Genomic DNA, 72,089 nt, shown 5'->3' with positions numbered 1-72,089 from the left:
CATTTTGAGTTGCGTTTCTTTGGTAAAACCTTTTGTGTTGCAAAAAAAATTTATTAAAATGGATTTTCCGACAAAAAAAAAGAAATTTGTAAATTTCCCCTCTACTTTAATTCCTGTGAAACACCTAAAGGGTTAAGAAACTTTCAGAATGCTGTTTTGAAAACTTTGAGGGGTGCCGTTTAAAAAATTTGGTGACTTATGGGGGTTTCTAATATATAAGGCCCTCAAAGACACTTCAGAACTGAACTGGTGCTTATAAAAACAGGTTTTGGAAATGTTATTGAAAATGTGAGAAACTGCTGCTAATGTTCTAAGCCTTGTAACGTCCTAGAAAAAAAAAAGGATGTTCAAAAAACGATGCCAACATAAAGCAGACATGTGGGAAATGTTAATTAGAAACTATTTTGTGTGGTATTACTGTCTGTTTTACAAGCAGATACATTTAAATTTAGAAAAATGCTAATTTTTGCAAATTTTCTCTAAAGTTTGGTGTTTTCACAAATAAATACTGAATTTATTGATCACATTTTTCCACTAACATAAAGTACAATCTCAGAATCGCTTGGATAGGTAAAAGCATTCCCAAGTTATTACCACATAAATTGACGCATGTAACATTTTTAAAAAATCTGCTGCATCCACAAGGCCAAAGCAGGCTCAGTCCTGAAGGGGTTAAAATTGTATTAAAAAGAAACCTACAGATTGCCCCACAAAAAACAAGACTTTACACCGCTCAATCGATGGAAAAATAAGAACGTTTTAGTTCTCAGAATATGGTGACATTTTTACAAAATGTTTTTTATTTTGTCAAAGTAGTAATAATCTAAATTTGGAATCGTCGTAATCGTATTGACCCACAGAATACAGTTAACATGTTACCACAGAGTTAATGTTTTAAAAACAAAACCCAAAAAACAATGGGGAAATTGTTGATTTTTTTTTTTTCATTCCACCTCACAAAATAATTTTTCAATCTTTCACAGTACATTATATGGTACATTAAATAGTAATCATCCCACAAAAGGAAAGCCCTCATATGGCTATGTCAATGGAAAATTTAAAAAGTTTATGGTTTAGGTTGCGCCAGACGTGGCGAATTCCTCTGGACGTAGCAGAAGACACCGGACATGGCGGATAACACAGATGCCGCAGATTGCGCCAGACGTGGCAAATACCTCAGGACGTGGCAGATGACGCAGGACGTGACACGACTCTGACACTAATCGGCACAGGGACACGAACAGCACGGGATACAGGAACAGGTAAGAGGGCAAGGGTAGCAATTGGAACGGGAAACACTAAGGAACCATTTGCAAGACAGACTCGGAAAACTAACAACGCTCAGGCAAGGATCAGGAGGCCTGGGGTCTTCTTATAGACCAGGATATCATGGCAGTTGATGATGACGATTTCCTCTGTGTGCGCGCGCACCCTACGGGACACAGCAGACCGGAGCGGAAGTGAGCGCTGGCGTCTCCTAGGAAGAAGATGGGGACCAGCGCTCATGGATCCATGGCTGCGGGCGTCGGAAGTTGAGTAAACCCGACGGCCCGTGGCCATGGACGCTACAGCCAAGTATACAAATGCATACATTCAAAAATACTTCTATATAAGGTAATGACTTTCTTCCTTGAATCCTTTCAAACACATCTGGTATTCATTAGTTTGGAATGCCAGATGACGTAATCTTCACCCTGCCCAAATGATAGGGAATATCTTAAACAATATAATGCAGTCATTTTTTATACGAATTACTCTAACACAATGGTTTGAGGTAATCTTGCACTTATGGTATTTTATTTACCACCCTTTAAAACTTCTAATGTACTCCTTTTACCACAATACACTAGATAACCATAATTTATTAGTACAAATTAGTTACAGATTTTTGATTATTTGGTTTTGTTTTACTTATTCCCTGCATTACTTGATTTTACTTCACGCCTATGTTTTTTTCCCACTCCGTTTTGCAGGCTGATGGGATGTATCTGTTATCTGCTACTGTCTTCGTAAAATGAAAAGGGGCTAAATACCCCAGAGAAAAGATTGGAAGTCCTTTACACACTAAATAAAAGAATGTGAAAATAGCTTGGCTATGCCAAAAAGTGTCTGATTGGTTGGGGTGAAAATGTATCTGCATACAATGAGACTCAATATGAAAGGGCATTGCTCATTAGAGTTTACAATCTAAGGCAATTAAGGAAAAACAATATGTAGACATGCTTGTTTGGATAGTTGACCAACCACCGGTAATAACAAAGTTTATAAACAATTTTAAAAGAGCAAGTCAACCATAAGTAATATGTCCTTATTACTAAATCTTTAATAAACATTACAGTTTGGAACTTAATATGTTGTAATAATGTAAACTGGATAAAATATGCAGCAATTTTATCATTTAAACTGAAAATTATAGAACATTATAATATTTATTTTTTTTTTTTCAATTGTTTGTGTAGCATCAGCTATTAATATACTGTAGTCCTGGGCAGTAATAAAAAGAAAAAAAAGGCAAAATTCACAAAAATAGACAATAGAAATAAACACGTATGTTTCAACTTAAATATTAAACAAAAATCATGAAATAAATTCCCCTTTTGTACTTTGCTGCTAGTTGACTAGGGTATAATCTACCCTTCTAAAAATACTTAGTGGAGAGCAGTAAAAAAAAGTTGTGGTGAGTCAAATAAGGTGAAATGAAGCCAGCCTATTTGGCAATTTAATTATATATTGCATACATCAAATATATGAAATACAAGACCATAACGTAAAGTAATTTCAATTATTTTTATGAAGACGCACCTGGAGGGAAACAAGTCCTAAAGTGAAAGCACTGAATCTACTGTAAAGGATTTGCCAGACACAGGTTCTGTGTCGACGCCCGTGGGCAATCAGTCTGCACCTGCTCCTATGTCTGTGAGACTGACTCCATCTTCCACCACTCAGGATGGCAGGCTTAGGAGTGGGAGAGCCTATCACAGCATGGCCAGACGGAGCTAGATCCCGCCCACTGTCTATTTATACCTGCCTTTCCTGTTCCTCCTTTGCCTGTGATTCTTAATCACAGGCCCATATACCTAGTCTACCCTGGTCCCTGACACATCTATGGACCCCCTTGAGACCCAGGCGCAGCAGATGCAGGGCCTCTCCCTACAGGTCCAGGCCCTGGCTCAGAGGGACAATCTGCGTGATGCTTACCTGGTAGTGCCCCCCACCTCACCTCTTGAACCCCACCTCAAGTTGCCTGACCGGTTCTCAGGGGACCGGAAGACTTTTTTCTCCTTTCGGGAGAGTTGTAGACTCTATTTTCGCTTAAAGCCCCACTCCTCAGGTTCTGAGAGCCAGCGGGTGGGTATAATTATGTCCCGGCTCCAGGACGGGCCCCAAGAATGGGCCTTCTCCTTGGCTCCTGACGCCCCTGAACTTTCCTCCGTTGATCTTTTCTTTTCTGCTCTCGGGCTCATTTATGACGAGACTGACAGGACTGCCTTTGCCGAGATTCAGCTGGTGACCTTACGTCAGGGTAAGAGACCTGTAGAGGAGTATTGTTCTGACTTTAGGAAGTGGTGTGTAGCTTCTCGGTGGAATGATCCTGCCTTGAGGTGCCAGTTTAGATTGGGTCTGTCGAATGCCCTGAGAGACCTGCTAGTTAGCTATCCCTCTGTTGACTCCCTAGATCAGGTTATGGCTTTAGCGGTATGACTTGACCGACGTCTCAGGGAACGACGACTCTAACGTTTTTGTGCCTTCTCCTCTGACTCCCCCATGATGGCTCCCGAGGTTCCGTTGCTTCATTCTTCCACGGAAAACTCGGATGAACCTATGCAACTCGGGGCCTCCGTGTCCCCCCAACAACGTAGAGAGATCCGCAGGAAGAATGGTCTCTGCTTCTACTGTGGGGATGACAAGCATCAAATGAACAACTGTCCTGGGCGTAAGAATAAGCAGCCGGAAGAACTTCTGCGCCTAAGTGATCATCGGGGAGGTCACTTGGGCGCACAGGTATTTCCCGTAAAGATGAAACCTAATAAAATCTTGCTTCCCTTTCAGGTCTCTTTTGGTGGTAGGTCTGCTACCGGCAGTGCCTTCGTGGATTCAGGGTCTTCTGCTAATATTATGTCTGTGGAATTTGCTATGTCTCTAGCTATGCCATTGATTGATTTGCCTAAACCTGTCCCGGTAGTGGGTATCGACTCCACTCCTCTTGCTAATGGTTATTTTACACAGCATACCCCTGTTTTTGAACTCCTTGTTGGCTCCATGCATTTGGAGCAGTGCTCTGTACTGGTGATGCAGGGATTTTCGTCCGATTTGGTTTTAGGCCTTCCCTGGTTGCAGTTGCATAGTCCCATGTTTAACTGGAAAACTGGGGATCTTACCAAATGGGGTAATGAATGCATGATGTCATGTTTTTCTGTTAATTCTATTTCTCTCCCTGAGGAGGTGAACACTCTACCTGAGTTTGTTCAGGACTTCGCTGATGTTTTCTCTAAAGAGGCCTCCGAAGTGTTACCTCCTCATAGAGAATACGATTGTGCAATCGATTTGGTACCAGGAGCTAAGCTCCCTAAGGGTAGGATATTCAATCTCTCTTGTCCCGAACGCGAAGCCATGAGAGAGTATATCCAGGAATGTCTGGCCAAGGGTTACATTCGCCCCTCTACTTCTCCGGTAGGTGCTGGCTTCTTCTTCGTAGGGAAGAAGGATGGTGGTCTTAGGCCGTGCATCGACTACCGGAACTTGAATAAGGTCACTGTAAGGAACCAGTACACCCTTCCTTTGATTCCTGATTGCTTCAATCAGGTTCAGGGGGCCCAATGGTTCTCTAACTTTGATCTACGGAGGGCTTATAACCTTATCCGCATCAAAGAGGGGGATGAGTGGAAGACTGTGTTTAACATGCCCGAATGTCATTTCGAATACCTCGTCATGCCCTTTGGGTTGTGTAATGCTCCCGCGGTCTTCCAGAATTTCATAAATGAGATTTTAAGAGACAATCTGGGGGTATTTCTTGTAGTGTACCTTGATGACATACTTGTGTTTTCCAAGGACTGGTCCTCCCACATTGAGCAAGAGCGAAAAATGTGTGTTTGGGGTGCAAGAGATACCATTTTTGGGTCAAATCCTCACTCCTCATGAATTCCGCATGGACCCCGCCAAGGTCCAGGCTGTGGCGGAATGGGTCCAACCTGCCTCCCTGAAGGCGTTACAGTGCTTCCTGGGATTCGCTAAAAATTACAGGAGATTTATTGCTAACTTCTCGGTCATCGCTAAGCCTCTTACGGATCTCACTCGCAAAGGTGCTGATCTCCTCCACTGCCCTCCTGAGGCTGTCCAAGCTTTTGAGGTCCTTAAGAAGTGCTTTATATCGGCCCCAGTGCTGGTTTAGCCCAACCAAATTGAGCCATTCATCGTGGAGGTTGACGCCTCCGAGGTGGGAGTGGGTGCTGTGTTGTCCCAGGGTACCAGGTCCCTCACCCATCTCCGTCCCTGTGCCTACTTCTCCAGGAAGTTTTCGCCCACTGAGAGTAACTATGATATTGGCATCCGCGAACTCTTAGCCATTAAATGGGCATTTGAAGAGTGGCGCCACTTCCTGACGGGGGCTAGGCACCAGGTAACGGTCCTTACCGACCACAAGAATCTGTTTTTCTTAGAATCTGCCCGGAGGCTAAACCCGAGACAAGCTCGATGGGCGTTATTTTTTACCAGATTCAACTTTTTGATCACCTATAGGGCTGGGTCTAAAAATATTAAGTCTGACGCACTGTCGCGTAGCTTCATGGCCAGCCCTCCTTCAGAGGAGGATCCTGCTTGTGTTTTGCCTCCAGGTATAATAATTTCCTCTATTGATTCTGATTTAGTCTCCGAAATTGCGGCTCATCAAGGTTCAGCTCCCAGGAACCTTCCTGAGAACAAGCTGTATGTTCCCCTGCAACTCCGGCTTAGGGTACTTGGTGCAGAGTTATGATTTTCCCGATCCGGCCATCCAGGCATCCTGGGTAGAAATGAGCGAACCGGGACAACCGAACCAGGTTTCGGTCCGAACTTCCGGAAAAGTTCGGTTCGCAGCGAATCCGAACTTCACCGGGTTCGGCCGAACCCGTTTTGACCGAACCCGGCTACATTTTGGCGCCTGCCACATGTTACATCTAAAATGGAGGATTTCACAAGATCACCTGACATCAGTCTACCCCATAATGCCTTGCAAACGGCTCTCCCAGCCAATCGGGAGGCAGCATAGGGGCAGGCTCAAGCCTGCAATAAAAGTCTATGCACGGAGCTCAGCGGCCATTTTACAGACAGGAGCTGTAGGGATAGCATCTCTGTGCAGTAAGGGAAAGCTTTAGGAATCTAAAAGGCAGGAATACGCTTTTATAAGGGGCTCATCCCCGTTGCATCCAACTTGCAATACAGGCAGGCTTTGTAGTACTACAACGCCCAGCATTCCCTGAGTCAGTGCACAGTGGCTGATAGAAATTCTCATTCATTGCCATTTGCCAAGCCAGTGTCAGTGTGAATACGCTTTTAGAAGGGGCTCATCCCCGGCCGTTAACATAACAAACAAATAACAATCCAACTTGCAATACAGGCAGCCTTTGTAGTAGTAGTAGTACTACAACGCCCAGCATTCCCTGAGTGCACTGCAGCATGGCTGATAGAAATTCTCATTCATTGCCATCTGCCAAGCCAGTGTCAGTGTGTGAATACGCTTTTAGAAGGGGCTCATCCCCGGCCGTTAACATAACAAACAAATAACAATCCAACTTGCAATACAGGCAGCCTTTGTAGTAGTAGTTGTACTACAACGCCCAGCATTCCCTGACTGCACTGCAGCGTGGCTGATAGAAATTCTCATTCATTGCCATTTGCCAAGCCAGTGTCAGTGTGTGAATACGCTTTTAGAAGGGGCTCATCCCCGGCCGTTAAAATAACAAACAAATAACAATCCAACTTGCAATACAGGCAGCCTTTGCATTAGACGTAATACTACAAGGCCCAGCATTCCCTGAGTGCACTGCAGCGTGGCTGATAGAAATTCTCATTCATTGCCATTTGCCAAGCCAGTGTCAGTGTGAATACGCTTTTAGAAGGGGCTCATCCCCGGCCGTTAACATAACAAATAAATTACAATCCAACTTGCAATACAGGCAGCCTTTGTAGTAGTAGTAGTAGTAGTAGTAGTAGTAGTAGTAGTAGTAGTAGTAGTAGTAGTAGTAGTACTACAACGCCCAGCATTCCCTGAGTGCACTGCAGCATGGCTGATAGAAATTCTCATTCTTTGCCATTTGCCAAGCCAGTGTCAGTGTGTGAATACGCTTTTAGAAGGGGCTCATCCCCGGCCGTTAACATTACAAACAAATAAATAACAATCCAACTTGCAATACAGGCAGCCTTTGTAGTAGACTTAGTACTACAACGCCCAGCATTCCCTGAGTGCACTGCGGCGTGGCTGATAGAAATTCTCATTCATTGCCATTTGCCAAGCCAGTGTCAGTGTGTGAATACGCTTTTAGAAGGGGCTCATCCCCGGCCGTTAACATAACAAACAAATAACAATCCAACTTGCAATACAGGCAGCCTTTGTAGTAGACGTAGTACTAGAACACCCAGCATTCCCTGAGTGCACTGCGACGTGGCTGATAGAAATTCTCATTCATTGCCATTTGCCAAGCCAGTGTCAGTGTGTGAATACGCTTTTAGAAGGGGCTCATCCCCGGCCGTTAACATAACAAACAAATAACAATCCAACTTGCAATACAGGCAGCCTTTGTAGTAGTAGTTGTACTACAAAGCCCAGCATTCCCTGAGTGCACTGCAGCGTGGCTGATAGAAATTCTCATTCATTGCCATTTGCCAAGCCAGTGTCAGTGTGAATACGCTTTTAGAAGGGGCTCATCCCCGGCCGTTAACATAACAAACAAATTACAATCCAACTTGCAATACAGGCAGCCTTTGTAGTAGTAGTAGTAGTAGTAGTAGTAGTAGTAGTAGTAGTAGTAGTAGTAGTAGTAGTAGTACTACAACGCCCAGCATTCCCTGAGTGCACTGCAGCATGGCTGATAGAAATTCTCATTCTTTGCCATTTGCCAAGCCAGTGTCAGTGTGTGAATACGCTTTTAGAAGGGGCTCATCCCCGGCCGTTAACATTACAAACAAATAAATAACAATCCAACTTGCAATACAGGCAGCCTTTGTAGTAGACGTAGTACTACAACGCCCAGCATTCCCTGAGTGCACTGCGGCGTGGCTCATAGAAATTCTCATTCATTGCCATTTGCCAAGCCAGTGTCAGTGTGTGAATACGCTTTTAGAAGGGGCTCATCCCCGGCCGTTAACATAACAAACAAATAACAATCCAACTTGCAATACAGGCAGCCTTTGTAGTAGACGTAGTACTAGAACACCCAGCATTCCCTGAGTGCACTGCGGCGTGGCTGATAGAAATTCTCATTCATTGCCATTTGCCAAGCCAGTGTCAGTGTGTGAATACGCTTTTAGAAGGGGCTCATCCCCGGCCGTTAACATAACAAACAAATAAAAATCCAACTTGCAATACAGGCAGCCTGTGTAGTAGACGTAGTACTACAAGGCCCAGCATTCCCTGAGTGCACTGCAGCGTGGCTGATAGAAATTCTCATTCATTGTCATTTGCCAAGCCAGTGTCAGTGTGAATACGCTTTTAGAAGGGGCTCATCCCCCAGGTTTTGATTCAACTTGCTGCACTCCAGCAGTGAAATGTCTGGTAAAAAAAGGTTGTGAAAGGACGGGGTAGAGGAAAAAACACCCATGCCGTCTCCTCTTCCAGTCCAAATGTTGAATCTGTTGGTGCCAGACCCAGTACCAGCATTTGTGGCACAAGACATGTGCCCAGTTCCACTAGTAGCAGCTGCCATGTGCCCGCTGGTAGTAGTATCACCAAGCCAGACTTGTCCATCTCCTCCGGTGGGCGGGTTACTTTAGACAATACGGCCATTGTGGACTGGTTGGCTGGCTCGCGGTCATCTCAGCAGGAAGACTCTGACGATCTGGCTTCAAGCCAGGTTTCGTTGGATTCCAGATCCTCTACAGTTCCTTGGCACAGTGACAGTAGTAATATAGGTATTTCTAGTGTTTCCATTCTATCATCTATGTCTTCGCTCCCCCTTCCTAGCGGGAAGCCATCTTTCCTGAGAGTCCTAAGAGACATCTCCTCGGGTGCGAAGGAAGATACTCAACAACATAGGGATGATGATGATTTGTTTTCCGCGAGTCAACCAACGGAGTGTGTTGCGGCGGTGGTGGAGGTGGAAGCGGTGTCCGAGACGCATAGCTGCGGTAGTGGGGGTGTTGGTGGTGGTAGCCATGGTGGCAGATGCAGTAATGAGGGGGGGCATGGAGCCCGCCATGATGTCACATCACATTCACAACACAGTGACAGAAGTGGCGGGGATGATGAGGAAGGCTATGATGATGATGTTGTTTTAGACAGGACGTGGGAACCAGGTGACGAGGTGATGACGGCGTCAGAGGAGGAGGGTAGTAGTGGCGGCACTGGCCGTGATAAACAGCCAAGCCGAGGTAGGGGCAGAAGTCAATCTGCAAAACGTTGCAGCGGTAGGGTCAGCTCAAGAGCCGGTGACAGCGACACTGATGCGGGTGTAGGCTCCCGAAAAAAGCCTGCCAGACAAGGGGCAAGCTCGGGTGGTGGTGGTGGTGGTGGACGTGGTACTACCTCTTTATGGTACTCTGCCGTGTGGACATTTTTCTGTACCTTCCCGGAGGATGAAAACATGGCACAGTGCCGTATCTGCAAGCCGAAAGTAAGGCGTGGGCAGGGCAGCAATGTAGGTACTACCGCTCTACGTAAACACATGGAGCGGCATCACAAGGCCATGTGGGACAATCGACATGCCCCACCATCATCATGTACATCTAATGAAGACCCCTCTGCCGCTGCTGCTCCGAGTCCCTGTCTTCTAAGTAGTAGCCAGGCCTTATCAACCATGTCGTTGTCATCATCATCATCACTGTCATCTAGTGCTCCTCCTACGTCCCGTCAGTTATCCATTACGGAATCGTTGTCCAATAAGCAACAATATATACCCAGTCATCCACTTGTCGTGCGGCTTAATTCACACCTGGCTAAGTTGTTGGTGGTGCAGTCGCTGCCGTACCACCTGGTCGACTCCGCCGGCTTCAAGCAATTGATGGCGTGCGCTCAGCCTAAGTGGCGAATACCTAGCCGACATTACTTCTCCAAAACAGCTGTCCCTGCCTTGCACAAGCATGTGGAGGAAAAGGTGTGCCAGTCCTTGCAATTATCCGTGTGCAGCGGGGTACATGCCACCGTCGACACGTGGAGCAGCAACTATGGGCAGGGACAGTACTGTCTTTCACGGCCCACTGGGTCAATATTTTGCAGTCCAATGCACCACCGCAGCAATGCCAGGCATTACCACCTCCACGCTTGTATCTTTCTGGTTCAACTCCGGACACCAGGCGCCTACCATCCTCCTACTCCTCCTCAACCTCCTTGCCTTCCTCCTTGGAGGTCTTCCGGTCCCCGACAGGACACAGCGTATCTTCCACTCCTCCTCCCTCCTCTTTTCTTAGGTGCAAGGTGAAGCGCCACAACGCTGTCTTACAACTGCTGAGCCTGGGCCAGAAAAGCCACACAGGGCAGGAGCTGCTGCTGTGCATCAAGGAGGAAATCGCACGCTGGCTGTCTCCTCTGAAACTCACACTGGGCAATGTTGTCTCTGATAACGGCAAGAACGTTGTGGCTGCACTGCGTCTAGGTCACCTGACACACGCTCCTTGCATGGCACATGTGATCAATCTGGTCATAACACGCTTCTTAAAGTCATATGTTGGTTTGAAGGGTGTGCTGGCCATGTCCAGGAGGGTTTGCGTTCGCTTTAGACGTTCGTATGCATTTAAGCACGCCCTCCTGGACTTGCAGCATCAAAACAATCTCCAAGAACACAGCCTGATTTGCGACGTTCCAACACGCTGGAATTCCACCCTGCACATGTTGGACCGTCTGTACGAACAGCGGAAAGCCGTGAATGATTTCCTGATGCAGCAGACGGGCAGCGTTTGGAGCCAGTGTAATTTCGAGCTCAGGCAATGGCAGCTGGTTAGAGACGCATGTCGCGTTTTGAGGCCCTTTGAAGAGGCCACACGATTTGTGAGCCGTGACGCTAGAGGAATGAACAATGTTATGCCGCTGATATTCATTATGGAGCAAACGCTCACAGCGATGATTCAGCAAAGGATGGAGGAAGGATCACATCTGGCTATTGATGTTGAGGAGGAGGAGGAGGATGAGGAGGAGGAAACAGGACCTGAAGGGGAGCTGGATTTCGAGATGGAATCACAGGAAGAGATAGGGGACGAGGCAGCCGCACAACATGACAGTGATGGTGGTGATGACGAGTATGACGACGACCTTGATGATGGACAACCATGGCAGTATGTGGCGGAGATGGAACCAACCGGGCCCTCTGAAACCCTGGCCAGCATGGCGAGCTGTATGCTTCGTTACTTGCGCGCTGACTGTCGTATTGTTAGCATGAAGCAAAGAGATGAGTACTGGATAGCAACACTTTTAGACCCTCGGTATAAAGCCAGAATGGGGGAGTTTTTTGCGCCTTCCGAGAGGGAGGCAAAATTGGCTTATTATCGAGAGAAGCTATGCAGCCAGCTTGTCACGGCTTTCAAACGGCAAACACCTGCTGCAAGCATGTCTGACCGGGGGCCACTCTCCGCTCCCCACTGTCTCATCGTTCCACCGCCTCTGGCAGAGCTACCTTTGCAATAGGCGCCGGCAGCAGCAGCAGCAGCATCAGCAGCAGCAGCAGCCAATTCAGTTTGGAAAATATGATGACAAAATTTTTACATCCAATACCCCGACCTGACACACATCGTAGTCACCAAAGGGATGTTCACCATCACCAGGTGCAGCACCTAAACAACCAAGTTCACTCGTACCTGGACTGTGCCCTTTCTCCGTCAGAAATGCTGATCCCAGACTCCATGGACATCTGGGTCAGCAGATTGGATCATTGGCAAGAACTGGCCCAGTTTGCCTTGGGTGTACTGTCTTGTCCACCCTCCAGCGTAGCGTCAGAGAGGGTATTCAGCGCGGCAGGGGGATTTGTCACCCCCTAAGCGAACAAGATTGTCCGCCAACAGCTTGGAAAATCTCACGTTTCTGAAAATGAATCAAGCGTGGATCGGTGAGGATTTTAAAACCCCTGTGCCTGATGCCACTGATTAGATCTTACATTGCTGCTGCTGCTGCTGCCGCTGCCGCCTGCTACTGCCGCCTGCTACTACGTGATTCTGTCCTGTCCACTCTTTTTTTAATGTGCTGCTGCTACTACTACTACTACCACCCTTGCTGTCTGTTGGCTACCTCTACTACCACCAATACACCTCCACTGCCGTCTGCTACAAGCAGGCCTGCCCCACCACAGGGCTTTGTCCTGTGACCGTCGTCCAGTCTCTTTTTTTAATGTGCTGCTGCTACTACTACTACCACCCTTGCTGTCTGTGTTGGCTACCTCTACTACCACCAATACACCTCCACTGCCGCCCGTCTGCTACAAGCAGGCCTGAGGCCTGCCCCACCACAGGGCTTTGTCCTGTGACTGTCGTCCAGTCTCTTTTTTTAATGTGCTGCTATTACCAGTCTACCCCCTTGCTGTCTGTGTTGGCTACCTTTACTACCACCAATACACCTCCACTGACGCCCGTCTGCTACAAGCAGGCCTGAGGCCTGCCCCACCACAGGGCTTTGTCCTGTGACTGTCGTTCAGTCTCTTTTTTTAATGTGCTACTACTACTACTACTACTACCACCCTTGCTGTCTGTATTGGCTACCTCTACTACCACCAATACACCTCCACTGCGCCCGTCTGCTACAAGCAGGCCTGAGGCCTGCCCCACCACAGGGCTTTGTTCTGTGACGGTCGTCCAGTCTCTTTTTTTAATGTGCGGCTACTACCAGTCTACCCCCCTTGCTGTCTGTGTTAGCTACCTCTACTAACACCAATACACCTCCACTGCCGTCTGCTACAAGCAGGCCTGCCCCACCACAGGGCTTTGTCCTGTGACTGTCCAGTCTCTTTTTTTAATGTGCTGCTACTACTACTACCACCCTTGCTGTCTGTGTTGGCTACCTCTACTACCACCAATACACCTCCACTGCCGCCCGTCTGCTACAAGCAGGCCTGAGGCCTGCCCCACCACAGGGCTTTGTCCTGTGACTGTCATTCAGTCTCTTTTTTTAATGTGCTACTACTACTACTACTACCACCCTTGCTGTCTGTATTGGCTACCTCTACTACCACCAATACACCTCCACTGCCGCCCGTCTGCTACAAGCAGGCCTGAGGCCTGCCCCACCACAGGGCTTTGTCCTGTGACTTTCGTCCAGTCTCTTTTTTTAATGTGCTACTACTACTACCACCCTTGCTGTCTGTGTTGGCTACCTCTACTAACACCAATACACCTCCACTGCCGTCTGCTACAAGCAGGCCTGCCCCACCACAGGGCTTTGTCCTGTGACTGTCCAGTCTCTTTTTTTAATGTGCTGCTACTACTACTACCACCCTTGCTGTCTGTGTTGGCTACCTCTACTACCACAAATACACCTCCACTGCCGCCCGTCTGCTACAAGCAGGCCTGAGGCCTGCCCCACCACAGGGCTTTGTCCTGTGACTGTCGTCCAGTCTTTTTTTTTTAATGTGCTGCTACTACTACTACCACCCTTGCTGTCTGTGTTGGCTACCTCTACTAACACCAATACACCTCCACTGCCGTCTGCTACAAGCAGGCCTGCCCCACCACAGGGCTTTGTCCTGTGACTGTCCAGTCTCTTTTTTTAATGTGCTGCTACTACTACTACCACCCTTGCTGTCTGTGTTGGCTACCTCTACTACCACCAATACACCTCCACTGCCGCCCGTCTGCTACAAGCAGGCCTGAGGCCTGCCCCACCACAGGGCTTTGTCCTGTGACTTTCGTCCAGTCTCTTTTTTTAATGTGCTACTACTATTACCACCCTTGCTGTCTGTGTTGGCTACCTCTACTAACACCAATACACCTCCACTGCCATCTGCTACAAGCAGGCCTGCCCCACCACAGGGCTTTGTCCTGTGACTGTCCAGTCTCTTTTTTTAATGTGCTGCTACTACTACTACCACCCTTGCTGTCTGTGTTGGCTACCTCTACTACCACAAATACACCTCCACTGCCGCCCGTCTGCTACAAGCAGGCCTGAGGCCTGCCCCACCACAGGGCTTTGTCCTGTGACTGTCGTCCAGTCTTTTTTTTTTAATGTGCTGCTACTACTACTACCACCCTTGCTGTCTGTGTTGGCTACCTCTACTAACACCAATACACCTCCACTGCCGTCTGCTACAAGCAGGCCTGCCCCACCACAGGGCTTTGTCCTGTGACTGTCCAGTCTCTTTTTTTAATGTGCTGCTACTACTACTACCACCCTTGCTGTCTGTGTTGGCTACCTCTACTACCACCAATACACCTCCACTGCCGCCCGTCTGCTACAAGCAGGCCTGAGGCCTGCCCCACCACAGGGCTTTGTCCTGTGACTTTCGTCCAGTCTCTTTTTTAATGTGCTACTACTACTACCACCCTTGCTGTCTGTGTTGGCTACCTCTACTAACACCAATACACCTCCACTGCCGTCTGCTACAAGCAGGCCTGCCCCACCACAGGGCTTTGTCCTGTGACTGTCCAGTCTCTTTTTTTAATGTGCTGCTACTACTACTACCACCCTTGCTGTCTGTGTTGGCTACCTCTACTATCACCAATACACCTCCACTGCCGCCCGTCTGCTACAAACAGGCCTGAGGCCTGCCCCACCACAGGGCTTTGTCCTGTGACTTTCGTCCAGTCTCTTTTTTAATGTGCTACTACTACTACCACCCTTGCTGTCTGTGTTGGCTACCTCTACTAACACCAATACACCTCCACTGCCGTCTGCTACAAGCAGGCCTGCCCCACCACAGGGCTTTGTCCTGTGACTGTCCAGTCTCTTTTTTTAATGTGCTGCTACTACTACTACCACCCTTGCTGTCTGTGTTGGCTACCTCTACTACCACAAATACACCTCCACTGCCGCCCGTCTGCTACAAGCAGGCCTGAGGCCTGCCCCACCACAGGGCTTTGTCCTGTGATGGTCGTCCAGTCTCTCTTTTTAATGTGCTACTACTACTACTACTACTACCACCCTTGCTGTCTGTGTTGGCTACCTCTACTACCACCAATACACCTCCACTGCCGCCCGTCTGCTACAAGCAGGCCTGAGGCCTGCCCCACCACAGGGCTTTGTCATGTGACAGTTGTCCAGTCTCTTTTTTTAATGTGCTGCTACTACCAGTCTACCACCCTTGCTGTCTGTGTTGTCTACCTCTATTACCACCAATACACCTCCACTGCCGTCTGCTACAAGCAGGCCTGCCCCACCACAGGGCTTTGTCCTGTGACTTTCGTCCAGTCTCTTTTTTTAATGTGCTACTACTACTACCACCCTTGCTGTATGTGTTGGCTACCTCTACTACCACCAATACACCTCCACTGCCGCCCGTCTGCTACAAGCAGGCCTGAGGCCTGCCCCACCACAGGGCTTTGTTCTGTGACGGTCGTCCAGTCTATTTTTTTAATGTGCGGCTACTACCAGTCTACCCCCCTTGCTGTCTGTGTTGGCTACCTCTACTACCACCAATACACCTCCACTGCCGCCCGTCTGCTACAAGCAGGCCTGAGGCCTGCCCCACCACAGGGCTTTGTCCTGTGACTGTCATTCAGTCTCTTTTTTTAATGTGCTACTACTACTACTACTACCACCCTTGCTGTCTGTATTGGCTACCTCTACTACCACCAATACACCTCCCTGCCGCCCGTCTGCTACAAGCAGGCCTGAGGCCTGCCCCACCACAGGGCTTTGTCCTGTGACTGTCGTCCAGTCTTTTTTTTTTAATGTGCTGCTACTACTACTACCACCCTTGCTGTCTGTGTTGGCTACCTCTACTAACACCAATACACCTCCACTGCCGTCTGCTACAAGCAGGCCTGCCCCACCACAGGGCTTTGTCCTGTGACTGTCCAGTCTCTTTTTTTAATGTGCTGCTACTACTACTACCACCCTTGCTGTCTGTGTTGGCTACCTCTACTACCACCAATACACCTCCACTGCCGCCCGTCTGCTACAAGCAGGCCTGAGGCCTGCCCCACCACAGGGCTTTGTCCTGTGACTGTCGTCCAGTCTTTTTTTTTTAATGTGCTGCTACTACTACTACCACCCTTGCTGTCTGTGTTGGCTACCTCTACTAACACCAATACACCTCCACTGCCGTCTGCTACAAGCAGGCCTGCCCCACCACAGGGCTTTGTCCTGTGACTGTCCAGTCTCTTTTTTTAATGTGCTGCTACTACTACTACCACCCTTGCTGTCTGTGTTGGCTACCTCTACTTCCACCAATACACCTCCACTGCCGCCCGTCTGCTACAAGCAGGCCTGAGGCCTGCCCCACCACAGGGCTTTGTCCTCTTACTTTCGTCCAGTCTCTTTTTTTAATGTGCTACTACTACTACCACCCTTGCTGTCTGTGTTGGCTACCTCTACTAACACCAATACACCTCCACTGCCGTCTGCTACAAGCAGGCCTGCCCCACCACAGGGCTTTGTCCTGTGACTGTCCAGTCTCTTTTTTTAATGTGCTGCTACTACTACTACCACCCTTGCTGTCTGTGTTGGCTACCTCTACTACCACCAATACACCTCCACTGCCGCCCGTCTGCTACAAGCAGGCCTGAGGCCTGCCCCACCACAGGGCTTTGTCCTGTGACAGTTGTCCAGTCTCTTTTTTTAATGTGCTGCTACTACCAGTCTACCACCCTTGCTGTCTGTGTTGTCTACCTCTACTACCACCAATACACCTCCACTGCCATCTGCTACAAGCAGGCCTGCCCCACCACAGGGCTTTGTCCTCTGACTGTCCAGTCTCTTTTTTTAATGTGCTACTACTACTACTACTACCACCCTTGCTGTCTGTGTTGGCTACCTCTACTACCACCAATACACCTCCACTGCCGCCCGTCTGCTACATGCAGGCCTGAGGCCTGCCCCACCACAGGGCTTTGTCCTGTGACTGTCGTCCAGTCTCTTTTTTTAATGTGCTGCTACTACCAGTCTACCACCCTTGCTGTCTGTGTTGTCTACCTCTACTACCACCAATACACCTCCACTGCTGTCTGCTACAAGCAGGCCTGCCCCACCACAGGGCTTTGTCCTGTGACTGTCGTTCAGTCTCTTTTTTTAATGTGCTACTGCTACTACTACTACCACCCTTGCTGTCTGTATTGGCTACCTCTACTACCACCAATACACCTCCACTGCCGCCCGTCTGCTTCAAGCAGGCCTGAGGCCTGCCCCGCCACAGGGCTTTGTCCTGTGACTGTCGTCCAGTCTCTTTTTTTAATGTGCGGCTACTACCAGTCTACCCCCCTTGCTGTCTGTGTTGGCTACCTCTACTACCACCAATACACCTCCACTGCCGCCCGTCTGCTACAAGCAGGCCTGAGGCCTGCCCCACCACAGGGCTTTGTCCTGTGACTGTCATTCAGTCTCTTTTTTTAATGTGCTACTACTACTACCACCCTTGCTGTCTGTATTGGCTACCTCTACTACCACCAATACACCTCCACTGCCGCCCGTCTGCTACAAGCAGGCCTGAGGCCTGCCCCACCACAGGGCTTTGTCCTGTGACTGTCATCCAGTCTTTTTTTTTTTATGTGCTGCTACTACTACTACCACCCTTGCTGTCTGTGTTGGCTACCTCTACTAACACCAATACACCTCCACTGCCGTCTGCTACAAGCAGGCCTGCCCCACCACAGGGCTTTGTCCTGTGACTGTCCAGTCTCTTTTTTTAATGTGCTGCTACTACTACTACCACCCTTGCTGTCTGTGTTGGCTACCTCTACTACCACCAATACACCTCCACTGCCGCCCGTCTGCTACAAGCAGGCCTGAGGCCTGCCCCACCTCAGGGCTTTGTCCTGTGACTGTCGTCCAGTCTCTTTTTTTAATGTGCTACTACTACTACTACTACCACCCTTGCTGTCTGTGTTGGCTACCTCTACTACCACCAATACACCTCCACTGCCGCCCGTCTGCTACAAGCAGGCCTGAGGCCTGCCCCACCACAGGGCTTTGTCCTGTGACTGTCGTCCAGTCTCTTTTTTTAATGTGCTGATACTACCAGTCTACCACCCTTGCTGTCTGTCTTGGCTACCTCTACTACCACCAACACATTTCCACTGCTGTCTGCTACAAGCAGGCCTGCCCCACCACAGGGCTTTGTCCTGTGACTGTCCAGTCTCTTTTTTTAATGTGCTGCTACTACTACTGCCACCCTTGCTGTCTGTGTTGGCTACCTCTACTACCACAAATACACCTCCACTGCTGCCCGTCTGCTACAAGCAGGCCTGAGGCCTGCCCCACCACAGGGCTTTGTCCTGTGATGGTCGTCCAGTCTCTCTTTTTAATGTGCTACTACTACTACTACTACTACCACCCTTGCTGTCTGTGTTGGCTACCTCTACTACCACCAATACACCTCCACTGCCGCCCGACTGCTACAAGCAGGCCTGAGGCCTGCCCCACCACAGGGCTTTGTCCTGTGACTGTTGTCCAGTCTCTTTTTTTAATGTGCTGCTACTACCAGTCTACCACCCTTGCTGTCTGTGTTGTCTACCTCTACTACCACCAATACACCTCCACTGCCGTCTGCTACAAACAGGCATGCCCCACCACAGGGCTTTATCCTCTGACTGTCCAGTCTCTTTTTTTAATGTGCTGCTACTACTACTACTACCCTTGCTGTCTGTGTTGGCTACCTCTACTACCACAAATACACCTCCACTGCCGCCCGTCTGCTACAAGCAGGCATGAGGCCTGCCCCACCACAGGGCTTTGTCCTGTGACTGTCGTCCAGTCTCTTTTTTTAATGTGCTGCTACTACCAGTCTACCCCCCTTGCTGTCTGTGTTGGCTACCTCTACTACCACCAATACACCTCCACTGCCGCCCGTCTGCTACAAGCAGGCCTGAGGTCTGCCCCACCACAGGGCTTTGTCCTGTGACTGTTGTCCAGTCTCTTTTTTTAATGTGCTGCTACTACCAGTCTACCACCCTTGCTGTCTGTGTTGTCTACCTCTACTACCACCAATACACCTCCACTGCCGTCTGCTACAAGCAGGCCTGCCCCACCACAGGGCTTTGTCCTCTGACTGTCCAGTCTCTTTTTTTAATGTGCTACTACTACTACTACTACCACCCTTGCTGTCTGTGTTGGCTACCTCTACTACCACCAATACACCTCCACTGCCGCCCGTCTGCTACAAGCAGGCCTGAGGCCTGCCCCACCACAGGGCTTTGTCCTGTGACTGTCGTCCAGTCTCTTTTTTTAATGTGCTGCTGCTACCAGTCTACCACCCTTGCTGTCTGTGTTGTCTACCTCTACTACCACCAATACACCTCCACTGCTGTCTGCTACAAGCAGGCCTGCCCCACCACAGGGCTTTGTCCTGTGACTGTCGTTCAGTCTCTTTTTTTAATGTGCTACTGCTACTACTACTACCACCCTTGCTGTCTGTATTGGCTACCTCTACTACCACCAATACACCTCCACTGCCGCCCGTCTGCTTCAAGCAGGCCTGAGGCCTGCCCCGCCACAGGGCTTTGTCCTGTGACTGTCGTCCAGTCTCTTTTTTTAATGTGCGACTACTACCAGTCTACCCCCCTTGCTGTCTGTGTTGGCTACCTCTACTACCACCAATACACCTCCACTGCCGCCCGTCTGCTACAAGCAGGCCTGAGGCCTGCCCCACCACAGGGCTTTGTCCTGTGACTGTCATTCAGTCTCTTTTTTTAATGTACTACTACTACTACCACCCTTGCTGTCTGTATTGGCTACCTCTACTACCACCAACACACCTCCACTGCCGCCCGTCTGCTACAAGCAGGCCTGAGGCCTGCCCCACCACAGGGCTTTGTCCTGTGACTGTCATCCAGTCTTTTTTTTTTTATGTGCTGCTACTACTACTACCACCCTTGCTGTCTGTGTTGGCTACCTCTACTAACACCAATACACCTCCACTGCCGTCTGCTACAAGCAGGCCTGCCCCACCACAGGGCTTTGTCCTGTGACTGTCCAGTCTCTTTTTTTAATGTGCTGCTACTACTACTACCACCCTTGCTGTCTGTGTTGGCTACCTCTACTACCACCAATACACCTCCACTGCCGCCCTTCTGCTACAAGCAGGCCTGAGGCCTGCCCCACCTCAGGGCTTTGTCCTGTGACTGTCGTCCAGTCTCTTTTTTTAATGTGCTACTACTACCACCCTTGCTGTCTGTGTTGGCTACCTCTACTACCACCAATACACCTCCACTGCCGCCCGTCTGCTACAAGCAGGCCTGAGGCCTGCCCCACCACAGGGCTTTGTCCTGTGACTGTCGTCCAGTCTCTTTTTTTAATGTGCTGCTACTACCAGTCTACCACCCTTGCTGTCTGTCTTGGCTACCTCTACTACCACCAACACATTTCCACTGCTGTCTGCTACAAGCAGGCCTGCCCCACCACAGGGCTTTGTCCTGTGACTGTCCAGTCTCTTTTTTTAATGTGCTGCTACTACTACTGCCACCCTTGCTGTCTGTGTTGGCTACCTCTACTACCACAAATACACCTCCACTGCCGCCCGTCTGCTACAAGCAGGCCTGAGGCCTGCCCCACCACAGGGCTTTGTCCTGTGATGGTCGTCCAGTCTCTCTTTTTAATGTGCTACTACTACTACTACTACTACTACTACTACCACCCTTGCTGTCTGTGTTGGCTACCTCTACTACCACCAATACACCTCCACTGCCGCCCGACTGCTACAAGCAGGCCTGAGGCCTGCCCCACCACAGGGCTTTGTCCTGTGACTGTTGTCCAGTCTCTTTTTTTAATGTGCTGCTACTACCAGTCTACCACCCTTGCTGTCTGTGTTGTCTACCTCTACTACCACCAATACACCTCCACTGCCGTCTGCTACAAGCAGGCCTGCCCCACCACAGGGCTTTGCCCTCTGACTGTCCAGTCTCTTTTTTTAATGTGCTGCTACTACTACTACTACCCTTGCTGTCTGTGTTGGCTACCTCTACTACCACAAATACACCTCCACTGCCGCCCGTCTGCTACAAGCAGGCATGAGGCCTGCCCCACCACAGGGCTTTGTCCTGTGATGGTCGTCCAGTCTCTCTTTTTAATGTGCTACTACTACTACTACTACCACCCTTGCTGTCTGTGTTGGCTACCTCTACTACCACCAATACACCTCCACTGCCGCCCGTCTGCTACAAGCAGGCCTGAGGCCTGCCCCACCACAGGGCTTTGTCCTGTGACTTTCGTCCAGTCTCTTTTTTTAATGTGCTACTACTATTACCACCCTTGCTGTCTGTGTTGGCTACCTCTACTAACACCAATACACCTCCACTGCCATCTGCTACAAGCAGGCCTGCCCCACCACAGGGCTTTGTCCTGTGACTGTCCAGTCTCTTTTTTTAATGTGCTGCTACTACTACTACCACCCTTGCTGTCTGTGTTGGCTACCTCTACTACCACAAATACACCTCCACTGCCGCCCGTCTGCTACAAGCAGGCCTGAGGCCTGCCCCACCACAGGGCTTTGTCCTGTGACTGTCGTCCAGTCTTTTTTTTTTAATGTGCTGCTACTACTACTACCACCCTTGCTGTCTGTGTTGGCTACCTCTACTAACACCAATACACCTCCACTGCCGTCTGCTACAAGCAGGCCTGCCCCACCACAGGGCTTTGTCCTGTGACTGTCCAGTCTCTTTTTTTAATGTGCTGCTACTACTACTACCACCCTTGCTGTCTGTGTTGGCTACCTCTACTACCACCAATACACCTCCACTGCCGCCCGTCTGCTACAAGCAGGCCTGAGGCCTGCCCCACCACAGGGCTTTGTCCTGTGACTTTCGTCCAGTCTCTTTTTTAATGTGCTACTACTACTACCACCCTTGCTGTCTGTGTTGGCTACCTCTACTAACACCAATACACCTCCACTGCCGTCTGCTACAAGCAGGCCTGCCCCACCACAGGGCTTTGTCCTGTGACTGTCCAGTCTCTTTTTTTAATGTGCTGCTACTACTACTACCACCCTTGCTGTCTGTGTTGGCTACCTCTACTACCACAAATACACCTCCACTGCCGCCCGTCTGCTACAAGCAGGCCTGAGGCCTGCCCCACCACAGGGCTTTGTCCTGTGATGGTCGTCCAGTCTCTCTTTTTAATGTGCTACTACTACTACTACTACTACCACCCTTGCTGTCTGTGTTGGCTACCTCTACTACCACCAATACACCTCCACTGCCGCCCGTCTGCTACAAGCAGGCCTGAGGCCTGCCCCACCACAGGGCTTTGTCATGTGACAGTTGTCCAGTCTCTTTTTTTAATGTGCTGCTACTACCAGTCTACCACCCTTGCTGTCTGTGTTGTCTACCTCTACTACCACCAATACACCTCCACTGCCGTCTGCTACAAGCAGGCCTGCCCCACCACAGGGCTTTGTCCTGTGACTTTCGTCCAGTCTCTTTTTTTAATGTGCTACTACTACTACCACCCTTGCTGTATGTGTTGGCTACCTCTACTACCACCAATACACCTCCACTGCCGCCCGTCTGCTACAAGCAGGCCTGAGGCCTGCCCCACCACAGGGCTTTGTTCTGTGACGGTCGTCCAGTCTATTTTTTTAATGTGCGGCTACTACCAGTCTACCCCCCTTGCTGTCTGTGTTGGCTACCTCTACTACCACCAATACACCTCCACTGCCGCCCGTCTGCTACAAGCAGGCCTGAGGCCTGCCCCACCACAGGGCTTTGTCCTGTGACTGTCATTCAGTCTCTTTTTTTAATGTGCTACTACTACTACTACTACCACCCTTGCTGTCTGTATTGGCTACCTCTACTACCACCAATACACCTCCCTGCCGCCCGTCTGCTACAAGCAGGCCTGAGGCCTGCCCCACCACAGGGCTTTGTCCTGTGACTGTCGTCCAGTCTTTTTTTTTTAATGTGCTGCTACTACTACTACCACCCTTGCTGTCTGTGTTGGCTACCTCTACTAACACCAATACACCTCCACTGCCGTCTGCTACAAGCAGGCCTGCCCCACCACAGGGCTTTGTCCTGTGACTGTCCAGTCTCTTTTTTTAATGTGCTGCTACTACTACTACCACCCTTTCTGTCTGTGTTGGCTACCTCTACTACCACCAATACACCTCCACTGCCGCCCGTCTGCTACAAGCAGGCCTGAGGCCTGCCCCACCACAGGGCTTTGTCCTGTGACTGTCGTCCAGTCTTTTTTTTTTAATGTGCTGCTACTACTACTACCACCCTTGCTGTCTGTGTTGGCTACCTCTACTAACACCAATACACCTCCACTGCCGTCTGCTACAAGCAGGCCTGCCCCACCACAGGGCTTTGTCCTGTGACTGTCCAGTCTCTTTTTTTAATGTGCTGCTACTACTACTACCACCCTTGCTGTCTGTGTTGGCTACCTCTACTTCCACCAATACACCTCCACTGCCGCCCGTCTGCTACAAGCAGGCCTGAGGCCTGCCCCACCACAGGGCTTTGTCCTCTTACTTTCGTCCAGTCTCTTTTTTTAATGTGCTACTACTACTACCACCCTTGCTGTCTGTGTTGGCTACCTCTACTAACACCAATACACCTCCACTGCCGTCTGCTACAAGCAGGCCTGCCCCACCACAGGGCTTTGTCCTGTGACTGTCCAGTCTCTTTTTTTAATGTGCTGCTACTACTACTACCACCCTTGCTGTCTGTGTTGGCTACCTCTACTACCACAAATACACCTCCACTGCCGCCCGTCTGCTACAAGCAGGCCTGAGGCCTGCCCCACCACAGGGCTTTGTCCTGTGATGGTCGTCCAGTCTCTCTTTTTAATGTGCTACTACTACTACTACTACTACCACCCTTGCTGTCTGTGTTGGCTACCTCTACTACCACCAATACACCTCCACTGCCGCCCGTCTGCTACAAGCAGGCCTGAGGCCTGCCCCACCACAGGGCTTTGTCCTGTGACAGTTGTCCAGTCTCTTTTTTTAATGTGCTGCTACTACCAGTCTACCACCCTTGCTGTCTGTGTTGTCTACCTCTACTACCACCAATACACCTCCACTGCCATCTGCTACAAGCAGGCCTGCCCCACCACAGGGCTTTGTCCTCTGACTGTCCAGTCTCTTTTTTTAATGTGCTACTACTACTACTACTACCACCCTTGCTGTCTGTGTTGGCTACCTCTACTACCACCAATACACCTCCACTGCCGCCCGTCTGCTACATGCAGGCCTGAGGCCTGCCCCACCACAGGGCTTTGTCCTGTGACTGTCGTCCAGTCTCTTTTTTTAATGTGCTGCTACTACCAGTCTACCACCCTTGCTGTCTGTGTTGTCTACCTCTACTACCACCAATACACCTCCACTGCTGTCTGCTACAAGCAGGCCTGCCCCACCACAGGGCTTTGTCCTGTGACTGTCGTTCAGTCTCTTTTTTTAATGTGCTACTGCTACTACTACTACCACCCTTGCTGTCTGTATTGGCTACCTCTACTACCACCAATACACCTCCACTGCCGCCCGTCTGCTTCAAGCAGGCCTGAGGCCTGCCCCGCCACAGGGCTTTGTCCTGTGACTGTCGTCCAGTCTCTTTTTTTAATGTGCGGCTACTACCAGTCTACCCCCCTTGCTGTCTGTGTTGGCTACCTCTACTACCACCAATACACCTCCACTGCCGCCCGTCTGCTACAAGCAGGCCTGAGGCCTGCCCCACCACAGGGCTTTGTCCTGTGACTGTCATTCAGTCTCTTTTTTTAATGTGCTACTACTACTACCACCCTTGCTGTCTGTATTGGCTACCTCTACTACCACCAATACACCTCCACTGCCGCCCGTCTGCTACAAGCAGGCCTGAGGCCTGCCCCACCACAGGGCTTTGTCCTGTGACTGTCATCCAGTCTTTTTTTTTTTATGTGCTGCTACTACTACTACCACCCTTGCTGTCTGTGTTGGCTACCTCTACTAACACCAATACACCTCCACTGCCGTCTGCTACAAGCAGGCCTGCCCCACCACAGGGCTTTGTCCTGTGACTGTCCAGTCTCTTTTTTTAATGTGCTGCTACTACTACTACCACCCTTGCTGTCTGTGTTGGCTACCTCTACTACCACCAATACACCTCCACTGCCGCCCGTCTGCTACAAGCAGGCCTGAGGCCTGCCCCACCTCAGGGCTTTGTCCTGTGACTGTCGTCCAGTCTCTTTTTTTAATGTGCTACTACTACTACTACTACCACCCTTGCTGTCTGTGTTGGCTACCTCTACTACCACCAATACACCTCCACTGCCGCCCGTCTGCTACAAGCAGGCCTGAGGCCTGCCCCACCACAGGGCTTTGTCCTGTGACTGTCGTCCAGTCTCTTTTTTTAATGTGCTGATACTACCAGTCTACCACCCTTGCTGTCTGTCTTGGCTACCTCTACTACCACCAACACATTTCCACTGCTGTCTGCTACAAGCAGGCCTGCCCCACCACAGGGCTTTGTCCTGTGACTGTCCAGTCTCTTTTTTTAATGTGCTGCTACTACTACTGCCACCCTTGCTGTCTGTGTTGGCTACCTCTACTACCACAAATACACCTCCACTGCCGCCCGTCTGCTACAAGCAGGCCTGAGGCCTGCCCCACCACAGGGCTTTGTCCTGTGATGGTCGTCCAGTCTCTCTTTTTAATGTGCTACTACTACTACTACTACTACTACCACCCTTGCTGTCTGTGTTGGCTACCTCTACTACCACCAATACACCTCCACTGCCGCCCGACTGCTACAAGCAGGCCTGAGGCCTGCCCCACCACAGGGCTTTGTCCTGTGACTGTTGTCCAGTCTCTTTTTTTAATGTGCTGCTACTACCAGTCTACCACCCTTGCTGTCTGTGTTGTCTACCTCTACTACCACCAATACACCTCCACTGCCGTCTGCTACAAGCAGGCCTGCCCCACCACAGGGCTTTATCCTCTGACTGTCCAGTCTCTTTTTTTAATGTGCTGCTACTACTACTACTACCCTTGCTGTCTGTGTTGGCTACCTCTACTACCACAAATACACCTCCACTGCCGCCCGTCTGCTACAAGCAGGCATGAGGCCTGCCCCACCACAGGGCTTTGTCCTGTGACTGTCGTCCAGTCTCTTTTTTTAATGTGCTGCTACTACCAGTCTACCCCCCTTGCTGTCTGTGTTGGCTACCTCTACTACCACCAATACACCTCCACTGCCGCCCGTCTGCTACAAGCAGGCCTGAGGTCTGCCCCACCACAGGGCTTTGTCCTGTGACTGTTGTCCAGTCTCTTTTTTTAATGTGCTGCTACTACCAGTCTACCACCCTTGCTGTCTGTGTTGTCTACCTCTACTACCACCAATACACCTCCACTGCCGTCTGCTACAAGCAGGCCTGCCCCACCACAGGGCTTTGTCCTCTGACTGTCCAGTCTCTTTTTTTAATGTGCTACTACTACTACTACTACCACCCTTGCTGTCTGTGTTGGCTACCTCTACTACCACCAATACACCTCCACTGCCGCCCGTCTGCTACAAGCAGGCCTGAGGCCTGCCCCACCACAGGGCTTTGTCCTGTGACTGTCGTCCAGTCTCTTTTTTTAATGTGCTGCTGCTACCAGTCTACCACCCTTGCTGTCTGTGTTGTCTACCTCTACTACCACCAATACACCTCCACTGCTGTCTGCTACAAGCAGGCCTGCCCCACCACAGGGCTTTGTCCTGTGACTGTCGTTCAGTCTCTTTTTTTAATGTGCTACTGCTACTACTACTACCACCCTTGCTGTCTGTATTGGCTACCTCTACTACCACCAATACACCTCCACTGCCGCCCGTCTGCTTCAAGCAGGCCTGAGGCCTGCCCCGCCACAGGGCTTTGTCCTGTGACTGTCGTCCAGTCTCTTTTTTTAATGTGCGACTACTACCAGTCTACCCCCCTTGCTGTCTGTGTTGGCTACCTCTACTACCACCAATACACCTCCACTGCCGCCCGTCTGCTACAAGCAGGCCTGAGGCCTGCCCCACCACAGGGCTTTGTCCTGTGACTGTCATTCAGTCTCTTTTTTTAATGTACTACTACTACTACCACCCTTGCTGTCTGTATTGGCTACCTCTACTACCACCAACACACCTCCACTGCCGCCCGTCTGCTACAAGCAGGCCTGAGGCCTGCCCCACCACAGGGCTTTGTCCTGTGACTGTCATCCAGTCTTTTTTTTTTTATGTGCTGCTACTACTACTACCACCCTTGCTGTCTGTGTTGGCTACCTCTACTAACACCAATACACCTCCACTGCCGTCTGCTACAAGCAGGCCTGCCCCACCACAGGGCTTTGTCCTGTGACTGTCCAGTCTCTTTTTTTAATGTGCTGCTACTACTACTACCACCCTTGCTGTCTGTGTTGGCTACCTCTACTACCACCAATACACCTCCACTGCCGCCCGTCTGCTACAAGCAGGCCTGAGGCCTGCCCCACCTCAGGGCTTTGTCCTGTGACTGTCGTCCAGTCTCTTTTTTTAATGTGCTACTACTACTACTACTACCACCCTTGCTGTCTGTGTTGGCTACCTCTACTACCACCAATACACCTCCACTGCCGCCCGTCTGCTACAAGCAGGCCTGAGGCCTGCCCCACCACAGGGCTTTGTCCTGTGACTGTCGTCCAGTCTCTTTTTTTAATGTGCTGCTACTACCAGTCTACCACCCTTGCTGTCTGTCTTGGCTACCTCTACTACCACCAACACATTTCCACTGCTGTCTGCTACAAGCAGGCCTGCCCCACCACAGGGCTTTGTCCTGTGACTGTCCAGTCTCTTTTTTTAATGTGCTGCTACTACTACTGCCACCCTTGCTGTCTGTGTTGGCTACCTCTACTACCACAAATACACCTCCACTGCCGCCCGTCTGCTACAAGCAGGCCTGAGGCCTGCCCCACCACAGGGCTTTGTCCTGTGATGGTCGTCCAGTCTCTCTTTTTAATGTGCTACTACTACTACTACTACTACTACCACCCTTGCTGTCTGTGTTGGCTACCTCTACTACCACCAATACACCTCCACTGCCGCCCGACTGCTACAAGCAGGCCTGAGGCCTGCCCCACCACAGGGCTTTGTCCTGTGACTGTTGTCCAGTCTCTTTTTTTAATGTGCTGCTACTACCAGTCTACCACCCTTGCTGTCTGTGTTGTCTACCTCTACTACCACCAATACACCTCCACTGCCGTCTGCTACAAGCAGGCCTGCCCCACCACAGGGCTTTGCCCTCTGACTGTCCAGTCTCTTTTTTTAATGTGCTGCTACTACTACTACTACCCTTGCTGTCTGTGTTGGCTACCTCTACTACCACAAATACACCTCCACTGCCGCCCGTCTGCTACAAGCAGGCATGAGGCCTGCCCCACCACAGGGCTTTGTCCTGTGATGGTCGTCCAGTCTCTCTTTTTAATGTGCTACTACTACTACTACTACCACCCTTGCTGTCTGTGTTGGCTACCTCTACTACCACCAATACACCTCCACTGCCGCCCGTCTGCTACAAGCAGGCCTGAGGCCTGCCCCACCACAGGGCTTTGTCCTGTGACTGTCGTCCAGTCTCTTTTTTTAATGTGCTGCTACTACCAGTCTACCCCCCTTGCTGTCTGTGTTGGCTACCTCTACTACCACCAATACACCTCCACTGCCGCCCGTCTGCTACAAGCAGGCCTGAGGCCTGCCCCACCACAGGGCTTTGTCCTGTGACTGTCGTTCAGTCTCTTTTTTTAATGTGCTACTGCTACTACTACTACCACCCTTGCTGTCTGTATTGGCTACCTCTACTACCACCAATACACCTCCACTGCCGCCCGTCTGCTACAAGCAGGCCTGAGGCCTGCCCCGCCACAGGGCTTTGTCCTGTGACTGTCGTCCAGTCTCTTTTTTTAATGTGCTGCTACTACTACTACCACCCTTAAAATAGGCTGGTCATTAAGGGGTTAATGGCCACCGTGAAAACATGTATATGCGGTCATTAAGGTGTTAATTACTCCTTTCCTTGTGGGTTATTGAAGGGCAGGTCTCTAACGTTGCCTGCCACACTTTGTTGCCATTATTTCTTTGTTCCCTTCAATTGGTGTCCCAGGTGTCTCCGTATCTTTACATAACTTGTAACCTATTGTATTACCAATGGCTTCCTTGTTGCCATTACTGTTACTACCTTTTTGCAGTTTTACCGCATGACTTCAACAGATACGAACATACCTGGAACATCACATTGTACAGATATGTCTTGCAATATATACTATTGATGTTTGTGACATTTTCAGCAGGCTAAAATTTTTAATAGACTGGTGATGTATTATAGTACCATTATAGTCTTCTCTCTGGCCGCCCTGCTGACATTACCCATTCATGGTCTCATCATGTAACCCCCATCATATATAAACACATTCTTACATTGTATGTCCAGTTTCTACCATATTGATAATTGAGAATTGTAGTATTCATATGCTGCTACTGTATATTTGGATGCAATCTACACATCCTTCTTGATTCCTACTCCTTGCACAGGCTGATGCCATCTTCTGCATTGTATGACTTATTTTTAACGTCTTATGTATTTGTGTCTCTACTAAAGTATTTTTTGGAATGACTTTATGATCATTGTGCAGTAATTGACCCTATCTTTGTAGATTTTGTTCATGTTGTTTTGGGTCTATTCACCAAGTAATGTTTGGTAACAACTTTTTTATGCCCTGATATCTAGTTATATTTCCAACATTTCATTATTATCTATGATTCTATCATATTATATATTTTGGTGGCATTATTCTTTCCCTATATGTACAAATAGGCTATATATGGTAATTTGCATTGTATAGCGGCAGATCTATGTTCTTTTCATGTGCATCTATGCCTCTTTTGATGCATGCCATTATTTTATTTGCCTTGGCCCCAGCTGCCTGGCACTAAGTTGCTAAAGTTAAGTTAAAATTAGGTCTAGAAGTGCCCACATCTTATTGTGTCCTGTACCAGTTGTGAAAGTTAATTGTCTTTTATTATCATCAAAAACCTGTTTCCATAGTTGAATCTGCAGGTTTCTGCCTCCCGGTTTACATCAGCGTAGTAAAAGTCCCCCATAACAATGACTTCATTATGATTTGCTGAATCATATTATTGCCTTAATAGTGGATTTTATGATACTTGGAGACTCCGAACAAACCACTATTTGTAGTTTATTATGCTTTGTCCTTTGCCTTATTTCCCTCCATAGGGACTTCACATAACCATTTCTCTCATAGATATCATCATGCAGAATTTTATATATAAGAAAACCCCTCCCCCTTTCTTATTAGTTCGATAATTTCTGAACTGACTGTAACCCTGTAAATTAACAGCCCAGTCATATCTATCATCTAGCTATGTCTCACTTATACACACAATGTCATATTTATCTACCAACATTATCATTCCTAATTCCCCATGTTAGCAAGGCTTCTTGCATATGTATACATGCACTTTATGTATTTTTCTGTATCTTTTTTCGTCTTATACCCATTAAGTCTTCTAACCCATCGCTCCATTACACCCCATGTTCATTTCTTAGCCCCAGCTTACTAGCGACGCTGTCCTCCCCTTGTATACAGTAATTGCCATCTTCTCCTCCAACACTGCTGCGCCCGCCCCACTCAGGTGTAGCCTATGCCTACGGAAGAAAGCCTGTATCCAGTTCTTGAGCCACTTGTTTTCCTCCCTATTTTCCCACTGTCTCTCTATACTTGGTACAGGTAGTATTTCTGAAAATATTAAATTTATGTTCTTGCACTGGGCTTACTGCTCAAGTCCCTGAAATCATGTTTAAGTTCCAGAAGACATGTTTGATGAAAACCAAACACAGCATTTCACAAGGAGAACTTGACACCAACTGTGAAGCATGGTGGTGAAAATTTTATGGTTTGGAGCTAATTTACAGCATCAGGGCATGAGCAGCTCACCATTAGAGTGTAATGACAGGGTAGGGAGACAGACAGGTGAGCCCTAATCTACCCACCACTCAGTCCCTGCCTACTTCCACGGCCCGTCCTAAGCAACGCCGTACAACTGGGTGACGGTCCCTACGCTCAATATGTGCACGACAGACAAACAGACAAGGGTACACAGGAGCTAAGGGAAATGGGGCAGTTGCCCACGGCAAGACCATGAGCAACAAGAGTAGTGAACGAGCCGAGTCAAACCAGGAGTGTACGAGGTACCAAACGCAGAGCAGGAGCGTAGTTAGTAAAGACAGGGTCAAAATGAAGCAAGGTCAATAATGATAGCAGGAGCAGCAGAGCCAGGAAACAGGAAAGAATCACAGGCAGAGACAAGCAGGAAATGAAGGTATAAAAAGGCGGGAGCTAGAACCGTCTGGCCAGGCTGTTATAGGTTCTCCCACCCCTGAGCCTACCAGCCTGAGTGGTAGCAGATCAAGTCACTCTATCAGACTTAGGATCAGGTGCAGACTGATTAACCACGGGTGTCAACACAGAAGCTGTGTCTGGCAGATCCTTTACATAGAGATATGCGATTTTATAAGGGGACACTGGACCCTTTCTAGGTGGACCGGGCATATTGGGGAAACGAAGATGGAGCTTCCTGAGCAATACCCCAGCGTGAACATCCCGGGCGGGTACCCAAGTCCTTTCCTCAGGCCCGTATCCTCTCCAATGGACCAGGTACTGGAGGGAGCCTTGGACCATCCCGCTGTCCACAATCTTGGCCACCTCGAATTCTACCCCTTCAGGGGTGAGAACAAAGAGCGGAGGTTTCCTCGAGGTAGCCAAGGATGGGAAGCAGCGTTTCAGGAGGGAGGCATGAAACACGTTGTGTATTCGAATAGACGGGGGTAACTCCAGTCGGAAGGAGACAGGGTTAAGGACCTCAATGACCTTGTACGGTCCTATATACCGGGGAGCAAATTTTTTGGACAGGACTTTAAGGCGCAAATTTTTTGAAGACAGCCACACCAGATCCCCGACCACAAACAAGGGGTTAGCAGAACTTCATCTATCTGCCTGAGTCTTTTGTATGCTCTGGGACGCCTCTAGGTTCTTCTGAACCTGGGCCCAGACTGTGCACAGTTCCCGATGAACGACATCTACCTCGGGATTGTTGGAACCACCAGTTGAAATGGCGGAGAACCGTAGATTAAACCCAAAATTACAGAAAAAGGGGGAGACCCCTGACGAGTTACTGACCCAGTTATTAAGGGAAAATTCGGCGAGGGAAATGAAGGAGACCCAATCATATTGACAGTCAGAGATAAAACACCTTAAATATTGTTCTAGAGACTGATTAGTCCTCTCGGTTTGGCCATTAGTTTCAGTTTGGAAGGCCGAGGAGAAGGACAGATCAATCTCCAACTTTTTACAGAAAGCTCTCCAAAACAATGAAACAAATTGTACCCCTCTGTCAGAAACTATATTGACAGGAACCCCATGGAGACACAGGATGTGTTTGACAAACAAGGTAGCTAACATCTTAGCATTGGGTAGTTTCTTGAGGGGCACAAAGTGGCACATCTTACTGAAGCGGTCTACTACAACCCACACCACTGACTTGCCTTGAGATAGAGGCAGATCAGTGATAAAATCCATGGAGATATGGGTCCAAGGTCTCTGGGGAATGGACAAAGAACATAGTAAGCCCGCTGGTCGGGACCTGGAAGTATTGGACCTAGCACAAATTTCACAAGCGGCGACATAGGCCTTAACGTCTTTAGGCAACCCAGGCTACCAATAGTTTCTGGGAATGAGGTGCTTGGTACCCAGGATGCCTGGATGGCCAGAGTCATGATTTTCCCTGAGTACCATTAGCCGGAATTGCAGGGGAACAAACAGCTTGTTCTCAGGAAGGTTCCCAGGAGCTGAAACTTGATCAGCCGCAATTTCGGAGACTAAGTCCGAATTGACAGAGGAAATGATTATACCTGGGGGCAAAACACAAGCAGGATCTTCCTCCGAAGGAGGGCTGGCCATGAAGCTACGCGACAGTGCATCAGATTTAATATTTTTAGACCCAGCCCTATAGGTGACCAAAAAGTTGAATATAGTAAAAAACAACGCCCATCGAGCTTGTCTTGAGTTTAGCCTCCGGGCAGATTCTAGGAAAACCAGATTCTTGTGGTCGGTAAGGACTGTTACCTGGTGCCTAGCCCCCTCCAGGAAGTGGCGCCACTCTTCAAATGCCCCTTTAATGGCTAAGAGTTCGCGGTTGCCAATGTCATAGTTACTCTCAGTGGGCGAGAACTTCCTGGAGAAGTAGGCACAGGCACGGAGATGGGTGAGGGACCTGGTACCCTGGGACAAGACAGCACACACTCCCACCTCGGAGGCGTCAACCGCCACGATGAATGGCTCAATTTGGTTAGGCTGCATCAGCACTGGGGCCGAGATAAAGCACTTCTTAAGGACCTCAAAAGCCTGGACCGCCACAAGAGGCCAGTGGAGGAGATCAGCAGCTTTGTGAGTAAGATCCGTAAGAGGCTTAGCGATGACCGAGAAGTTAGCAATAAATCTCCTGTAATAATTAGAAAACCCCAGGAAGCACTGTAACGCCTTCAGGGAGGCAGGTTGGACCCATTCAGCCACAGCCTGAACCTCGGCAGGGTTCATGCGGAATTCATGAGGAATGAGGATTTTACCCAAAAATGGTATCTCCTGCACCCCAAACACACATTTTTCGGTTTTAGCAAAGAGTTTGTTTTCCCGAAGGGCCTGGAGCACCTTCCTGACATTCCCAATGTGGGAGGACCAGTCCTTGGAAAACACAAGTATGTCATCAAAGTACACTACAAGAAATACCCCCAGGTAGTCTCTTAAAATCTAATTTATGAAATTCTGGAAGACCGCGCTGGAGGTGCTCGCTGAGGCTGTAACCTGGCAAAAGTTAAGACGGCCGACATTTACACTGACTCTAGGTATGCTTTTGGCATCGCCCACAATTATGGACCCATTGGTAGTAGGAACTTTATTGGATCATCGGGTAAGCCAATTGAGAGAGCGAGAGAAGACAGAACTGACAACAAGGGTATGTGCAGCCAGGTGTCAATAAATTGGCTTGTCCCTGGATACAATAATGCCACCGCTAGGTTTGTAGCAGCCGGCATGATGTGCGCACGGCATGACATAGATAAAACAGCAAAGGTACCTGTGAAAAGTGCAGCCCGGCCAGATTATCCATCCCAGCGACTGCAGAACATACAACTACCCGAGGTAGACGTGTATGACAATGCGCTCGTATATGTGTAGACCTGTTCTCAGGGGGGCCTGAAGCCCGGCCAGTATCTTCCCCCACTGCAGACGTTGTGTGTAGTGACAGGGGAACAATGTTATCCCAAGTATTGACCTAGTGTTTGTACAATGATAAGATGTCAGCAGTTCTCTAGACATTGTCCCAAGGTTAGTTTGTTTAATAACTGTATTTAAGAAGGGTTGTAGGAATATTAAATACTGAGGTTAAGTTTTATGTAAAGTTCTAGACTAGCCTCAGCATTGGACTGTTGGATGTGTCAGATAAAAGGTACAGAAGCGGAATATTCCCATTCGAAAACATTTTTATTTGTTTATTTTTGTTGTTGTTGTGAAAGGGAAACTTTAGAGCAGAGAATTCTGTGCAGTGTATATGTGTATGTATAGATATATATAAAGAAGAAGAATCAGTTTGTAAGTTTTAGTTACTGACCAGTGTGAACGTTTAAAATAAATCTGTCATTGTTAATGTTTTTCTTCAAGTTAATTATCTGATTAAGATCAATTACTGATTAGGCTATGAAAAGCTTGTTCTTCACAGGAAGAGTCCAACTGGGAGCGGAAGGCGTGAGAACCAGATTCTAACAGAATGTGGACGGATAAAGGAAGATAAACCGGTAGCGCCCAATGCATTCTTGATAGCACTTGTATTGATGGTGTATGACCTCACATATGCCCCAAGACTGCAAGTATCGATGTGGTAAGATCTAATTGGTATGTCCCAGGCTTTACAGCTGTTGCTGCTAAATTCTATTAGAGCTGTTTGATTTGCCTACAGAACAGTCCTGGCAGCCCGGTGCCAACCTTATCATGCCCGCCTCCCACGAAGAGAACCGACCTTGAGAGGCCTTCCCAGGTAGAACGAACCAGATTAGAGTAAAAAAAATTGGTTTAAGACACTTCTCAGATAAACATGTGGAATCTGTGTATATTTCTGTGAGGTGGAGATGTTCTAGGCAATCAGCTGAGATCAAGGTACAAATCCTGCTGAAAGAGTATCACCAAGTGCAAATGAAATGTACCCAGTAATCACACATATTCTAGGTGCACTGTCCATTGTAACAGAGAATTTTCTCCTTATATATATATATATATATATATATATATATATATATATATAAAGGCGTTTGATGTCATTTAAGGGCCTGACATTATTGTATGTACTTAGAACAACGTTTATAGTGTACGCGGATGATGTTATCACCAGATTAGTATTTATTTTAACAATTGACAAGAGTTGGGGGTCCCCAGCAAGTGCCAGTAAATATGAACTAAAAGACTTTTAACACGATGAACTCCACTGAGATGCGGCAGGCACAGCCTGAGCCAGTACAACGCTTTTATCATGAACTGACGGCAGTGTCACAATTCTAAGCAGCCGCCCAGACAAGTAACTTGCCAGAGGAAGAGTACAGATGCGGAGGGTTTGTGGTAGTCACAATACAACTCCACTAATCCGCCTACGTGGGATCTCACCCCAGGCTCACAGTATGAGGTGCTATGTGGTGACGTAAACTAAAGGAGACGGTGTCGGACAGATGAGAAGGACCAAACCAAGTCCTGATGACATCAGCAAAGATCAAAGTAAAGACCAAAGACCTGAGTGAATCCGTCAGCAGGATCAAGTGTTTTGATAAGTAAGTGGCTAGGAAGGGGTAATAATAACTCCCCCACTGGACACCAACGTAGTCTGACTCCACAATTGTGTGGGTTACCCTGAGGGTGACAGTCAGTGAAGACCAGAAGACAGGAGAAGAAGGGGACGATGGTGTACAGGACTGGCAATGAACTGATGGGACCCGAAACCTGAGGGTGATAGCATGAGATTGGTGATAGCATTATGTTATTAGTTGAGGCCGTATTGTTTATAATGTCTGAGGTTTATAATTATAATGTGTGTAAATATGCCACGGTGCTGCAAATTACAATCTGAGGAGTTTTATGTGAAGGTGTGAGGTGAAAGTCACCGTGCTGCCCATGACCTGTTATATCTGCAGGGGTAAAGTCCTATTAGGAGAGTAAGTGACAGTGCGACAATTATTACCATTAATAAAAATGTAGACTGGATTAATTATATATATATATATATATATATATATATATATATATATATATATATACAGGGTGGGCCATTTATATGGATACACCTAAATAAAATGGGAATGGTTGGTGATATTAACTTCCTGTTTGTGGCACATTAGTATATGGGAGGGGGGAAACTTTTCAAGCTGGGTGTTGACCATGGCGGCCATTTTGAAGTCGGCCATTTTGTATCCAACTTTAGTTTTTTCAATGGGAAGAGGGTCATGTGACACATCAAACGTATCGAGAATTTCACAAGAAAAACAATAGTGTGCTTGGTTTTAACGTTACTTTATTCTTTCATGAGTTATTTACAAACTTCTCTTTGTTTACAGCCATTGACATGTCGCAGAGGTTAACACGTGAGGAGTGGATAGAAATTGTGTTGATGTCTGGTGAACGCAGTACCTGGGTCATTGCAGCAGATTTCAATGCAAGACACCCTACGAGACCACCCATCTCCCATGCTACAGTTTGCAAACTGCTTGCCAAGTTTCGTGAAACTGGTTCAGTGTTGGATTTGCCCAAATGTGGACGCATGAAAACTGTCACTAATGAAGAAACATCAGTGGCTGTCCTAGCTTCATTCAGCAAGAGCCCACAGCGTAGCACTCGCCGCATGTCACTGGAGAGTGGCATCAGTCGAACATCCCTTCGGCGGATATTAGCTACTCACAAATGGCAGCCTTACAAACTCCAGCTGCTGCAGCATCTCAACGAGGATGACCCAGATCGGCGCACTGAATTTGCAGAATGGGCAAAACAAAAATTGGAACAGGACCCTCAGTTTACACAGAACATTTTGTTCAGTGATGAGGCAAACTTTTATGTGAATGGTGAAGTTAACAAACAAAACCACCGCTATTGATCTGAAACTAACCCACATTGGATAGATCCCTCCAAGACTGTTGGAACACAAAAATTGATGGTATGGTGTGATATATGGGGTACAAAGTTAGTGGGGCCATTCTTCAGCAATGGAAACCTCAAGGCCACGGGATATCTGAAATTGCTACATGATGATGTGTTTCCCTCTTTATGCACTGAAGCTGGCACGTTCCCTGAGTTTTTCCAGCAAGATGGTGCACCACCACAATATGGGTGTCAGGTCCGAGCATTCCTAGATGAACAGTTTCCTGGAAAGTGGATTGGTCGTCGTGGGCCAGTTGAATGGCCCCCTAGGTCTCCTGATCTGACCCCCTTAGACTTTTATCTTTGGGGTCATCTAAAGGAAATTGTCTATGCTGTGAAGATACGAGATGTGCAGCAACTGAAACTTTGGATACTGTAAGCCTGTGCTAGCATTTCTTCTGCGGTGTTGCTATCAGTGGGTGAAGAGTGGGAGAAGAGGGTTGCATTGAAAATCCAACACAATGGGCAGCACTTTGAACACATTTTATAAGTGGTCAGAAACGTGTAAATAACTCATGAAAGAATAAAGTAACGTTAAAACCAAGCACACCATTGTTTTTCTTGTGAAATTCTCGATAAGTTTGAGGTGTCACATGACCCTCTTCCCATTGAAAAAACTAAAGTTGGATACAAAATGGCTGACTTCAAAATGGCCGCCATGGTCAACACCCAGCTTGAAAAGTTTCCCTCCTCCCATATACTAATGTGCCACAAACAGGAAGTTAAAATCACCAACCATTCCCATTTTATTTAGGTGTATCCATATAAATAGCCCACCCTGTATATATATATTACAACCAGCAGCGGTTTGTAGATTATACCAAGACAACCATCCTGTATCCTGATGAGAGTAGGGAAAGTTAGGACAACTACTTATAAGGAGTAGCTCGTCTCAAGCTGGTGAAGAAATCCAAAACCCCTACCCGCCTGGTTCGAGTGGTCAGTGGTAGGTTGATAGGCAAGACTCAGGGATAGAGTAATAATATTTTTAGGGGGGACTGTCAGGGATCATTACCATGTATATTGTTTGAAAAATATTATCCTTACATATATATATATATATTCAGTATATTACACAAAGAGATTGGATTCATGGAGCACAAAGAGCCTGCATAACACGCCTATGGAAGACACTGACCCCTGAAATGCAAAGAGGAGTGTGCAGAAGAATGTACAGGAGAACTTACAGCTGAGGAGCCAATGGGACTTAAACAAGTTCCTCATCTCTAGGGAGGGGCATGTGTCTTTTTCTGTGTTTCTTTGTTCTGAATAAAGTTTCAGTCTTCCTCCTGGCTGACTGAGGAAAAAGATGTCTACCATCATTACTCTGTGTGGTGTACTTCTTTCCAGGCATGCCTTAAGCTTTCAATTTACAGAGCTGGTTATTCGGTGTGAAATACGGACCTGACACTGGTACCAAATCGATTGCGCAATCATGTTCTCTATGAGGAGGTAACACTTCGGAAGCCTTTTTAGAAAAAACATCAGCGAAGTCCTGAATAAATTCAGGTAGAGTGTTCACCTCCTCAGGGAGAGAAATAAAATTAACAGAAAAACATGACGTCATGCATTCATTACCCCATTTGGTAAGATCCCCAGTATTCCAGTTAAACGTGGGATTATGCATCTGCAACCAGGGAAGGCCTAAAACCAAATCGGACGATAATCCCTGCATCACCAGTAGAGAGCACTGCTCCGAATGCATGGAGCCAACAAGGAGTTCAAAAACAGGGGTATGCTGCGTAAAATAACCATTAGCAAGTGGAGTGGAGTCGATACCCACTACCGGGACAGGTTTAGGCAAATCAATCAATGGCATAGCTCGAGACATAGCAAATTCCACAGACATAATATTAGCAGAAGACCCTGAATCCACAAAGGCACTGCCGGTAGCAGACCTACCCTCAAAAGAGACCTGAAATGGAAGCAAGATCTTATTAGGTTTCATATTTACGGGTTGCTTATTCTTACGCCTAGAACAGTTGTTAACTTGATGCTTGTCATCCCCACAGTAGAAGCAGAGACCATTCTTCCTGCGGAGCTCTCTACGTTGTTGGGGAGACACGGAGGCCCCGAGTTGCATTGGTTCATCCGAGTTTTCCGTGGAAGAACGAAGTAACGGAACCTCGGGAGCCATCATGGGGGAGCTAGAGGAGAAAGCACAAGAACGTTCAAGTCGTCTTTCCCTGAGACGTCGGTCAAGACGTACCGCTAAAGCCATAACCTGATCTAGAGAGTCTGAAAAGGGATAGCTAACTAACAAGTCTTTCAAGGCGTTCGACAGACCCAATCTAAACTGGCACCTCAAGGCAGGGTCATTACACCGAGAAGCTACACACCACTTCCTAAAGTCAGAACACTACTCCTCAACGGGTCTCTTACCCTGACGTAAGGTCACCAGCTGACTCTCGGCAAAGGCAGTCTTGTCAGTCTCATCATATATGAGCCCAAGAGCAGAAAAAAAAGATCAACAGAGGTGGAGTTCAAGAGGTGAGTTGGGGGGCACTACCAGGGTAGCATCACGCTGGTTGCCCCTCTGAGCAAGGGCTTGTACCTGTAGGGAGAGGCCCTGCATTTGCTGAGCCAGGGTCTCAAGGGGGTCCATAGTTGTGTCAGGGACCAGGGTAGAAAAGGTATATGGGCCTGTGATTATGTAATGACGGGGTGGGGAGACAGACAGGTGAGCCCTAATCTGCCCGCCACTCAGTCCCTGCCTACTTGCCGGGCCCATCCTAGGCAACGCTGTACAACTGGGCGACGGTCCCTACGCTCAATATGTGCACGACAGACAAACAGACAAGGGTACACAGAAGCTAAGGGAAATGGGGCAGTTGCCCACGGCAAGACCGTGAGCAACAAGAGTAGTGAACGAGCCGAGTCAAACCAGGAGTGTGCGAGGTACCAAACGCAGAGCAGGAGCGTAGTCAGTAAAGACAGGGTCAAAATGAAGCAAGGTCAATAATGATAGCAGGAGCAGCAGAGCCAGGAAACAGGAAAGAATCACAGGCAGAGACAAGCAGGAAATGAAGGTATAAATAGACCGAGGGCGGGAGCTAAAACCGTCTGGCCAGGCTGTGATAGGTTCTCCCACTCCTGAGCCTACCAGCCTGAGTGGTAGCAGATCAAGTCACTCTATCAGACTTAGGAGCAGGTGCAGACTGATTGACCACGGGCGTCGACACAGAAGCTGTGTCTGGCAGATCCTTTACATAGAGATATGCGAATAAAATCTAAACTAAATCAAATTTGATCCAAATTTCACAGCATTTTCGGATTCTGGGAAATCCACAACATTTGAGGTTTGCAAAGCCCTAATCGGCAAAATGGCGGTCACAGGCCACCATTCTGCAGGCCTTAAAAAAGAAAAGGAGAGGATAGGAGACAAGAAAAATACCATACTTAACTGGTCTCCCATAGGGATGTGTCCCTGCCGGCCTCGGGTGGTGAATGTGCAGAGCACGTGGCTTTTTCCAATCTAAGTCATACGTGTGCATTACCTGATACTGGGCTTGTCTGACTGACTAACGTTTACTCCACGGTACAGCATACCCTTAACTTTGCTATTGATCACTGGCCTGCCTAACTATATTCTGAAAACACTCTCTTGGTCATACAGTCACTTTTCCTGATGTCATTGCTTATTACAACCATACGTCCATCTATTCCTATTGTGTCTGAAAAGACTCCCGCCAGACAATATCCTGGGAATCAATGACCAGACCAGCTAGAGGCAGATAAGTATTATTTGAGGGTATGCTATGAGTATAATTGTTCAAGTAAATCACCTGAAGCTATCGTGAGTCACCATTACTGTTCTTCTGTTCATAACTCCATGCCGCAATAAACTGCATACTGACCACAACACTGCTCCAAACTCTCCACATATGGTGATCTTCATCACATTTCCCAACGATTTGTGACAGGTTATCTTTGGTAATACAAATAGTTTGGAATTAACTACAGTACATTCAGCCAAATTATGAAGAAAATGTTAGACCGCATATTGGTTATGTTGGTTTTTACAGCTTGAAAGAGAAACGCTCAAAGTTGCTGACATTTGTAACTAAATATAGCATCAGATACAAGATGCAGATGTAGATTTGTTGACTTTAATGTTAGTCCAAGATTTGTTAGATTTGTTTATTGTACTGACATTTTCAGAGAAATTATTAGAATGTGTGTCTCTTCAAACAGAAAGTAACACATACTGTACAGCTTATCTTTTACATTGACATTTTGGCATTTCTGTGAAGATTTAAAAAATAAAGTTGTAAGACAAAACATGTGAAAGTGATACTGCTAACAATTCTACACAAAAGTGTGTCCTTTTAAAGGAGACGTTGGGTTGACCCAAATTACCACCCACATTGATTTCCACAAACAATGAAAATAATGATCACAATTCAAGCTAGTTAGGATATTAATACAGATGTGATTTAAAGCGGTTTTCTTACAATGATTATTTATCCCCTATTCACAGGATAGGTGTTCACTGTCTGATCTGTGGGGTCTGACCGTTGGGCCACGGAGTGCTTAAAGTGAATGGAGCAGTACGCTGCATGCACAGTCAAGGCTCCATTCACTTTTTATGGGGCGGTGGCCGAGCATGCGCAGTCCCGCTCTAGTCACATATGGCACTATGGCATCTCCCGTTCTCGAGATTGGTGGGAGTCTCAGTGGTCAGACCACTACCAATCGGACATCCTGTGAATAGGTGATAAATTATTATTATAAGAAAACCCCTTTAAATCCAAACAATGTTCTTATAATAACTGAACTAGCCAGATGCCACAGCAGGAAATGTTGTCATAAGATCAGCAAAGATGGAGCAGACTTCAGGCCTGTAATTTAAGCCATAACAATTCAGCATAAAAGTAAGATATTTTTAACCCCCTTGGCACAAAATTCTGTACAGGTACTGTGCAGGAGCTGCTTAGTTAACACCAATCGCTGTACAATTATGGCACAAGGATGGTGTGGACACAGGAGCTATGCATGCACCTTCAGCAGCAGGTGTCAGCAGTATATTACATATTATATGGCTGGACTAGGCAAATACTTAGATCACAAACATTTAACCAATCACATGCCGCAGTCAATAGCGACCGTGGCATTTAAGTGGTTAGACAGAGGAGATGGGTTGCCATGGCAGCCAGAGGCCTAAAGAAAGCCCCCAAGTCTGCCATGTGTCTAAGCCTCATAGGCCCTGCCTGAGGGGGAACCTAATCGGCTGCCTGTCATTTTTACTTTGGCAGGCATAATACACTGCAATACAGAGGTATGTAAGAATATATGAACATGGGAGAGCACTTTACAGGGTGATACTCAGGCAGTAGGCCACTACAAAAATAGGAGTGCCATTTTGAGGGGTTTGGCTTATATGATAGGGTGTGGCTAAATGTATTTAACCCCCCCCCCCCCCCCCAATATTAATATCAGACCAATATTGATATCAAACCACAGACCAGACCCCTAAATTAATTTCAGACCCCATGCCAGATCCCATGAATATATTTGCACCCTTTATATTAATATTAGACCCCAGACCTGATCTCCTACATTAATATCAGAACCCAGACCCTTATTATGGGAAAAAAATATTTAAGAAAAACCCCACATAATTGGTATCCCAACAACCGGTATTTTAAAACGTATGCGTTATTTATCCCGCACATTGAGCACCGTAAAAAAAAACAATGCTGGAATTGCAGTGTTTTGTTCATTTCCCCTTCCGAAAAAAAATAAGTTAATCAGTAAGTCCATGCACCTCAAAATGGTACCAATAAAAACTACAACTCGTCCTGCAAGAAGATTTCCCTCATGAAGCTGCGACGAAGGTAAAAATAAGAAAAGATAAGTAAAAATAATTTCTAATAAAATGTACGGTAATTACAAAGTTGCACCAAACACACTGATACACATTTTTTTTTATTAAGAAAAAAACAAACGGAAAAAAAATACAAGTTTTCAAAGGTGTACATAGCCTCTAAGGAAGGCACTCTGTGGACATTATGGTACATCTGAGGCTGACAAATGATTCTTGCTGTGGGGTAGACCTATATTTTTCATCTATATTTTTACATTGTAATTTTTTATACTGTATGTATATTTTTAAGTTGTACTATAACAACTAATTGCTTTTCCATACATAAAAAGCTTCTCTGTTTACTGTTTTTTTTCACAAGCTTCAATCCCAAAAAAACGAAAGAATTCCACGGAAGTAGAGAAAGAACACTACTGTTCGAAACGCGTAAGCATCAACACACCTAACCTGTATTCTGTGCCATGTTTTTTAAACAAGTTGCCAAATAAATTTATACTTTTTAAGGATGTGCTGAAAAACCTTTTTCTTTTTTCTATATGGATTTTCATTGTAAAACCTGCAAGTACCCCTCCGTTGGACTCCACCATTGAAGGACTACAAGTACCAAGACTATACATTTGGTGAGCCTGATATTTGCTCTGTCTTTCTTATTATAGGAGTGAAACCTTTATTGGCTATCCAGAGAAATGATTCTACGGTAAACCAATAAATGTATTCCTCCTATAATACTTTTGTGTTTTTTGACACAGAAGTATTTAACATCACATGCAACTCTAGCCACCGTAGTCTATTTTCAAGAGGTCAAGAAGTAATACAATGCAAATTGTTAGGAGGGAGCTGGGCATAGAAATTAAAAACCTAGCAAAATGGCAATCTCTATGGCAAGAGGAAAATGGATCAATCTCCATTAGAGAAAAATCTTTTTTATTCTATGAGCAGTGAAGTCATGGAATAATCTACCTCAAAAACTGGTTTAGAAGAAAGAGTAAATAGCTTGCGAGGCTTAAATGCCCAATAACCTACATGTTTATGCAAATATATAAAATATGAAGTTTAATGTTACTCAAGTCAGATTACCTCTTGGGGTGCATTTACAGCAAATCAACTTTTACCTTATAGGGGTTGTAGCTATGTAGTAGCTTTTTATAGTAATGCTACATTTTAACAGAAAAATCTGAATTCTAAGGGTATATTCACCCATGGGAGATTTGTTGCAGAAATTTCTGTGACTAGAAAACAGTTCCGTACATCTAAATTGGATTATATTTGCAGCAGGTGCAAATACTTCTCCATCCCCTATTCATATGAATATGTTAGTCACAGAATTTCTGAAACAAATCTGCTATGCGTGACAATTACCCTTTAGGGCATGACCACACGTGGCGGATTTCCTCCGCAACTGTCCGCATCAATGCCGCACAGAATCTGCGTTGCAGATTCTGCTGCGGATCTGCACAAAATGTGCAGAAAATTGATGCGGACTAGCTGCTGCGGACTGCGGGAAAAGTGCTTCCCTTCTCCCTATCAGTGCAGGATAGAGAGAAGGGACAGCACTTTCCCTAGTGAAAGTAAACGATTTTCATACTTACCGGCCGTTGTCTTGGTGACGCGTCCCTCTTTCGGCATCCAGCCCGACCTCCCTGGATGACGCGCCAGTCCATGTGACCGCTGCAGCCTGTGCTTGGCCTGTGATTGGCTGCAGCCGTCACTTAGCCTGAAACGTCATCCTGGGAGGCCGGACTGGAGACAGAAGCAGGGAGTTCTCGGTAAGTATGAACTTATATTTTTTTGACAGGTTGCTCTATATTGTGATCGGTAGTCACTGTCCCGGGTGCAGAAACAGTTACTGCCGATCGCTTAACTCTTTCAGCACCCTGGACAGTGACTATTTACAGACGTCTCCTAGCAACGCTCCCGTCATTACGGGAGCCCCATTGACTTCCTCAGTCTGGCTGTAGACCTAGAAATACATAGGTCCAGCCAGAATGAAGAAATGTCAAGTTAAAAAAGCAAGACGCATCCGCAGCACACATAACATGTGCATGACAGCTGCGGACTTCATTGCGGAAATTAGAATCTCCATTGAAGTCAATGGAGAAATTCCGCCATGAGTCCGCCACTGCTCCGCAACAGACAGAGCATGCTGCGGACACCAAATTCCGCTCCGCAGCCTATGCTCCGCAGCGGAATTTAACGCATCGTCTAAACGAACACTGCTAAATTAAAGTGGGAGTCAATGGACAAACGGCTCCGCTGCGGATTAACGCTGCGGAGTGTCCGCAGCGGAATTTAAGTGAAATTCCGCCACGTGTGAACCCAGCCTTATAATTTATTTCAAAAAGAAAAAAATAAATGCATTTTTGTCCAAATATATCACCATTATGGCCATGGCTGTGTCTGGTACTGACAAAGTCGAAGGGACGGCGGTATGTGTGGGAATGCTGCACCCACATGTAGCTATAGGGACATTTATTGTTAAATGGCAAAGGGGTTGAATGGGGGCTCATTTAAATAGCTCTTTTCTATACAAAAACTATGCTGCAAACGATTTTGAGATAGAATTTTTTTTGCTGAGATATTTAACGTTAAAGTTGTTATCTTCATTATCGGCTACCTACCACGGCTACCTACCACGGTCGGATTTACATCTCATCGGGGTGCTAAATTAATGTGAGTCCTCTTGCCTCTCACTTTTGTGTGTGTGTGTGCGTGTGTGTGCGCGCGCGCGTGCGCGTGTGTGTACACAGCCCGAGATAAGGCCCCGGGGGTTTGTCATTCCCCCGGTATTTAAAGACTCCAAATCCTCTCTGCGCTGTGTGTGTTGTGTGTGTGTGTGTGTGTGTGTGTGTGTGTGTCTGTGTGTGTATGTGTGTGTTGTCCGGCCAACCAAAGCAAGACTGAGGACTTGTATTATGTGTATTCGTACAAATATAACAATTACAGTATTAAATCAAATGTTCGAACTGATGTCCTTCGACAACTGGACAGTGTCCTAAGGAAACGTAAAATGTGTCAATAACGTTATTTATAACATCTGGTGTGTTTGAATTCGAAATGTTCACTATTCTTTCCCGCAGCTCGTCTAAGGAAAATTATCATTCAGAAGATTTCGAGCTCGCAGAGAAAAATGAGCCGGAGCTCCATCCTGCTGATACCAAACATTGCGGAAAGCTTCTCCAGCAATATTTTGAATAGCCGGTATCACTTGCTTTCTTAGCAAATTGCAGTAATTTTCTGCATTCATGTTTCCTTCAATGAAAAACAATCCTACAATATGATTGAGCAATATTCCGTCCCAAACGTTAACCTTCTGAATATACTGGGTATGACTGTCTATCATCCAATGTGGATTTTCGTCTGCCCAATACCTACTGTTCTGTTGATTTACAGAACCGTTTAGTTCAAACGTAGCTTCATCCGAAAAACAGGTCCAGTTGAAAATCTGATGATTATCATCAAATAGTGTCATCATTGTATCGCAAAATTCAATTCTTCTGTCATAATCATCTTTGGTTAGCTCCTGAACTAGAAGTATTTTATAAGGATGATTATGATGCCTCTTAAAAATTAGACAGACTGATGTGGCGCTGATATCATTTTGTTGTGCTCCACTTGAGACAGATGTATGAGGATTATCATGTACAGTGAGCAGAACATCTAAAGCTTTTTCATCATTACTAGCATGTTTGGGTCTTCCTGATCTTGGTGCGTCTTTAATTGAACCGGTTATTTCGAAGCGATGAACAGTTTTTTAACAGTTGACAATGAAATTGGATCATGGATAGGATAAGTGGCATTGAATAGAGCCGCTACTTCTCGATAGGATCTTATTTTTTCTTCGCCATACCCTCTCATCATCAATAAAGTGATCCTTTCCGTTTCGGTCAGATTTATTTTGTGATATGACAATAGAAATGTACAAAAATGAAAATTGCTCTCCGAATTAGCGCTCTCTGAAATTCACAAGCGACTACCAAAATGAGTACACATAAAATCATGTTACAATTGTAGACATATGTATGAGGATTATCATGTACAGTGAGCAGAACATTGAAAGCTTTTTCATCATTACTAGCATGTTTGGGTCTGCCTGATCTTGGTGCGTCTTTAATTGAATCGGTTATTTCGAAGCGATGAACAGTTCTTTTAACAGTTGACAATGAAATTGGATCATGGATAAGATAAGTGGCATTGAATAGAGCCGCTACTTCTCGATAGGATCTTATTTTTTCTTCGCCATACCCTCTCATCATCAATAAAGTGATCCTTTCTGTTTCGGTCAGATTTATTTTGTGATATGACAATAGAAATGTACAAAAATGAAAATTGTTCTCCGAATTAGCGCTCTCTGAAATTCACAAGCGACTACCGAAATGAGTACACATGAAATCATGTTACAATCGTAGACAAGGTCCATTTTGTATCGCCGAGGCCAATTGTAATAATACATAATTTAAAGTCACCATGATGTGACAGTCCCGAGCTCACACACACAAACGCGCCCACACGCGCCCACACATATTTAGGATTTTACCAATAGGTACATTTTGGGTAATGCTAACACCGGCGGTAACCGATAATGAAGATGATAACTTTAAAGTTAAATATCTCAGCGTAATATACACATAATACATTTCCCCTGAGGAAGCCACGTTGTGGCGATATACGCGTGGGGCATTTCACACCTCCATTACCCCTCTGTCAGGACACATTACAACTCTGACTTCATTTACAATTCTGCTTTTTTTTTTTGTGTTTTTATCTTGTCTTTGTGGAGTATTTTTTGTTAATAAATTTATACGCTTTACTAAATTTCCTGTGTCTATAGGCATTTTTGCCATATACATACCCGCATGTGTGTTCTTTGTTCCCACTTTGTAACTTTTGGGTATGTGGCAACATTTATGCGGTGCCCGCTGGTGCATTTGTATACACATAATACATGTCCTCGGTCTTGCTTTGGTTGGCCGGACAACACACACACACACACACACACACACACACACACACACACACACAGAGTGCAGAGAGGGTTTGGAGTCGTTAAATATCGGGGGAATGACGAACCCCACGGGCCTTATCTCGGGCTGTGTACGCACACACACGCACACGCACGTGTGCACACATACACACACAAAAGTGAGAGGCAAGGGGACTCACATTAATCTAGCACACCAATGAGATGTAAATTCGACCGTGCGAATGTCCGGTACATTTTGGGTAATGCTAAGATAACTCTAATGTTAAATATCTCGGCGAAAAAATCCTATCTCAAAATCGATTGCGCCATTATTTTCGTATTGAAAAGAGCTTTCAAATGAGCCCCCACTCGACCCCCCGTGCCATTTAAGATTTTGCTGCCCCCGCCCACTCCACCGCCCCCAAGGAGATGGGGGTGTTTTTTTTTGGTGTTAACTGGTAGATTTTATAACCCCACTAAATCGCACCAAATTTCAACCCTCTACCTCGAGCTGTTCAAAAGTTATGAGGGTGTTCTGAAAATTTTGGTGGGCACTGTATAATAGGTCATTTATACAATTATTTATTCTATTTCTTCTTTAAACATTTCATGGCTGGCAAGGAGAAAATAGATTTTTTTTGTTAAAGAGAATCATTTGACATCTCTACAATAGCATTTGCAAGTGTAAACTGATGAGATGGAATGTCATTGGTCACAGAATGTCATGTTAAACTGCTGGTTGGAGATGAGACTATATATCAGCAATGGGCAAAACACTATTTGGGAACTAGTATCTACTGCAGAACATATGATTATCAGAGAGAAAAAAGGCCTAGCTACATACAGTAAGCTTAAAGGGAATGTGTTGCCAGAAAAACATGTTTTTTTTTTTTAAATTAAACATTTAGTGTGTGGGTGATTAAACATTGTTCAAATTTTTTTTATTTTTTTCGCGAGTCAGGAAATATTATAAATTATTTCTAATTTATAATACTACCCATTTTTGGTCACTAGATGGAGCTAGTTCCCAAAATTGCAGCATTGCAACATTGGGTTAAAAGCCCTCGCTCTAGTGAGCTCTCAGCATCCCCCCCTCCTTTATCCTGGCTGGTGCCGGGATAAACGAGGGGTTTGAACGGTGTAACCTCCTACACTGTGTGTCGCCATTTTTTGAGCTAACACACAGCGTAGTAGGTTTACATACAGTAGTAAACACACAAACACGAACATACATTGAAAGCTCTTACCTGCTCCTGCCGCCGCGGCTCCCTCCGGCCCGTCCGCTCCGTTTGCTGCCGCTGGTCCAAGTGCACAAATCCGGAAGCCGCGACCGGAAGTAGTAATATTACTGTCCGGCCGCGACTTCCGGTCCACAGGAAAATGGCGCCGGACGGCGGCAATTTCGAATTGGACTGTGTGGGAGCGGCGCATGCGCAGTTCCCACACAGACGCCGTACACGGAAGTCAATGGGACGGGAGCCGTTCACAGTCCCTATGGGACTGTGGCTGCCGTATTCCATGTCTGTATGTGTCGTTAATCGACACAGACAGAAATGGAACAAAAAATGGCAGCCCCCATAGGGAAGAAAAAGTGTAAAAATAAGAAAAAGTAAAACACAAACACACAAATGAATATAAACGTTTTTAATAAAGCACTAACATCTTTAACATATATAAAAATAATTTGTGATGACACTGTTCCTTTAAGGTATATTACAATGCCCTTCATTCACATTGTGCCGTTTCATAATACACTAGCATATGTTTTCTCTTTACTATGATCCATAAAACTCCTTTTGCATTACTATTTTTTGAATAAGCCATACACAATTTACAGCAAAGACTAAGGTACTGTGCCTTTGGCACTCACAGAATGCTTGGCAAATGTTTGCTATGGAGTTAAAGAGGAATAGATATCTCTAGGTTAAGCTGCTTAAACAAAACATGAAAAGTATTTCCCAGTCTACCTGGCATCATGGTAATAGAGAACAGATGTGATACGTCAAATAATATGATCTCAGGGAAATACAATGTATCTACTACTTTAATTTAACTTCCTATTATGCAGAGGGCCTAAAATATTTCTTAAAGAGGCTCTGTCGCCACATTATAAGTGCTCTATCTCCTACATAATGTGATCGGCGCTGGAATGTAGATAACAGCAGCGGTTTTTATTTTGAAAAACGATCATTTTTTAGCAAGTTATGAGCAATTTTAGATTTAGTTTCTTAATGCCCAACTGGGCGTGTTTTTACTTTTAACCAAGTGGGTGTTGTAAAGAAGTGTATGAGGCTGACCAATCAGTGACCAATCAGTGACATACACTTCTCATTGTTCCAGCCCAGCATGATCCACAGCATAGTGTGATTGGGCAGTGAAAGAAGCTGGGCTGGAACAATGAGAAGTGTATGTCACTGATTGGTCACTGATTGGTCAGCCTCATACACTTCTTTACAACACCCACTTGGTCAAAAGTAAAAACACGCCCAGTTGGGCATTAAGAAACTAAGTCTAAAATTGCTCATAACTTGCTCAAAAATGATAGTTTTTCAAAATAAAATCCACTGCTGTTATCTACATTCCAGCGCCGATCAGATTATGTAGGAGATAGGGCATTTATAATCTGGTGACAGAGCCTCTTTAAGTAAAAATCTAACAATTTCAAGGATAGTGGGGCCTACTGTCAGTCTGTCAAAAAGTAACTAGAGGGGGCGTGGCTTGGCAGCCGAGAGACATGGCAGCTTGAATCCGGAGCTCCGGCAACATCAAAGCTACTTTCAAAGCTAGACTCAACTAGAAAGTGATTTCAACACCCGAAAAGTTGTTATAACCGCTCATGATGACAAGGGGCAAAAGAAGCCTTAAACAACAAGGCAAATTGGACTTCTACTTTGAGAAAGACCGGGAGGGAGACGACGGGGCTGCTGGCCTCACTTCACATCCCTCTTCTTCAAGCCCGGGAAACCCAGCTTCACCCCATTCAGCCAGCTCTACCCAGAATATGAGAAGATACACACTTACCTCAACGGATTCCAGGCGGGCGAAGCAGAAAATAATTCCGGGTTCCCGATATAGCCCTTTGGTGATGGAGTCCCAGGAAGAGGTTAGTGATGAGGGCGCCACGAGGTCGACGCCATCTTCCCCCTCACTCAGTCCTGAGAAGCAGCGCCTTAAGCTACAGGTGCAGGCAAGTCGGGACACCGAGGTAAGAGAGAGAGACTCTCATTCCCGGGGTTCACCTTCGGGGACCAAAATATTCAGGGACATTCACACCACTGATAGTCCAGCATCGGGCACTCTGATAAAGGAGATGCTGACGGCGTTTAGCACTTCCATACACTCTGAATTCACTGCCTTACTAGCCCCCATTACTGCTACATTACAGGGATTGGGCCAGCGAACACACCATATGGAGAACAAAATGGGAGAGTTTGCAACGTCTCATAACAACCTAGTGGATTCACATTCAGACATGGCGGCAGAAATTGAAAGCTTACAAGCTAAAGTAATAGACCTTGAAGATCGTTCTAGACGGAACAATGTGAAGATAAGAGGAATATCAGAGGACATTCAAAATGTAGATCTCATCAAATATGTGCAAGCACTCATGATAGCAATACTACCAACAAGCTCGACTACTGACATTATAATTGATAGGGCACACAGAGTGCCAAAACCGAAACACTTACCGGAAACCTTACCGAGAGATGTCCTCATCAGGATTCATTACTATCACGTCAAAGACGCGTTGATGGCCGCGGTACGGGCAATGGGAGAAATACCAACGCCATATCAGCATATCAAACTGTATGCAGATCTTTCTATGGCCACCCTTCGCATGCGGAAAAACTTGTCACCAATAACGGCAACTCTACGCGATCATAACATTGCTTATAGATGGGGCTTCCCCGTTAAAATTCTGATACGCCATAATGGAACATTTCATGTTATCTCAAATCTGGAAGAGGGAAGAAAGTTCTTACAATCCAGGAATCTTCCCTGCAAGGAGAGGATGGAAGAACAAGAGCGGGCACACAATCGCATAGGGCAAGACTGGCAAGAGGTGCCATCATGGAAGAGACTTCCTCGTTAAGGAGTCACTAATACAGCGAGATATGGTTGCCGTTTGGAGCTCTGGCGTGTTTCTGGGACTCGAGCCCTGGGAAATCGTCCCGATATTCGTCAACAGCTTATTCAGCTGTATACGTGTTTAAAATGTTTGTGTGGTTGGTGCGACTCTGAACGGGTCTTGAGGCACCCAAATATGTTAGTTTGTTATATATGTCTTTTGAAAAGTGCAATAACGATATCAGAAGATAGTACAACACCTAGGCCTAAACGGAGAAATTTAATGTTATCTGTTACGGGTATGGGAACATACACAGTTCCTCTCAGGCCAGATAAGCAGTTCGGATCTGAAGGTACACAGGAATATTACAAGATACCTCATACTCATACTTTCGCATCTACAATATATTGTAATGGTTAAGTTTGTATCTATAAACGTGAAAGGCTTGAACAGCCCCCACAAAAGAGCGTTTATGTGGAAAGAAGCTTTGTCCCTGAAAGGAGATATACTCTGTGCACAAGAGACCCATATAATAGAACAGGACGCTCATAGAATAAAACATCCCCAATTCCCTAACATTATCCTTTCTCATTACACTAAAAAACAGAGGGGGGTATTATTAGCAATAAGAAACACCGTTGCTTTTAATCCAATATCGTCTTTTACAGATCCAGGAGGGAGATACATTATCCAGATAGGAGAGCTAAATAATGTGTTATTTACGATAGTAGTTGCATATGTTCCAAATAAGCATCAAATTCGCTTCATTAACAAATTATTTTGCAAGATTAATAAGGTTAAAAAAGGAGAACTAGTGGTATGTGGGGACCTTAATACCATTCATGATCCCACAATGGACTCCACGAGTGTACATAAAACCCGCTATCAATCCTTAGCATCTGTCTTGCAGCGGGAAAATCTGTATGACATATGGCGTATCCAACATGACACAGAAAGGGATTATACCTTTTATTCTCAAGTGCATAGGTCATACTCTCGTATAGATTTATTCCTAGTGGGTCGCTCCTTGATACAAAATGTAGAAAAATACTCTATTGAACTGATTAAGTGGTCAGATCATGCTGCTATTACTATGTGTGTTAAGGATGTTCATAGTACAACGTCTCATTTTCTATGGAGAAATAATGCATATTTGATGTCTCATCCTAAGTATAAAGAAGAATTGCGTAAGGGGATAGAGGAATATTTTCTGTTGAATGATAATTCTGTAAGTGACCCTTTTGTAATATGGAACGCGCACAAGGCATTTATGAGAGGTCTTTTTATAAAGTGGGGATATAGAGCAAAGAAGGAAAGGGAGAGTCAATTTGATGAAACAATAGCACAACTGCTAGAAACCCAGAACAAAGAGAATGTATCCCAAGCTAACATTGAAAAAATAAGAAATCTTCGGATTAAATTAAAGGATTGCTTAATGTATAAATATGAAAAAAACCTGCAATCCATTAAAGCACAATACTATTCTCAGGATAATAAAGCTAGTAAGCTCCTGGCGCATAGATTAAAAGCCAGGGCTGTGAAAAGTAAAATACCATATTTAAGTGACCCCCTAGGGAATACTAAAACATATTCACCTGAAGACATAGCACAGAAATTCAAGGAATACTACGAATCCCTATACAATTTACAGTCGCATTCAGCAAATCCACAACCAACCCAACAAGTAGTCAAAGATTTTTTGACTGACATAAAAATCCCACGATTATCACCCCATCAGTTAGAAGATCTCAACCTTCCATTGTCAGAGATAGAGGTTTCCAAGGTAATCAGGACTCTTCCGCTTCATAAAGCGCCTGGTCCTGATGGCCTATCTGGAGCATATTATAAAACCTTTGAAGAAGCTCTCCTCCCTCACCTGTTTGAAACCCTGAAACACGCAATGATGAAAGGTTCTTTCCCGAAAGAAATGCTGAGTGCAGTGATAGTGACACTCCCGAAACCGGGGAAAACACCGGATACACCGCAAAACTTTCGGCCCATATCACTCCTTAATTCTGACTTAAAAATATACGCCAAAGTGTTGGCTAACCGCCTGTCAGACGTGATTCCATTTTTGGTCAACAGGGACCAAGTTGGTTTTGTTAAAGGTAGGCAGGCCACGGAAAATACCAGGAGAGTTCTTAATATTTTGGACTATGTAGATAGGAAAGGGACAGAAGCAGTTATAGTAACTTTAGACGCAGAAAAAGCCTTTGACAGGGTTAATTGGTCATTTGTTTTTGCGGTTTTAGAGGAAATGGGATTTGAGGGCTCTATTACAAATGCAATCAAAGCGCTATACACTGTTCCGTCGGCGAGAGTTTTCGTCAATGGTGCCTTATCTACAGATTTTGAAATAACAAACGGGACAAGGCAAGGATGTCCATTGTCACCTCTAATTTTTGTCCTATCCATAGAACCTTTAGCTCAAGCTATTAAACAACATCAAGAGATTCAAGGAATAAAAATAGGAGGACGGGCCCATTGCATATCCCTATACGCAGATGACATAATATTAACCCTAGAAAAACCAGAAACTTCATTATCAGCTGCATTTCAGATAATACAGGAATTTGGCCAGATAGCGTTTTACAAAGTTAACATGGGGAAGTCCCAAGCTATACCCTTGAATTGCTCATCGCTAGTCAGCAGATTTATGAGAGGGGAATTCCAGTTAGATTGGCAGCAATCACATATAAAATACCTGGGGATAAATATCACTCCTAAAATATCGCAGTTATATCAAGCCAACTATTATATTATGTTATCTCAAATAGAACTAGAACTGAAACAACTAGCTACACATGAAGTCTCATGGATAGGCCGCTTAGCAGCTTTTAAAATGTTAGTACTTCCGAAATTACTATATCTGTTCCGGACGTTACCGATAAAAATGCGCTTATCCTTCTTCAATAAAGCAAACAAATTGGTAAACGCGTATATATGGCAGAAGAGTAGGCCGCGAATAGCGGCGCGGCTAATGAATAAGGGGAAAAAACATGGGGGCTTGAGTTTACCAAATATACAACATTATTATCTGGCTACCCAGATATCTCAATTGAAAGACTGGTGGGAAGGAGACACCTCCAAGAATTGGGTGCACATTGAAACAGCAGTATCCCCTATAAACAATTTAAAAGCTCTTCTGATAGTAAAATTACAGCCTAAAGTCCATAACTTTCACCTGCCATATTTTCTAGCTACCTCCTTACAGAATTGGGAAAAATTCCACACATTAAGCGACACATCTTCATTTTCTATACTCCCAATTTCACCGATAGATGTTCTGGAGTTCCATATACCTGATTTGGACCTCCGGTCTTGGAAGGAAAAGGGGTTGACACAGATGTCATCTTTGATAGAAGATAGCCAGTTGGTACAATTTAATTCCTTACATACCAGATTCAGCATCCCAAATACTGACTTTTACAAATTTCTGAGAATTAGACATCTCATGCAGACGGAGGGTCTGTTTGAGGTTACAGCCAATGCAGACATATTCAGGATGTGGTCTCAAAATGGGAGACATCTTAAAGGTCTACGTCCTGTGTATGATCTTTTGGGATCTAAAAACACATTTGAAAAATCTTCATCTTTTCTGGCCTGGGAGAAGGAACTTATGAAGGTACATTCTGAACATGAATGGACTAGTGCACTTACTTTTATAGCGAAACATTTGAAATGCACTCTTCATTATGAATCAATGATGAAGACGATACTCCGTTGGTATTATACACCAGATAGGCTTCAACGCATGTATCCAAATGCTTCTCACTACTGTTGGAGGAATTGTGGAGGTAGAGGAACTTTGATACATATTTTATGGAATTGTCCACTACTCCAAAATATATGGAAGGCCTCATTCCACTTATTGTCTGACATCATAGGGATTACAATAATTCCCTCCCCTTCATTAGCACTACTTTTTTTGAACATTAAGGATATTCCGAGGGAATTTAGAATAATAACTGCGCATATCTTTATTGCGACCAAATTAGCAATAACCCGGTATTGGAAAAGTCTAACAATCCCCTCAATAATAGAAATCATTACACAGGTCAACAGCACATGCTCGCACGAGAAAATGATGGCACATAAGAATCATTCAATACCTAAATATGAGATGGATTGGGAGGCATGGTTAAGTAGCGTCCATAACTTAATTCACTAAAGAGGAATTATAAACAAGAGGAGAATACAACAACAAAGGGATCTACCTGCTAGGACTCATGAGGAGAGATAGGATATGATTACATATGTAGGGTAATATTTCATATATAATGTGTTATCTCAAATGTAAGGGTGGATTTTGTAGGTACTATGGTATTTCTGAACTGTTTCTTTGTATGGTATCTCTATACATTATAGTTGTTTGGTATTGCAAGTATTACATATATTATGCATTGGAAAAGCAATGTCTGTTAATTTTGTGTTAAAAATTTGAATAAAAACTCATTGAGTTAAAAAAAAAAAAAAAAAAGTAACTAGAGTAGTAGTTTTAAATAAAAAAAGTTACATTGAAATTAGTAAGAAGATTTAACTGGATAAATAAAATTGCTCATCATAGATTTTACGCTTGAATAGGCACCATAAAGCAAGCTCCTTTCCATCTGATTTGGGAGAGAGAAAAAGCAGCTCTGCCATTTTAGGAAATTCCGTTTACTACAGTTACCCATCTTTATATGGAAAACTCATCATCTTTCACTTTCTCCTAAAACAATGCTGCATTAAAAACTATGTGGCACCCTAAGGGTACGAAAACACTGGACTGATACGCTGCATAAAAGTATATAGCGTGTCTGCCCTTAAACCTGCAGGGAATGTCATCCGAAAAACCGCAACAAATTGTGGAGCAGATTTTCGGGTGGCATACCCGCTGCAGAAATCCTGCAGGAATAAAGAAAAAAAAGTTTATACTTACCACGGCTAAAGTCATGGAGACATGTCCCCCTCCTTGGATGATGCTATAGTCCATCTGACCGCTGCAGCCCTTGATTGGCTACAGTAGTCACATGGGATGAAACATCATACCAGGAGGCCAGGCTGCGCTCAAAATAGAGGATTGTGATGCAAGATCTATGGCAGGGGGTAAGTATAAGCTATTTTTAATTTCAAATAAAAAAAAAAAAACATTTCCCCTCACTTGCAATTTTTGCTTAGGAATCGCAGCGTTTCTGCTGCAAAAGTCGCAGCCCATTCCTGCATGTTGTGGGTTTTACCCTTTTAGTCATATAAGACACTTTAGTAACATGACACATAATTATACACTTGCCCAATATTTATCCTGCTACTTCTGGTTTATCTTAATACGATTTGAGGACTTATGGAATCTTTATGGACTGCGCAATGATCTGAAGCAGTGTAAATTTTTTATTGTCTAACGCATATAACTAGTTGCATATGCCTCATCCAAGCTCCTCTCTTTCTAAAAAAAAAAAATGCGAGCTCTTCTCACAATAGACTCATTTAAACATGTTCAGACTGGCACTTATCTGCTGGTAATGCAATTTTGCATGGCAAGTCCTGCCACCCGGAGCCCACCATCAAGGGTGTTCTGGTTGGAGAAATTTTACGAGCTAAAAGAAACTGCTCGTCTGAACAGGTATATAAGGAAGAAACAAATAAAATTTGTAATCTTTTAAAAAATCGAGATTATCCTCAATGAACTCTGGATAGGGCTATTAATTTGGGTGAGGACAGAAAACGTTGTGATTTACTACAAAGAAAGCATGCACATAAAAAGAACAAAAATTAATCTCTTGCGTTTGTTACATCGTACACTAAAATATACCATACGATACGATCTATAGTGTCCAAATATTTACCAGTCCTCTTTCAAGATGAGTGCTTACGCCAGATATTAGAGCCAGGTTGTAAACTTTCCTCTCGGAGAGCACCTACTTTGGGTTCTATGCTTTCACCTAGTTTAACGCAATTTTCATCCAAACAGAATTCGTGGCTGTCATCAAAGGGTTTTTATCCTTGTGGAGCTAATATATGTATGTGTTGCAATTATGCACACCAAATTAAAGAAGTTATCTCAGCCATTGATGGATCTATACATAAAATTAAACAATTCATCAATAGCAACACACGGCATGTAGTTTACCAAATAAATTGTATTCTTTGTTATTTATCTTATGTTGGGTGAACTAGTCGCTCCCTTAAGTTTAGAATTAGAGAACATCCCAATGGAGCTACTAATCCTGGAGTTAGAAATTCTTCCAATGCATCCAAACACTTTAGTCTTATGCACCAAGGCGATACCAGTAGCTTTGAGCAGGAATTTAAATAGTTAATAGACCAGTGCGAGGTGGTGATCATAGGAGAGCACTTTTAAATCATGAGGGTTACTGGATTCTCATGTTAAATACTATAGTCCCCAATGGTCTAAATGTGAGAAATGATCTTATTCTGAACTACTAATATTTTATATATCTTGTACATTTTGTATTTTTGTGTTTGGCTTGACATTTTATAGTTGCATTTTATACAATTTTGTATGTTTCACATGTCATCCACCTCTGTGATAATTGCATACACCTAATCAAAGTGGGTATTTTTTGTCTTGGCTGCTATTTCAGCCACACATTCTCATTCCTTCCCATATCTATGAGTAATGGCTCTTGAGAGCTAGAAACGCGTCAGAGGGAACGTATGTTTTATGTTTCTTGTCCACTGTTTGCTGTTCAGTCTTCTGCTGGCTATCTATTTTAACCAATAAAGAAGATTTTTTCATATTCCACAAGGAGTGCTGAACCTTTTCCTTCTGGATTATAATTATACACTTGCCCAATATTTATCCTGCTACTTCTGGTTTATCTTAATACGATATGAGGACTTATGGAATCTTTATGGACTGCGCAATGATCTGAAGCAGTGTAACATTTTTATTGTCTAACGCATATAACTAGTTGCACATGCCTCATCCAAGCTCCTCTCTTTCTAAAAAAAACAAAACAGCGAGCTCTTCTCACAGTAGACTAATTTAAACATTCTTAGCTTGGGGATACTGGCTACAGAAATTTCTCCTGTTCTGCATCCATTTCTCCATAATAATAAAACAGTATGTAGTAAGCTCCTAAGCTCCCTTTAGTAGTAGCTGAAAGTCACATTTTTTTGCAAGGCATTTGTAGCTCTGTATCAGTAAAATGGAGCTCTAACTATTATAAAGATATAGTAGGGGTAAGGCCAGATCATGGTAGAGCACAAGCCTCAAGCTTCTGAATTATACACGGCTAATCCGGCTTTCTATGGCTGTGTTCACACTGAGTTTTTTGCAGGAGGAAAATTCCTCCTGCAAAAACTGCTCCAGACGTTTTTTGCACAGTGGTTTGACAAAAACTTGTCAAAACACTCGTCGAGGCGTTTTTTTCCCGTTTCTGACTGATTGAAATGGGGTTTTGGAGGCGGAAACTGCCTCACGATAGGTCATGTCGCTTCTTTTTACCGCGACACTATTTTTCTGCTCGCGGTAAAAAAACTCGTCCGCCTCCCATTTAAATCAATGGGAGGCATTTTCAGGTGGTTTTTGACGAGTTTTGCGGAGTGGTTTCCGCGCCAAAAAACTTTTAAAAAACTCAGTGTAGACAGGGCCTTAGATGTATCCGTCTGTTCCTACTTTGGAAATATCAACATTCACAGTCTCTATTCCAAGTCGTCCTTATTCACTGTGGAAACTACTGGTTGTAAAGATTTCCCACAACTTACCCCCCTTTTTTCTCCCCTTCATTCCCTCCTGCCTCCCTTCTTTTTTTAGAGTGTCATTTTACCTTATACTGAAGTTGCCCAGGCCTGTTCAATACTGGTTGATTCTAAAATGGTCGGTTGCCTAGATTTCCTTAAATTTCAGGTCTTACTCCTTACCATTTCTTCTTTGATCCCACATAGGGTTATAATCACGCTATAGGAAAAAGAGGAAACAAAGCGCACATAGTGCATGAACCTGTAGAATAAAGGAGAATAAAAACAGTGGTCAATTATGCTGACCTGATGGTGTTATGCTAAGAGCATAACATCCAGTAAGGCGTGTCTTAGTAATCACTTGGGTAAAACAGTTGCAGGCCAAATTCCGATCCGAAGATTGATGAAGCTACGCTGTGTAAATCCAGGAGATAGGAAGGTAAAAAACGGAATGTCCGAGGGTGCAGCCGTACTGAAAATTACTTTTTATTTTTGTACAATAAAACAATTTATAGATCCAAAAGATTTCTCTTTTACAAAGAGTGTTATAGCGATCTGTTTGATTTTCTTTAATATGATCAATCGGGGTGATAGTAAAGAAGTTGAAATCGATATCATGTACTAATGTGCAATGTCTGGATACACTATGGAGTCAAAATTTAATTTTACAGTTAGACCTATGTTTATTTAGTCGGCAGTGTAGGGGTTGAATTGTTCTTCCTACGTATTGAACTCCACATTTGCAATCTATTAAATAGATCGCAAATTTTGACTGACAGTTTAGGTTTTCATCAATATTAAATATTTTTCCTGTTTGTTTGGACCGGAATGTGTATGTTTTATCAGTGATGGATTGACAACAAAGGCATCTAGTTATTCCACATTTAACTGGTTGCCGACACAGGACGAGTATGCGCGTCCTGAGTGGCGAGCACTTCGCGCATTAGGACAAGCATACTCGTCCTGTGTGACAGCCGTCCCTGCGCGCGTCTGTGCGCGCGATCGAGAGCGGGGCAACGGCTGTAATACACAGCCACGGCCCCGCTCTGACAGCGGAGAGAAGAGAAACATCTTCTCTCCGCCGTTAACCCTTTGAACGCCGCGATGACAGCTGATCGCGGCGTTCAAGGAGAGGGGACTGCACATTGATCGCGTCACAGAAAATAACTGTGACGCGATCAAAGCCCATAACTGATATGGCCAGACAGCCCAGGGTCCAGTGAAGGACCCCAGGGCTGTCTGAACATATTTCCTGTTGTTAGGGCATACTGAGGTATGCCCTAACAACTGCCTGTGTACGATCAGTAACAGGCTAATGTACTGGCATATAGATCTATGCCAGTACATTACAGTTACAAAATAAAAATCAAAATGATAAATCCCTTTATGGGATTAAAAAAAAAAGTTAAATGAATGTAAAAAAAAAATAATGGTAAATAAATAAATAAAAAGTAAATAAAATACACAGAAATACACATTTTTTATAATAAATCAACTTTTTAAAATATAAGTCCCAAAACATGAAATAATATAGACATATTTGGTATCGCCACGACCGTAACAACCTGTACTACAAACTTATACCATTCTTTATTATGATCGGTGTATGGTGTAAAAAAAAAAATATTGAAACTGCTGCACAACTGCTTTTTTTCTGCATTTTAATCTAATTAAAAATTTATAGAAATTAAACGATAATGTATTTGTAACAAAAAATGGTACGTACATAAAGTACAACTCGTCCCGCAAAAAACAAAGTCTCATACAACTACGTCGTACAAAAAATAAAAGCGTTATGAGCGTAGGGATGCAAAGAGGGAAATGTAAAAAAAATTGCTCTGTCCTCAAGGCTAAAATTGGCCGTGTCCTTAAGGGGTTAAAACTGCCGGTTTTAGACAATTGATTATGTTGTTCTATTTCTCGTTCAGAATTGCCCTTTATTCCCGAGAGGTTCGCCCGGCTCGGGACTAGAATAATTTTAATAGTTCTAGCCCTTTTGAAAGTAATTGTTAGTTTCGGTGGTAAATTTTTTTGGAGGAAATGGTCAGTTTAAAGTACATGCCAATGAGTGTTGAGAATGTCTCCTATTTTTTTGTATGACGTTGTGTAATAAAATTAAATCCATGGTTCTTAATCGTTTTGGTATGTTCTTGTGGTTCTATTGAGGCCCTTTGGTCACCAGTGGTTGGTTGTGGTTGGTTGTGTTTTTTTCCAAAATTGAGATGCAACACCAAATTGATGTTATTTTTTAAATTATTTATCTGACCGAAAAAATATCCCCGAGGGGCTTACGCATGCCCTTTTCATCTACTTTAAAATATGACATAACTTTTACCTCCGATTGGGAGAACTTTATGGAGGAATGTACAAGGGAGATGATGAGTAGATTGCCTACCAAAAGACAATGCATGTGTGAAACATTAACATGTAAAATAGAAAACATTATAGAATTACTCAAACCCTATTCCCTACATCATGATTTTCACATCATCAATCATAACATCACTAATCATATTTTCAGACTAGAACAAGACCTTATTAAGAAAAAAGCAATCAAATTGGCTAGAGTCAGATTAGATTATCTCTCAGATCAGATTAGAACCTGGAGTAAACTCACACCACAGGTTCATTCCAAACGAACAGACACTCTAAAAAACATCCAGCAACGATTAATGCCAGCCCATTAATTAAACACAAAAACAAATGAAGATTTAAGAATTGCATACAATAAATCAAATAGATTATTCCTGAACAGCAAATACAACGCGTTCCAAATTATTATGCAAATGTTATTTTTCCCTGATTTTCCTAAATAATCGATGCAAATGACAGTCAGTATAATCTTCAAGCCATCAACCGTTGGAGTATAATGCTAATTTTATTGAACAAATCTCCTAATGATAAGTAAAAAACTCAAAATGCACTGTTTCAAATTATTATGCACAACAGAGAATAAAATATTTTAAAGGTTGTAAAGAGAACTAAAATGGTAATTTGTTGAATTTGCAGCATCAGGAGGTCATATTTACAGAAATCAAAAGCTCTTTCAATCCAAAAAAACTTAACAGGCCAAGTTACATGTTAACATAGGACCCCTTCTTTGATATCACCTTCACAATTCTTGCATCCATTGAATTTGTGAGTATTTGGACAGTTTATGCTTGAATATCTTTGCAGGATGTCAGAATAACCTCCCAGAGCTTCTGTTTTGATGTGAACTGCCTCCCACCCTCATAGATATTTTGCTTGAGGATGCTCCAAAGGTTCTCAATAGGGTTGAGGTCAGGGGAACATGGGGGCCACACCATGAGTTTCTCTCCTTTTATGCCCATAGCAGCCAATGACACAGAGGTATTCTTTGCAGCATGAGATGGTGCATTGTCATGCATGAAGATAATTTTGCTACGGAAGGCACGGTTCTTCTTTTTGTACCCCGGAAGAAAGTGGTCAGTCATAAACTCTACGTACTTTGCAGAGGTCATTTTCACACCGTAAGGGACTCTAGAGGGGCCTACCAGCTCTCTCTCCATGATTCCAGCCCAAAACATGACTCCGCTACCTCCTTGCTGACGTCGCAGCCTTGTTGGGACATGGTGGCCATTTACCAACCATCCACTACTCCATCCATCTGGACCATCCAGGGTTGCACGGCACTCATCAGTAAACAACACAGTTTGAAAATTAGTCTTCATGTATTTTTGAGCCCGCTGCAACCGTTTCTGCTTGTGAGCATTGTTTAGGGGTGGCCGAATAATAGCTTTATGCACACTTGCAAACCTCTGGAGGATCCTACACCTTGAGGTTTGCGGGACTCCAGAGGCACCAGCGGCTTCAAATACCTGTTTGTTGCTTTGCAATGGCATTTTAGCTGCTTCTCTCCTAATCCTATTAATTTGTCTGGCAGAAACCTTCCTCATTATGCCTTTATCTGAACGAACCCATCTGTGCTCTGAATCGGCCACAAATCTTTTCACAGTACGATGATCACGCCTAAGTTTTCTTGAAATATCCAATGTTTTCATACCTTGTCCAAGATATTGCACTATTTCACGCTTTTTGGCAGCAGAGAGATCCTTTTTCTTTCCCATATTGCTTGAAACCTGTGGCCTGCTTAATAATGTGGAACGTCCTTGTTAAGTAGTTTTCCTTTAATTGGGCACACCTGGGAAACTAATTATCACAGGTGTCTGAGATTGATTACAATGATCCAAAGAGCCCTAAGGCACAATACCATCCATGAGTTTAATTGAAAAACCAATAATTAAATGTTTATGACACTTAAATCCAATGTGCATAATAATTTGGAACACGGTGTACATCAGATCGAACAAAACGACAAAACTATCAATGAACACCACCCGAATTCCGCCCGAAAAAAAAGAAAAAAACGTTTTAGAGGAACCCGGGGAGGTAAAAAGAAAAAGAGAATAATATTAGTCGTCCCCCCCCTATACCTTATATGTTTATTTTTAACCTTTCTGAACATATTTTAAAGAAATCTGACATTTCTCTTCTTGATAAAGGCCTTTCTTTCTGCCAAACCACTGGAACAAATGGTTTTAACTTATTTATTGACCTACATCATTTCACTAGAAAGCTTACACTGCAGAGACACTTTCAATTAACAATCTATAAAGCCAATGATGTAAAAAATAAAGTCGATATAGACAATGATGTGGATCTACAGAATGAAGCATTTTATACTTTTAAACATACAAATTTAAACCCCCCATTGAAATTGTATCCCCTAGCCCACCAGGGCAACTTCACCAATACCTTTCACCATCTAGTATGCAGAGATTTGGAAAATCTCGAATCATACAAATTTCCACATAAAAACAACCTCACTTTTAATGAAAAACGAGCCCTAAAAAATCTCAAAGAGATTAAAGAGGCTCTGTCACCAGATTATAAGTGCCCTGTCTTTTACATAATGTGATCAGCGCTGTAATGTAGATCACAACAGTGGTTTTTATTTTGAAAAACCAATCATTTTTGAGCAAGTTATAAGCAATTTTATATTTATGCTAATGAGTTTCTTAATAGACAACTGGGCGTGTTTTTACTTTTTACCAACTGGGCGTTATACAGAGGAGTGTATGACGCTGACCAATCAGTGACCAATCAGCGACCAATCAGCGTCATACACTTCTCATTGTTCCAGCCCATTGTTACAGTGTGATTGTGCAGTGAAAGAAGCTGGGCTGATGAGAATTCTATGACGCTGATTAGTCACTGATTGGTCAGCGTCATACACTCCTCTGTACAACGCCCAGTTGGTAAAAAGTAAAAACACGCCCAGTTGTCTATTAAGAAACTAATTAGCATAAATCTAAAATTGCTCATAACTTGCTAAAAAATGATCGTTTTTCAAAATAAAAACCACTGCTGTCACCTACATTACAGCGCCGAACAGAATATGTAGGAGATAGGGCATTTATAATCTAGTGACAGAGGCTCTTTAACGCGATCATTATAAGATCTGCTGATAAAGGTGGAGGGACAGTGATCCAGAACACACTAGAATATTACAATGAAGCATTAAAAATTCTATCTGATACCAATTATTAAATCAGCCTCGACTATAATCCCATTGAAGACATCACTAAACATCTTAAATTCATGATAGACAAAGCATTCACAGATAAAATCTTAAACAAAGATGAAAATAATTATCTCACACCTAAAAATATTAATTTACCATTTTATTATCACCTACCTAAAATTCACAAAAACCCTAAAAATCCTTCAGGCAGACCAATTATTTCTGGGATACAATCACCCACCTGTCACCTGTCCCATTATTTAGATTTGGTCCACCAAAAATATGTGGTAACACTACCAAGCTATCTAAAAGATTCCATCAAACTCACTAGCGAACTCCGTCTGATACTCTCTAAAAGTAATTTGCTCCTTATCACACTAGATTTAAGCGCATTGTATAGTAACATTGAACATTCCCTAGGTCTGAAAAACCTCAGAAATACTCTTGAGAAAGATACCGAACTTCAACCACCTCAAATTCAATTATTTTGCCAAAGTATGGAATTTATTCTCAAAAACAATGTATTCTCTTTTGACCACACTATATATCATCAGGTAAAGGGTACTGCGATGGGTACTAGGGTAGCACCAAGTTACGCCAATATTTTCATGGGCGCTTTTGAGGATTATTACATTTGGAAACACCCCTGGGCCATGGACCATATTTTACTATATAAAAGATATATAGATGACCTCTTCTTCGTATGGAATGGTAATCAGATAAGTGCCAGTAATTTTTGCCACTCACTTACCGATAACAATTGGGGCATTAACTTCACATCTAATATACAAGCAAAAGAAATTGATTTTCTGGATTTGACAATAATTTCATCAGGAAATAATTTTATCACACTCACCTATTTTAAAAAAGTGGATACCAACAGTTATCTAAATTTTGACAGTGAACACCACCCTAAATGGCTTAAGAACATCCCTTATAGCCAACATAAAAGAATCAGAAAAAATTGCACCCTTAAAATCGATTTTAAAGTCGAATACTATATAAACGTTTCAAGGTCAAAGGCTACCCAAATACTGACTGATGCCTACAAAAATACTAAAACCCTTACCCAAGAGGACTGTCTACCACAACCAACTACTAGTGACCGAAGAGCCACAATAGAACCACAAGAACATACCAAAACGATTAAGAACTTTGGATTTAATTTTATTACACAATATAACACATCATACAAAAAAATAGGAGACATTCTCAACACTCATTGGCATGTACTCTAAACTGACCCTTTCCTCCAAATAATTTTACCACCGAAACCAACAATTACTTTCAAAAGGGCTAGAACTATTAAAAATATTCTAGCCCCGAGCCGGATGAACCTCTCGGGAATAAAGGGCCATTCTGAACGAGATATAGAACAACATAATCAATTGTCTAAAACCGACATTTTTAAATGCGGAATAACCAGATGCCTTTGTTGACAATCCATCACTGATAAAACATACACATTCCGGTCTCAACACACAGGAAAAATATTTAATAATGATGAAAACCTAAACTGTCAGTCAAAATTCGGGATCTATTTAATAGATTGCAAATGTGGAGTTTAATACGTAGGAAAAACAATTCAACCCCTACACTGCCGACTAAATAAACATAGGTCTAACTGTAAAAATAAATTTTTACTCCATAGTGTATCCAGACATTGCACATTAGTACATGATAGCGATTTCAACTGCTTTACTATCACCCTGATTGATCATATAAAAAGAAAATCAAACAGATCTCTATAACACTCTTTGTAAAAGACAAATCTTTTGGATCTATAAATTGTTTTATTGTACAAAACTAAAAAGTAATTTTCAGTTTGGCAGCTCCCTCGGACATTCCGTTTTTTACCTTCTTATCTCCTGGATTTACACATAGGGTTATAGACATATTGATCATGTCTATATTGCCTTCACATTTGTAGCACTTGTAGTTACATATTTACATGCTTCTTGGTTTCTACCTCTTAAACATTACTGTTAGGATGTGTTGTTGTCTATTACTTATTCTTCCTCATGTACTCATCCCCCCCCCCCAGCACCAAGTCGCCTCAATCCTCCCTCTTCTCTGCACAACATAAATGGCCAGTATTTGTTTTTGCTCTTTTAACACAAGACGGCTAAGCAGCCAGACAAATAGTCTAATACCCCACTATCTCCAAAACAAAAAAGTTCTAGTTGCGTTTCTACAAGAAACTGATTTTACATTTTCTTACATTCCTAAATGCAAGACCAGCGAAATATATAGCAACAATCCACAGGGGGTCTCTGTTGTCTTACATGGATCAATTCAGCCCCGACTACTATCATCTAAGCCAGATCCAGTAGGTCGCTACCTTTTTCCGCTACCTCTTCATTAAATCTATCATAAGCATGTTATCTATTGCTAACATTTACCTTCCTAACTTAGTCAAAGTGGACTTTGGACTGAGGATCTTGCAGGAGTTAGCTGTCTTTGGTGAAGGATCTAGGATATTCCTGGAAGAGGACTTTAATCTGACCTTGGATCCAAATATTTATTCTTATACTGCTTAGTCCTCTGTCGCCTTCTAAGCAATTTATAGACTTTGTCCTTACTGACCAAATTACGACGAGTTGATCTCTGGTGGGTTTTACACCCTGGAATAGGGGATTTGTGGCGACCTACCATAGCTACAATAGGATCGATTACTTATTTATCTCTTAAAACCTACTGAACACCTCTACTCCTGGGGTCAATCCTCTGGTCAGACCATGCCCAAGTTCTAAAAGCCCTCTCTAGGGCACATTTTCTTCCTATAGAGGCTTCTGATGGTGCCTTAATTACAACCTGCTTTCTGATATGGCCTGTCTCGCTGAACTTAAAGAGTCACTCATCTTCTTTTGTCTATGTCCACAAGAATGACTTTACAAACCTCCCTATCCAATGGGAGGACTTAAAGTGCATCCTACGTAGTGTCCTTATTTCTTATGAAGATCGAAAAATTTGAGCAAAAAAAACCTGCAAATATATTTTTTGCTTCCTTGGATCCCTTGGAGAATTCCAACAAGACCACGTGAATCAGAAGAATTTTGAACCAGAAACAAGCTACGTAATGATTACTTTGAGTACGGTGGGAGGTGGCTTTCTTGGGCCCTTCATGCCTGCTTATGACAATCACATTTAATGTCCATGAGCTGCTCATACCAGGGCCTAATTCTCAGCACTACGGACATTCTGGAAGAATTCCATATGTATTATGTATCTCTCTACCATATTCAGCAAGGTGCCAACCAGTGTTCCATATAAGGTGCGCAGCTGCGCACCTTCCACAATCCGCCCGGACACACACTTCAGGACGCCCATACAAATGGATACTATATGCTGCATGTCCAGGGTTGACAACCGTCCGTAAATTTACGGACAGTCCGCAAAAACGCAGTGTTTTTTTCTGCCGTCTGTAGCGTCCGGCAGAAATAAACACTGTCCGGGAATTCCTCTGTTCCCTCCGATGATTTGCACTGCGCATGCGCCAAAATTTGCATGCACAGACGCAGTGCAAATAAGAAGGGAAGCGCAGCCGGCATTTAGGAGGAGAGCGGCTGCAGAGGAGGAGCCTATGACTGTCTCTGACTGGGATGACATCACACAGACCGTCATTGTGTCGGTGCCGGGACCAGTAACGTGTGAGTCACCTGCTCCTGACCTCATGTCCAGAGACCAGGCAGGGGGGTGGATTGAGTGTCCGACTCACCAGACACAGCCCCGCTTGTAGCTTTCCCATGCTTAATTAGCGTGGGAAAGCTACAAGTGGGGCTGTGACTGGTGAGTCCCACATTCACTCCCAGTGCATACTGCATGCAGCAGCAGCGGCTGCCAGTCTGACACTGACCAGTTACCACCCCCACGCAGCAGACAGACGTTGCCGGCAGGAAAGGCTGAGACAGTGCCCACCGTTCTTGAATTGACCCTCAACTTCTACTGTTTGGCAGGTATTGACTATGATAGCTTCTAAAGTGTAGTGGTTAGCTTGTTTGCCTTACACTTGAATGGTCACTGTTTTTTTTTTTTTGTTAAATATTATTAATATCTTAATTGCTTTCCATTTAATGTATCGAACCTCTTTTCCTCTGACGAAAGAGAGGTAAACGTCTAGAAACGCTAGTATGAAAGAAGCCTTACTTTATGCGTTTGAATTGAACTTCAGTTGTGCCCGTACTCTTCCTTTTACTATCCACTCGCGTGATCACTTATAAAAGGTGTTAGTTATGCTCTTTATTATCACTGAGGCCCTATGTACACGACTTTGCCCATAATCACAACCCGTGATTACGGGCACGGCCGGCCGCGGAAGGCTACGGACAGTCATCCGCATTTGCGGACTGTGCTCCCATTATAAAGTTTGGGAGCATGGCCCATAAAATAAAAAAATAGGGCATGTCCTATTTTTTATGGAAGGTATCTACGGCCATAGAAATAAATGGGTCCATAATTATGGACGAAATCTACGGTCGTGTGCATGGAGACTTACTATTGATTTTGTAATGTGTCCGTAAAAATTTTGGTCTGTCCATGATTTTTAGCTCAGTTGTCCAGAAATTCCTGAAGTGGAGATTGGCAACCCTGTGCAGGTCACGTTAGGCCTGCAGCATATAAGGCGCTGGGTGTCGACACAGGCCGGGTTGATGACATCACATCACGCCGGTCTGCGAATGCGTCCCACCGGAGAAGCAGTGTAGCGTTCCGTCTGTCGCTGGAACGGGGCAAGGCAAACGCAATCTTATTTTTTTTTAAGGAACTGTGTGGCAGTATATACAGGGGGCTGTGTGGCAGTATCTACAGGGGGCTGTGTGGCACTATCTACAGGGTGGTCTGTGTGGCACTATCTACAGGGGGTCTGTGTGGCATTATCTACAGGGGGGTCTGTGTGGCATTATATACAAGGCGGTCTGTGTGGCAGTATCTACAGGGGTCTGTGTGGCACTATCTACAGGGGTCTGTGTGGCAGCGCTGTGTGGCAGTATCTACAGGGGGGCGTTGTGTGTTGCCATCTACAGGGGGCGTGAAGGTGTCTACAAGGGGTTGTGTGTCGCTCTCCACAGGGGCTGTGTGGCACTATCTACAGGGTGTGTGTGTGTGTGGCGCTATCTATAAGGACAGTGGTGTAAGAGAGGGATTCTTTTGTTGATGTCTATAATTGGTGTTTTTTAACTGTCTATTTTATTGCTGTACTTGTAATATTATAATATTTAAAAAAGTAATTTAAAAGTAATTTAAAATAAGTTTACTTATTCTCTTATTTAGTCACTATTAGAGATGAGCGAACTTATGAAAAGTTCGGTTCGGCTGGTTCGCCGAATTTCATGGAAAAGTTCGATTCGGACCAAACTAGTTCTGACCGAACCTGTAATACAAGAAAGCCCCTAAAAATCACGTATAACACTGTTTAAAAGCCCTAGAAGCCCTGTATAACACTCTTAGGTCACCCATGAGTGTATCCAAGTACTTTTGAGCTGTCTTTAAGGCAAAGTTAGTGTCAAAGTTACGCCAACATGTATGGCTATAGGAAAACGGATGGGACACGGTGATAACTAACAGAAACCACTGCACTTGTGCATGTTGTATGCTTAATGCATTGTTAAAAAAGGTACAAAACTTAACCATGTTTGGTGGCAGATGCTTGCCAGGGTTCATACATATAAGATGGTAAAAGAAGAAGCAATGGCTTTTGACAAGCCCTCAAAAAATTTACCCTTTATGGTGGCAGATGCCTGCCGGGGTTCATCCATACATGGATGTAAAAGCAACAAGCAATGGCTTTTCACAAGCTCTGCAAAAATATACCCTTTTTATTGGCAGATGCCTGCCGGGGTTCATCCATACAGATACATGGATGCAAAAGCAACAAGAAATGGCTTTTCACAAGCCCTCCAAAAATATACACTTTTTATTGGCAGATGCCTGCCGGGGTTCATCCATACATGGATGTAATGTAAAAGCAACAAGCAATGGCTTTTGACAAGCCCTCCAAAAATGTACCCTTTTTATTGGCAGATGCCTGCCGGGGTTCATCCATACATGATTGTAAAAGCAACAAGCAATGGCTTTTGACAAGCCCTCCAAAAATGTACCCTTTTTATTGGCAGATGCCTGCCGGGGTTCATCCATACATAGATGTAAAAGCAACAATCAATGGATTTTCACAAGCCCTCCAGGCCTGCTTGTAGCAGACGGCAGTGGGGGTGGATTGGTGGTAGTAGAGGTAGCCAACGGACAGCAAGGGTGGTGGTAGCAGTAGTAGCAGCACATTAAAACAGACTGGACAGTCACAGGACAAAGCCCTGTGGTGGGGCAGGCCTCAGGCCTTCTTGTAGCAGATGGCAGTGGAGGTGTATTGGTGGTAGTAGAGGTAGCCAACAGACAGCAAGGGTGGTAGTAGTAGTAGCAGCACATTAAAAGACACTGGACAGTCACAGGACAAAGCCCTGTGGTGGGGCAGGCCTCAGGCCTGCTTGTAGCAGACGGCAGTGAAGGTGTATTGGTGGTAGTAGAGGTAGCCAACAGACAGCAAGGGTGGTAGTAGT

The sequence above is a fragment of the Rhinoderma darwinii genome, chromosome 4, assembly GCF_050947455.1.
Source record: "Rhinoderma darwinii isolate aRhiDar2 chromosome 4, aRhiDar2.hap1, whole genome shotgun sequence".
Classification (NCBI taxonomy): Eukaryota; Metazoa; Chordata; class Amphibia; order Anura; family Rhinodermatidae; genus Rhinoderma; species Rhinoderma darwinii.
The sequence above is the reverse complement of the archived record's forward strand: the minus strand, read 5'-3'. Positions refer to the sequence as shown.